The sequence below is a fragment of the Notolabrus celidotus genome, chromosome 7 (genome assembly GCF_009762535.1).
Source record: "Notolabrus celidotus isolate fNotCel1 chromosome 7, fNotCel1.pri, whole genome shotgun sequence".
NCBI classification, from domain to species: domain Eukaryota; kingdom Metazoa; phylum Chordata; class Actinopteri; order Labriformes; family Labridae; genus Notolabrus; species Notolabrus celidotus.
In genome coordinates this window covers 14,650,649-14,722,737 of record NC_048278.1, presented here as the reverse complement: position 1 = coordinate 14,722,737, position 72,089 = coordinate 14,650,649, and the positions used below count along the sequence as shown (strand labels likewise).

The window sequence follows — 72,089 nt, the reverse complement described above, 5'->3', positions numbered from 1 at the left end:
CTCACTCGTTAGCACAGAGCTTTCACCCCTCTTTTCTTCGGTACTTTGGGTCTGCATCTGGAGTTCTTCATCTGTAACTCTGGTTCATAGAGGTATCCTCTTGTGTCCACAGTAAACGGCATGTCATCGTCGCTGTCAGAATCATTAATTTTTGCAGTTTGTGGTTTTGTTCCCAAAAGTGTCTGCTAAAATGCTACGTGCTTGTTGATCCAAACAGCTGATCGGCGTGTATCTGTGCTCATGCAGTGGAAGAACCCCGGTCTGCGAGGTGCGCCCAAAAATAGTGCCAAAACAAAGGGTGTTTCTGACAGCAAACTGAATAGCTCCAAATTTTTCTACTGGTGCATTCATTTGCACCGTGATGAGTTCCTGGACCATATTTTTTCAACTTTGGGTGAAACTACGCGAATAGGCGGCCCCATCAGCAAAGAAAATAGCCTAGCTTGCCTGCCGGTCCTCTGGGAATTTTCTCATTACAAGGGGAAGAGCTCACCGACACGCATTGTGGCTAACAGGAGCAACAGTGTACTGTAACTCATACGACCCCACTTCATAAAACTGAAATATCCCTTTAAGACAGTGGCATAGTAGTTCTCCTGATATAAGCTGCATTAGTCATAAAGTGTGCAAAACTATGCAATGCACATTACACACTTACAGAGATACGCAGCAGAGCTCTCACTCACATGGAAATATCTGTTTATTTGCTGATGAAATGAAATGTAGCTTTATTCAGTCAGAGGGCTGTGGGGACGTGAGTACTTTTCCCCTTGTTCTGTTACATCATGATACTGCCCTACTGATCTCAGTATGCCTCAAACACCTGCTACACCTTAGCCATGTACAAACAAAGAACTCCAGCCTGAGATTGTCACCAAGCTCTCCATCATGTGCTCTCTCTTTGATGCACACTCTTGAATACACCCAAAACACAAATCCCTCTCCAGACACACTCAAGTAAGAACACATACTTCTATAATCCTTATCAAACATTAGTGTGCCACTAACCAACATGGCCACAGAAATTAATAAAGCCGGAACTACTGCATATCCATCCAGTTTAGAATAAAGTCATTTGATCCAACAGCAAAATGAAAGTCTAAAAAATCTAAATAAGATTGGTTGCCTAGGGCTGGGCAATAAATTGATACTTATCGTGATTTAATTTTTCTCAATATAAATATAACAAATGCTTGATACAAATTTTATATATTTAAACCTTTAATTATAACCCCCAACCACTGCAAAGGGTAAAGGTGCTATTGTGTCTTAACCGCTAGTTGCTACCCAACATTAGACAGAAGAAGAAGATTAAGTTGAACAGCCAATTATGTCACAGAGTATGAGGTAGGTGGGCTGAAAGACGCATGGAATAAAATTTAATTTTACAGAAAGACCTGCTTCCTGTTAGCACTGTCAAATAATGAGGAGTACAAGAAACCTATCATAGTACTAAATCCCAGATACAAGCTAACAAAACGACTTGTTTTCTACAACTTTCACTCAGGAGCAAAAATCTGCCTTTAAATTTAAATCGAATAATGATTTTGATATAGAGTGTACGAAACATGTGCGCTGTCTCATTGATGTCAACCATTAGTTTCTGAAGAGGGGTATTGAAGTCAATCAGCTGCAGTCATCAGTGCCATATTGCAAATGCTAAATCAACCTCACTTTCAGTCAACCAAGGAGCAGGCAAAGCAATGGAGCTGAGGGGCCTGAGAGCCTCTAAGCCAACAGTTACATCTCACCCACCTGCAAGGCAACTTGACCAAACACCTAATTATGCAAATATTTAATTTTGCTCTAAAAAATTGCATTTTCCTAACTAGCATTGGACTTCCTCAAGTGAACTCTTGAAGAACAGTAGTTTTTTTTCACTTCAAATGAGAAAATACCCGCCGACAGGTTTAGTTCATCTAACACAGGGCTGTCAAACTCATTTCAGTTCAGGGGCCACATACAGCCCAAGTTGATCTGAAGTGGGCCGGACCTGTAAAATCATAATATAATAACCTATAAGGACAACTCCGAATTTTTCCCTTTGTTTTAGTGCAAAACAAACAAGTACATTCTGTAAATGTTCACATTACATGAACTATCTTTCTACAAAAACAGCTGTTGTATTTTTCGCCATGATGAGTCTCATAGTGGGGCCCGAATATGATATTCTTTGACCCCTGAAACCTGCTGCGAACACACCAAACACACAGGTTACCCATTCACCTGACACACAGAGTGTAATGTTTACAGTAAAGAAAAGATAGACTATATAATGAACAAGGTAAAGTTGACTATTTTGGACCCCCCCAGCTCCAGCATGAACAGTTTGCTTGCTGGACAGTGTTGTATGCAGGGGTCCAAAAAGTCTGAATTTCTGCCGATTATGCAAACTGCAAATATTCTTTTTCCTCACTTTGAAAAAAAAAGTTTCTTAGTGCCGTTCAGGTGTCCTCTGTCAGCTGTTTGATTGTAGGACAAATTTGAAATAGTAGGTACTTTTATTGAAAAATTGCAGTTAATGACTTCTCACTTTGCAAAGTCATCCCTCGGGCCGGATTGGAACCTCTGGCGGGCCGGATTTGGCCCGCGGGCCGTATGTTTGACACCCCTGATCTAACACCTTACTTTGCAGCCATTTTATATTCTATATTCAAGGATGATCAATATTAAGTTTAGATTAAAAATTGTGTTTTAAAGCCAGATCCCATTTTTTCAAAAGCCTTTTTGTATTTTAATTATTTAGCCTCCTTCTCTTGTTTACACTTTTTGATTTTGGTATATTTTGGCAGTATCACAAAATCTGTTTGGACTAAATAAGGAATACTGGCACATAATATGAAGGCAAGTTTTTGAGAGTCACAGATGGTAGCCGACCATGATAAACTGATGTTTGTATAGTCAAATCTGGTTTGTACGCAAATTCTGCTAATCAAATTCTTAATGATTTTTGTGATTCTTGCCAGTCTTTAAATTATCTGCATGAAGTTAATCTCTGACATGAACACTATTAAATTATTTTTGTTGTTTTTGCCTCACCAGTTAAAGTTGTAGTCACCTTATACTACTGTTTCCCGGGTAACCTTTTCATTTTTATGGATTTCCAAAATAACACAATGTGAGGGCAAGTAGAGCTAGGCAATATTGAAAATGATGTTAACACGATACAATTGTTCGTATCAGTCAATACTGATAATTATCAAAATAAATATCAAATCATTATTTCATTAAATTTAAAGGAATATTTTTGCTCCTGAGTGAAAGTTGAAGAAACCAAATGGTATGCTAGGTGGTGTATGGATTTGGTTCTCTGATAAGCTTCTTGTATCCATCATTTTCGACAGTGCTAACAGGAAGCAGGTCCTGTGACATGACTGGCACATTAGCGCCTCCTCCCTTTCAAGTGGTTGGGGTGTGTAATTATATTTTTAGGTATATCAAGTTTTTATCAAACATTTGTTATATTTATATTGAGAAAAAATATATCATGATAATTATCGTAATCCAATTATCACCTAGCCCTAATGGCAGGTTATATAAACTAATTACATCAAAATTAATTTGAGAAGAGAGAGTAATGTTAAGGGCAAGAAGAGAGAAGAAGGTACTCATTTCTATTACTCTGCATTTAAACCTATCTCTGATAAAAACAAAAACAACCCCCGCTACTAAAGGTCTGTCCCTTCTTCAGCATAAGAGGACAATCTATCATGTCCCTTTTTGGTACTATACTCCAAATACATAAATGTCCACTAAGAATCTCCTTAGGTTTAGGTTTTAAGTCCCAAAACAGTATGGCTAGGTGAGCAGTCCTGAAAAAAATAGTTGTTTCAGTTTATGTGGCATGGCTCAATCTTCCAAAGCATGTTTGTTGGAGTGCTTCAGCTGTGGTGCGCTCCACCAGATCCTTGGCTTTTGGCTCTGACAGTTTTGTATAAGTCTGGTTTAATCCATACACGCTGTCAAGTTCAGTTTCAGCCCTGGCTGGCAGCTTCAACAGTGTGTTTAAGTCTAATGGACACACAGTGGCTTGTTCAGTTTGACCTCAGCCTTAAACTCTGATAGCTTGCGTGTGTCTGCGTCTAACCGATTGCTCTGGCGTGTTCTGTTTCAGCTCCAGCATTTGGCTACTTTGTGTTGTCTAATTGAACAGACTCACTAGCCGGGCTGCACTTTGCTGTGGTAGGACAATAATGCTTGTTAGGCCCTCTTTTGGATTGGATTGTGTCTCATTCAGACCTTAAAAGGCAAAGTAGAGGACTAGAGCATTGTGCATGATAATAGGTAGGGCTGGGCGATAATTCAACAATTCTCGTGATATAATTTTCTCAATATAAAATAAACAAATTTTGATAAAAAAATCAATGTATTTAAATATGTAATTACACCCCCAACCACTGGAAAGGGATGGGCCGCTAATGTGACTTAACCACTAGATGCCACCCAACATTAGACATAAGGAGAAGATGGCATTGAAATGCCAATCATGTAGCGGGGTAAAAAGAAGGCGACTTAAAGACGTTATGAAAAAAAAAATCAAATTTTAGCACTGTCAAAAACGATGGATACAAGAAGCTTATCAGAGAGCTAAATCCAGGCCCAAGCTGACAAACCATTTGGTTTCTTCAACTTACACTCAGGAGGAAAAATCTCCTTCAAATTTAAATGAAATAATAGTTTGATATTTATCGTGATAATTATCAATGTTGACTAATATGAACAATTTTATAGTGATAACATCATTTTCAGAATTGCCCAGCTCTACGAATAGGTTGAAATATACTGTATAATTCACTTTTTTGAAATGATCATTATTTTTATGTTAGAAGTCGTTGTTGAGTTTGGTGCTCTGAAGATTGAGGGTTTCTGCATAAATCATTGTAATTATTTCCATACTAACAATCTCTTAGATGCCAGAAACCAATTATATAAAATAATCAGCATGGCCTGTAATTAACTTCGCAATCATTTTTGGCCTTTACATTAACTCTGAAATATAACCTAAAACTAACCCTAATCTTACTTTCAAATTTTCAAATGGAGCATAATCTCTAAATATTTCACAACAACAGAAATATATGTGCCCCCCCCAAACACGCATATACACACAAACACACACAAGTAAACTAGCGGTGTTTGTGCATGCTGACAGCCTGCCTAGCTCTTTCCATCAGCTGGACCCATCACAGCTCATTATCAGCTCCTTTGAACCGTAGGCTCAGAGCATGATTACATTCTCAATTATGCCTGTATGATCTACTTTGACAAAGCAAGTAATGACAAGGGCCCAGGCTGTGTATGCATGTGGAACTGGAAATGTGTTCTTGTGTGCATATGTTGGGGCTGTGTGTCTTTGCTTCATATGAATGTTTTTGTGCGGATCAGTATATCTGTACAGTCATGAAAACAAAGCTGTAGGTGTATTTCTAACACAGGGAAGCTTGAATGCTGTGTGTGTGTGCAGGATCTTGTCAGGGGGTAGAGGTAGGATAAACTGAGAGAGATGTATGTGGCTCTGCATTGCATGAATTTCAAAGGCATCCTTTTATCTTTGGCCTCCTCCATAATCGACGGAATCTGCCTGCAGAGCGACTGTAGAACTTTTTTAATATTTCACCAAACTGTCATCTGCGATGGCCTGAAGAATAAACCCCAGCACTTAAGTTGCTTTGTGCTAATCGGAGGCAGATAACATTGAAAAAGTTTGTGCGTTTGAATGTGAGGTTAGCTGTGCAGACATAAAAGCATTTCTAGCATAGAGTTTGTGTACATGCATGTCCACATAAAAAAAAGCAAAAGGATGAAAAACATAGGCCAAAGTTGATTGACACATAGGAAGATGAAAGCACTACAGTGTGTTGAAAAAAATACAGACAAGCTCATCACTCTGTGTGGCTGAGTATGTGTGTGGATGTTTTTCTACAAAGAAAAACACAGATGAAAGGGGGTACGTTGTTTTAGACTGCACCACTGGTGTGATGGAGGACACCTACAGTAGAATATGAATGTACTAATACTGTGTCAATGGATGAGGACAATACCATGCTGGAGAGACTACTCCCATCAGTGTAGGGACAATTGGAATCAAGCAATACCAGCATAATCCCCCAGAGCATAACTAAACCACTGATGCCTTCAATGTTCAGGTCAAGGATGTAGTGTTTCCTTTGATTTCTTCAATTTGTTTCTGAATGCCTAACAACAGATGAGGAAGTGAAACTAGGGAGGACTTCCATGTTCTCTTTAAAATAGTTACTGCCCCTTAAAAAATAACTTAAAGTCCTTGTTTTCTGTGCTGTCTAACCCTCACTGTTGGTGACCTGTCAGTTAAAAGCAAAACAAAACAAACGTCAATCTTTGTGTAATTAGAGTTGGGGTATCAGCAGGCTTTCTGCCACCCAGTGGTCACTCTTTGCATTACAGTCCAATATAATCCACATGGGATTAGCACTGTGTAATGCTCTCACGATTAAAAGGATTTTCTCTCTGGGGTTTAATGAGAATCTCAGCAGTGTTGTAGTGTTGACTGTCCAGTGGAATCTTTTAGACCTGGTGCTTTTGCATCATGTTTGTCCATCTAGTGTCTCTGTAAAGGCTGATTTATACTTCTGCGTCTCCCCTAAGCAGCAGGGGCTGACGCAGACATGAGCACCACATACTTGTGCGTTGGTGAGTCCGTGTCACGCAGCATTTCTCCGCCAAAACGCTTGAGGGCAGTGTGGTCTCTCTGATAGCCGGCTGCCTGCTTCTGGTCCCGCTACGATCTCTGTTTACTTTTCAGCGATTCAGAGCGTGTTATGTTAATCTACAGCTGATACATGTTGCTGTTTATCATACAGACATGATTACATGAAGAATAGAGAGGAGGAGATGAAATACACGGCCAATGTGCGGCCGATGTCCGGGATCCCGGAAGTGCTGTAAATGCGGGAAAGACAAAGCCGCCGAGCGGACCAATCACAGGGCTTGCGGTCCGCGTCGGCTCTACGGGGAGTTACATTTTGGGGGAGGTGCACGTCAGCTATGTGCGTAGGCCTCGGCGTAGGGTACGCCGTTGATTCAACGCAGAAGTATAAATCAGCCCTTAAGTGTGTATGTGTACCTCTATACCAAGCTAACGTGAAGCCTTTTGTGCTGATTTTTCTGAGACACTGAAATAAGAAGCAAATTAAAATGATATTAAACATAGACTTTAGTTAAGGACAAAGCAGCCCAATTACATAAATCCATATTGTTGCAGTAAGAATTGTATTATTTTTGCAAGCTGGAAATTGTTATTAAAATGGTTTAAAATTGTTAGTGAAAAAAATCATAAAAATAAATTGAGGGTGTTTTATCGTTTTTTTTTTATTTTATCTCGTAATGGGTGCATCTTTCCCTCAAATCTGGCATAATGCACATCAAGTAATGTTAAAAAATCTGTCAAAATGTGCATATGTTCCTTTATTATGTTATAAAGCAATCAATCTTTATTTGTATAGCACCAATCACAACAAATGTCATCTCAGTACGCTGAGATCAAGGCAGGATACGATTCATTCCCTTCTTAATGACAGGACGCAATCTTATCTCATCTTAATCCACAATGAATATTGCACCTTGCATAATTTAGCTAGTTACAGCAGTTAGTAGGAAAAAAACATTTTAACAGACAGAAACCTTGAGCAGAACCAGACTCATGATAGACAGCCATCTACTTCACTCGAGTTGGGGTTGGAAAGAGGGCTAGAGGGGAATAGGAGAGAAAGAGAGAGTGATGATAGTGATGAGATCAAGCGGCAACCTCCAGTCTAAAATATGAGACCAATGCGGAAGTGCTAAAAGCTGCAGTTCATTGAGAATCCGCTTGAGGCTGGCTCCGGAAGTACCGGATGTCACATACAATCGAACGAAAAGACAATCTTTACAGCAGAAATAAACATGTTTACAGCCTGGTACAAAAGATGAGTGTAGTCTGGATAGCTAATTTCTCGATCGGACCACACTGTGAGGGGGGTGAATTTTTTTCGTACACAGCAATTTCAAAGATATTAAGATTACGAGTTTTCCAGTGAAGGGCATAGCTGACTTGATTGACAGGCGGGTACACTGTAGCTGTTGGCTAGGAGGCTCAAACTCTGCCTCTTTACGTCACAATCACTCGACAGCAGCAATATGGCTGCTGCCGCCGATTTGCCTCAAAACAGCTCTTCAGAAACAGAAGGGTGACGTCACAGATACTACGTCCATATTTTATAGAGTCTATGGCTGAGACAGATAGTAGCAGTAGTAGCTGTTTGCTGCTGGAGTCCCAAATGTCCACAGCAGCTGGACGTCTATGGCAGGACACTGTAGAGACTGTAAGTTTGCGTTATTTTAACTCTAATCTTCAGCTAAAAATAGACAAGTGAGTGTCATGTAACACCCATGAAAGGATAGGAGAGTCACATAGACTACCATAGGTAATTTATTTTAGGTGCTATTATGAATTGCCAAGACAAACTAGAGAGGAAAAGTGGAAGAAGAAGAACTGGCAGCTGGTAAGAAGACCAGTATAATTAAAAACATCCAATTGGTTACATTTGGAAGTCCCTGCACTGCATCCCGTAGCGTACTGGCACTGCTATAAGCTCTGCTGCAGATGTTTTTTTTATTGCTGTTATTTTTTATTTTTTTGATGATGATGCTATAATGTCAGATAAATCCTTCTGAAGATGAAAGTGCACAAAACTTTGCAGAGATAGAGCAGGGAGGAATTTTTTTGTTTAAACATGAAACATTTTGCAACCAATTTGTTGAGGCCTAAAGCCGGTGAGACCATCTGAAATAAACAATACTGAAAATATCTGATATTTCTCTTGAGGAATTGTGCATTAAACAGCAGTTATGGTCCTCATTATATGATAGGAGTTTCTCTTAACCGGGATTGCTAGTGCCCCTAGTATCATGCTAGTTGTATACTAGAAATGTGTCTGGAACCTCATTATCAGAGAAAATTTGACCAGATAGCTGGATAAAAACTTCCTAGGACCAACATGGACTGCATTTTCTGTGAGACAGAGTGTGATGACAAGTAACACTATGAATCTGGTCAGATTTATTTCAAATGTATTATTGTAGAGCTGGGCAATATAGAAAAAGATGTTATCACAATAACATTTTTGATATCAGTCGATATCAATAATTATCACGATAAATATCAAATTAGTATTTTATTTAAATTTAAAGGCAGATTTTGGAATTTTGAAGAAACCCAACAGTTTGTTAGTTTGTATCTGGATTTCGGTCTCTGATAAGCTTATTCAATACCTCATTTTTGACGCTGTTTACAGGAAGTAGATAGTTAGTAGATTCTTATTTTTCTCAGATAATTTGCATAATTTGATTTAAATTTACAGCAAATATTTATCAAATTGTGTACTGTGTATCAGATTATAGAGTATTGTTTTCAGTAATGCACTCCCCTGTGAGGTTACTAAGGATTACGGGCGGAGTGATATTGTTTCCCACAGTGCAGTGAATGCATCACGGTTATTCAGAGTTAACACAGTGTCAGACGAACGACTCTGCTTGGAGCTGGTAGGTTTTGAGTTTTCTTCAATATCGTGGTCGCTTGTTTCAGCTGTATTTACATTCTGCTCCAAACGTCTTTAAGCCTGCCTACCACTTACCCTGCGACATTGGCTTTTCAATGCTTCTTCTGTCTAATGTTGGGTGGTGTCGTAATCACAGCTTTAAATATATCACATTTTATCGAACATTTGTTTTATTTATATTGAGAGAAATTCTATCACGATAGTTGTCATTATCAAATTATCGCCCATCTCTATATTACTGTATAACCGGCCTGGAACATGAGCTTATTATTTTGTAACCAGGTATGATTTTGATTTAAATACCCCCACTATCCTCCTTTCACTTGTCCATTCTGCACTCCATGAGTGAGTCCCCTGCCTGCCTTTCCTGTGGCTTTAGATTTTGTGGTACTCAAACTTTCACATTGTTCCGCCCTTGACACTTTCTCTCTCTGCATGTCAGAGCGAGGAGACAGGCCTGAGGACCACAGCTTTGCCCTTTTTCTATGTGAGCAGGCATTTCCAATTGTTTTGAATGCATGGCTTTGTGGTGAACATGGGGAGGGAGGAGGCTTGCATTCTTGCGCGTATGTTTGTATGTGTGCATATGTGTTTGCATGCGTGTGTGTGCCAGACTGGCCCCAGGGTCCAGAGCCATCACACTTTATGAGGTATGGCAAGGTGAGAGCAAAACATCTGCTTTCCCAAAGAACAGCCCTGTTCTGGGACTCATACTGGGCTTGGACAGTGGGCAAACACACACACACACACACACACACACACACACACACACACACACACACACACACACACACACACACACACACACACACAGTTATACTAACATACTGTACATTAAAATTGGAGGAGAAAATCGCATGCTGAACTAACACACTCTGCCAGAACATGAGAAGCACACGCGCTTTGATTTAGATTCTTCAACTAGAGTACAAACATATGAACACAATGCATAAAAAGCAAGCACACACTTTTATATAAACAGAGAATGCAGACTTACTACCACACATACCACTGTCTGAAGACACAAACAAATGCTCTTTCATGTAGAGGCACAGACACCCTCCTCCTTAGACCTTCTTTCCTCTGATCCCCTGTATAGGCTGGCTCTTGTTCTCTCTTATTCAGGCGTTTCCCTCGTGTCAAGGGCATTGGAACAATTCCCTAGTACCTGCCATCGAGCCCCCCCTCCTCATTCCTCCACTCCTCTCTTCTCGGCGCCCCTCCTGTCTTCTCAGAACACCCTGGAGAGGAGAACTGCCATGTAAGGTCTAGTGGAGAGAGGATAGACACAGAGAGCGTTCTGACCGCCTCTGACATCGGAATCACTGAACCTGCCCACATCTATTCTCTCCAACCTTGTCTGTCAGATTGCCTGTCTGTATGTTATGTGTGTGTGTGTGTGTGTGTGTGTGTGTGTGTGTGTGTGTGTGTAGGTGTGTGTGTGTGTGTGTGTGTGTGTGTATGTGTGTGTGGAGCATCTCTACCTTTTTTTGACGCCATTTTTATGCAGGCCGAGTTGGCTGACAAAGTTACTTTACTTTTCTGTCTCAAGGACACTGTGGGGGAAGATATGTGCTTTTCTTTCTGGTTTTGGCCCCTGAGTAAATTTGCTCAAGCAGGTTGAGGGTGTCTGGTTCAAGGCACATCAGAGGTGCTTATAGGCTGAAAGAGCTGCAAGTAACAGAAACCTAGCTTCAAGGAAACCTTTTTTTTCTCAATCTGGTTATCGATTCTGAGATCTGGCTGCCTCTGATCTCAGAGAATAGTGCTTGTTGTCTCTCTTACATGACCTGGAAGAACAAAGTCAAGATGAAAACAAAAAATGCAAGTTAATCACCAAATTTCTGTTCTGCTTGAGTTAAAGCCGTATCACATGGATGTTGTCATTGTTTTGCTTTCCAAAAAGCTTGAACCCTGTTTAATATGCCTCGTCAAGTACCCCTGAAGGGGTTCAGTTAAATTACAGTCATCGGTTGAATACTGCTTGATATTTTCCATCTTAGCTGCTGAGAGTACAATTTCTTTCTGTCTTCCACTTGGCCAGACTCCCCGTCAACATCATTTGTCTGCTCTGCCTGGTCTGTAATTGTGAAACACTTCAAACAGTCTGAAAGGGTATAAACAAATGGAAATAATGTCTTTTTCCCTCAGACTTAAATAAATAAGTAAGAAATGTAATTCCAGTCCTTACATGCAGAATTTCATTCAAGGGAAAATGCAAATGACAACAGGGTTTACATCAAGCCTTAAGTTTTAATCAATGTGAGCCTTTAGGGAATATGAAAGAGTACAAGTATGGCGGGATGGTGTGGCTCTTTTAAAGTAAATCCAAAATAAAGGTACATTTTTATAACAACTTTGGCGTCACACTAAACCACTAGAATTAACCTAAAAATGCAAGACTCACAGATCCAGAGCTTTAAGTCAGTTTATTCAAAAAGAGGATGTTGGTACACAGGTGATCAAGAGTAAAGGCACAGGTATCCGAAACAGCAATCCAAAAAGCTGAGTCCAAACACAGCAAAATAGGTCATATACAAGAAAACTTCTAAAGCCAGAGAATGCTGGACAGCTGACATAAATGACAGACAAACTGGTACAGGAGGGAAATAACACAGGGATTAAATACAATGAAGAAACAGGGATAACAAGACACAGGTGAGACTCAATAGGGCATCAAAAACCCAGGAACACAGGAGACAGAAGGTAGATCAATCAATCAATCAATCAATCAATCAATCAATCAATCAATCAATCAATCAATCTTTGTATAGCGCCAAATCACAACAAACGCTATCTCAAGATGCTTTTACAAACATAACAGGTCTAGACCATACGCTAGAGTTGCCAGTTCTACGGCAAGGAAAAAATAATTTTAACAGGGGAGAAACCTCGAGCAGAACCAGACACATCAAGACAGGATATGATCAAGTCCCCTCTTAATGACAGGACTCCATCTTATCTCATCTTCATCCACCATGAGCATTTCACTTTGCAGTATTTAGCTTGTTACAGCAGTGGTGAAAAACGAGATGATGAGACGGATAGCATTATTAGTAGTAGTAGTAGCTGTTGCCGCTGGAGTCCGGCATGTCTGTAGCAGCTGGAGTCTGGAACGTCCACAGCAGTAGAAAGTCTACAGCAGGGACTCAGAGGAACCTACAAGACAATTGAGATCAGGTTAGTAACTTTAATGGGACACAGAGAGTTAAAGTAAGTGATGGGGGGATGTCAGCTTGCCAGTTCCCTTGGAAGTCTAAGCATATAGCAGCATAACTAAGAGCTGGTCCAAGCCTGAGACAGCTCTAACTATGAGCTTTATCAAAAAGGAGAGTTTAGAGCCTAATCTTAAAAGTAGAGAGGGTGTCTGCCTCCCGAACGCTGACTGGCACATGATTCCAAAGAAGAAGGGCCTAAAGATATCTAAAATGAGAGACAACAAGTTAAATTACATGTTATTATATGTTGAAGTTTTAAACTTGTCTTAGAATTGAAATTTTTGGGAAGCCCCTCCTAGGAATTTTCTCTCAATCAATCAATCAATCAATCAATCAATCAATCAATCAATCAATCAATCAATCAATCAATCAATCAATCAATCAATCAATCTTTATTTGTATAGTACCTTATCACAACAAACGTTATATAAAGATGCTTTTACAAACATAGCAGGTCTAGACCGTACTCTATGATGAATTATTAACAAAGACAGTAATAAAATCAAAACAGGATAAGATTCAGTCCCTTCTTTCTGACTGGACCCAATCTTATCTCATCTTAATCCACCATGAGCATTGCACCTCGCAGTATTTAGCTAGTCACAGCAGTGGTAAAAAACTTCCTTTTAACAGGCAGAAACCTCGAGCAGAACCAGACTCATGTTAGACAGCCATCTGCCTCGACCAACAACAAGCACTTATCTGGTAGTCCCTGTGCAGTTTCTTTTAAACATTTTCTTTCACATGATCTATTAGAACCAGCCAATGAAAACAGAGGGTTGAACATTGTTAAGGTTTATTCTAATAATGCTAACAGGTTTATAGATCAGCAACTGTTCTGTGAAAATCAAGTTATTAACACAAACAATCAGCAAGGAAAAAACTGAAAAATAAATTAATGAATTAACTCTAGTAATGGAAAATTAAGCTTTATAAACTTGACACTTATGTTCAGATAATCATTAGGAGGTCTCTCTGGCTTTAAAGGTCCTTTATCATTGTTAGTAGAATAGTAGTCTAATGACTGTTTCTCTCCCTTTGAAGCAATGTATTCAAGAGGTGAAATTTCACAACCCTGCAAGCAGAGTATGTAGAGATATTTTCTGAACATCTGAATAGCTCAGTATTATGTGAGCAAATTACCATTCCTCTGAAGTGAGTAAAATAAAATAGACTTGTCCCTCAGCTCAAATGTGTGGGCATGGTATGTGGATACACTGTACCGTCTTCAAATGGCTTTAAAGACCTACAGTATGCTCACACAGAGAATGTGTTTAAAAAGGGCTGCAGAGCTGTTTGGTTTCCGCATTCTTTATATCTTGTACCTCTTGAATAAGGTTGGATTGTGAGCAGAGGTAAGTAAAGTTGATGGGTTCAGCAGTTCAGCCAACACACAAAAAAAGAAAATCTATTTACAGACCAACAGTTTCAGCTAAAATTATTCATTATATATTCAGTAATTTGTTGTTTTAAGCAAACAAAGTTAAATAAAAGTAATTGGTTTCAAAACTGTTGGGGAATGAAACAACACAGATAACACATTGGGACACACCTCTCTCTCTCTCTCTCTCTCTCTCTCTCTCTCTCTCTCTCTCTCTCTCTCTCTCTCTCTCTCCTTCTATAATGTTAGAAACCATGAATTTATTGATGTAAAAAATCTTCACAGGATAAACGAAGAAGAATAACTTTATGCTCCAGCCCAGACTACGTTTCCATAATCATAATGCATGGAGTGGCACTCCAATTTGAGTCTGCTTATCTTCTCAACACAACACACATACTTGCATTATAGACACAGATAAACAGAACAGTCATTGTAAATACTAGGGCTTGCATCAATTACATTAGATTCAAACTATTTGGGTGACGATTCAGTTTGATATTGATTAATATGCTTTGAGATGGATTCAATGATTTGCATAGATGACAGAAATACCCAGATTAATATGGTATATTAATATTTGCTAAATTATAATGTGTGCATTGTTTTCATTTCAGAACATTACTTTTGGTGGTGACACTTACGGCCAAATTCTACTGGATCCGTGTCTGGTCTGTCTCTGATCCGTCACGCCACCAGTGTTGATGGTTTCTATTCTAGTAAATGTTTTAACTCCCACTGGATCCGGTCCGTTGAGTTTGGTCTGCGTATCTGATCGGGCTTTGTCAACAGAGCTGTCAATCAGTCATCTTTTAAAAAAAAAATTAATACTGAACTTCTCTAAAAAATTAATGCGAAGACATAAATCAGCATGAAAATAACTAATTATACGGACACCATCTTTGAATAAAAGCTGACATGTATTTAATTTTTTTGGACTGACCCATGATCCATTCAATGAGGTAGGTAGGGTTAATGACCCATACTGCAGCCAGACTGTAGTAGAGTGAGTTCTAAACACTTTGGTTTCATTGTCAGTAAACACTCTCTATTTAAATATAGTCTGTGGTGGTAAAAATTAAAGAAACAATCCATTCACCCAAATTTGCACTTTTTCTGCCATCCTCTGGCTACATACATTAGTATGTCTTGCAATCCACTCTGTAATTAACTGTTCATAACAGGACGTCTGAATCTTTAGGAATGTAATATAACCCAGCTAAGGAATGGAAAAGTGATGATTTTGGCGAGTGATACTCGCTTAAAAAGAGAAACAAAATGCAATGCATAAAGTGTTGCAACACCACACTGGACTGTGGTTAAGCAAGAGAAACATCAGGCTGGAACAAATGCAAAATGAGAAGAAAAAAAAGGGATGTATATTATTTGAATCAATCCTACATCAGCACAAAGTCTTGACGCATACGCTCGTCTTATTTGATGACCAAACCTTGATCTTTAGCTTAATAGTACCTCAGAGTTTAGTGTTGTTTCATGTTGCAATGGGTATCAGAAATCATGAACAGGTAGAACAGGATACATTTGTCTCTTTCCCTCCCTACTGAACTCTGCCAGGGATTCAACAGTGGTTTTACAGTCAGCAAGAACTATGGGCAAATCAATTGAAGTAAGGAAGAGAAAAACAATGGATACAATGGCTTGAATAAATATAGAATGAGCGTCCACCATGACTAAGTCACTGCAGTAAGAGCAGGCAACTTATGAGGAAAATAAAGATTTGCTTGAAAGTGGCTGTTTGTTTCAGAAAATATACTGAGGTGGGGGGTTTAAGTGTCTGTCAATATGCATGAATGATATATTGAGGTTTTGATTCTATGATGCAAACAAAGATTGGGTAGGAGGGGGGTTTGCCAACTTTTTTTTGACACCCTAACATATGCATACATTAAACATACATGGGTGTGTTTTTGTTTTTTTAAGAGTTTTTTTACCTCCACATTTGTGCCACTAAATATAAAGTATCTGCAGAAAGAGCTATCACAATAATCTTTTATCTGAATCCATCTGTGACTGTGGTACAAATTTAGAGAGAATAATCATTGAGGATTGACAGGCGCATAAGGCAGCAAATGTGCTGTGAGCAGGCAGAAGTGAAGGCTCAGGAGGAAGGTGCAGGTGTTGGGGTGACTTCCAGACAGAGAAAGCAAGGGATTTGGGGAGGTTACGAAATAAAGGATAAAGACAAAGAGTTACGGTGAGTGAAAGGATGACATGGGGGGGAGAGGAAGTGAAAAGAACACAGAAGAGGAAGTAAGAGTAACTTAATCCCAGAGCTCTACTTGTAAACAAACCAAATGATAAAGTTTAAAGCCCACCTCTTGGCAGACGTAGATACACACACACACATGCACACACACCACCACACTGCAAACACACATGCGCACATATGGCCTGGCCTGCATGCTCTGCTAGAGCGTGTTAGCTGCCTCACCAGATGCCTGCTGGATAATCTAGGTGCCATAATGTGGTGTTCTGCCAGCCAGCCAGCCAGACTGTGTGTGTGTGTGTGTGTGTGTGTGTGTGTGTGTGTGTGTGTGTGTGTGTGTGTGTGTGTGTGTGTGTGCTTAAACGTGTGCCGTGGATGCCTGCCTGTGTTCCTGTTTGTGTGTTTATGTGTGTGTCAGGTGTCTGTGGGGACAGCTGCTCACTAAATAGTATTATTGTGTCTAATTGGGGATTACCACATCAGTGTGTGGTGATGGTGGGTATTTTGTCTCTGCTGTTGACAGAGCGCACATATGCAGATGTACAGGAGGCAGAGAATAATGGGGATCCAGATGCATTTGCATGGGCATGATTGGCAACAAATCTGGCAACGTGAGTCTTCAAATGATAACTGAAGTAATAGTTTAGTACATCAGCAGTGAAACTATGTTGGATTATTTATCATTTACAGGCATTTAACAAGCAAAACAACCAAACCTTCGCTGATGATAGCTGTTCTAAGTCCAAGGTCTTCAATTTTTTTCCCCTTTTGCTGGTGTGACAGCCCTCCCACTTGCGTAGAGCCTGCCGTCTTGTTTCCTCTTGCTAGCTCTGTGTTTTGTACTTCTGCAGGTTGCTGGTGGGCGGGGTTTCGCCGCACCTGGGAGTACCTGGCCAGTCTCCCAGTTGTATTTAAGCTCTCTGTCTCTGTCTGTCTGTCTGTCTGTCTGTCTGTCTGTCTGTCTGTCTGTCTGTCTGTCTCTCTCTCTCTCTCTCTCTCTCTCTCTCTCTCTCTCTCTCTCTCTCTCTCTCTCTCTCTCTCTCTGCCTCATCATCCTCGCCAGGACACTCCACAAGGCAGCAAGGTTTTGTTTAGTAGGCTTTGGCTCCGTTTGTAGTTTATTTTACACCATGCAACATGCTCTACATATCGTTCAACTCACCCAACAACAGATACACTGGCACACTGATTTACTGATGCACACACCTCATTGTCTTTGTAAACCTTGAGTTTTTAGCACTTTCTTTCGTAAATAAACCTTCCAACGTTGAGTTGACCATGTGTTTCTGTTTTGTTATGACTTGTTAGCCGAATCATGTCATTAGAGATCAGTATAAAACTTGAACCAAACAGATAGCAGGGTTCCCATGCATCCTGGAAAACCTGGAAAACCTGGAAAACAGTTGACCAGTTTTCCAGTACTGGAAAACACCTGAAAAATGGGAGAAAAAGTAAAATGTCCTGGAAAATCACATATAGTCCTGGAAAATTATTCCAACATGGCTGCGTGCGACCTGACCCGATTAACAAAACACATCCCCGTTCATTGAAAGTTGAGTGCTCTCTGTGCTGGAAAAGACAGTGACACTGCTTTTTTCACATCTTTTCTCCTTCACTTCATAATCATGCATTCACAGAAACCGGGGGTATATTGTCTAGTTTTATGGTACATTAACCTTGTAGACTGCTCTTTTGATTCAAAGAGTCTTATTTAAGTTATAGTGTGACCAGCGGAGTCGGGCAGAGAGCTTGGGGGTCTTTGCCTCACAACTTTCTCTGCAGGCTGAGAGCTCAATTACCGTACTCTAGCTCAGTTGTTCTCAAAGTGGGGTCCTGGGACCCCTGGGGGTCCGCAAACCATAGCATGGGGGTCCGTGAAATAATTTGAATAAATTTTGTGCATTTATTCTGTTACAAAACCATGCTCAACCTGATCCTAGGGTTAGGATATGATTAGGGTTAGGATTAGGGTTATGATTAGGATTAGGGTTGTGATTAGGATTAGGGTTAGGGTTGGGATTAGAGTTAGGGTTAGGATTAGGGTTAGGATTAGGGTTAGCGTTACGATTAGGGTTGTGATTAGGGTTAAAGTTAGGGTTAGGGCTAGTGTTAGGATTAGGGTGAGAATTAGGGTTAGGGTTGCGATTAGGGTTAGGATTGGGGTTAGGGTTATGATCAGGGTTAGGATTAGGTTTAGGGTAAGGGTCAGGATTAGGGTTAGGGTTGTAATTAGGGTTAGGATTGGGGTTAGGGTTAGGATTGGGGTTAGGGTTAGGGTTATGATTAGGGTTAGGATTAGGGTTAGGATTAGGATTAGGGTAAGGGTTATGATTAGGGTTAGGATTAGGGTTAGGGTTGGGATTAGGGTTAGGATTAGGGTTAGGGTTGTGATTAGGGTTAGGATTGGGGTTAGGGTTATGATTAGGGTTAGGATTAGGATTAGGGTTAGGGTTGGGATTAGGGTTAGGGTTAGGATTGGGGTTAGGGTTAGGGTAAGGGTTGTGATTAGGGTTAGGGTTGGGGTTGTGATTAGGGTTCTAGTTAGGATTAGGGTTGGGGTTGTGATTAGGGTTAGTGTTAGAATTAGGGTTAGGATTAGGGTTAAGATTAGGGTTAGGGTTGTGATTAGGGTTAGGATTAGGTTTAGGGTAAGGATTAGGATTAGGATTAGGGTTAGGGTTGTGATTAGGGTTAGGGTTAGGGTTATGATTAGGGTTAGGATTAGGTTTAGGGTAAGGATTAGGATTAGGGTTAGGGTTGTGATTAGGGTTAGGGTTAGGATTGGGGTTAGGGTTATGATTAGGGTTCGGGTTTTGATTAGGGTTAGGGTGAGAACCAGAACTAAACTTAAGCAAACAGAACCAGGACCAAACTCAAGCAGACCCAACCAGAACCGAACCAGAACGGAACCAGAACCGTACCAGAACTGAACTAGAACCGAACCAGAATAGAACAGAACCGTACCAGAACCTTATCAGAACCGAATGAGACCCGAATGAGAACCGAACCAGAACCAAACCAAAACCGATCCGAACCAGAATAGAACCGAACCAGAACCGTACCAGCACTGAACCAGAACCGAAACAGAACCAAACCAGAACCGATCCGAACCAGAATAGAACCGAACCAGAACCGAACCAGAACTGAACCAGAACCGAACCAGAACCGATCCGAACCAGAATAGAACCGAACCAGGACCGAACCAGAACCCTACCAGAACTGAACCAGAACCGAACCAGAACCAGAATCGTACCAGAACCAAACCGGAACTGAACTAAAGCAAACAGAACCACAACCAAACCAGAACCGATCCGAACCAGAACCAGAATATAACCGAACCAGAACCGAACTAAAGCAAACAGAACCAGAACAAAACTCAAGCAAACCGAACCAGAACCGAACCAGACCCGAACCAGAACCAAACCAGAACTGTACCGGAACTGAACCAGAACCGAACCGGAACCGAACCGGACCCAAACCGAACCGTACCAGAACCAAACTAGAACCGAACCAGAACCAGAACCAAACCAGAACCGTACCAGAATCAAACCAGAGCCGAACCGAACCAGAACCGAACTCAAACAAACAGAACCAGAACCAAACTTAATCAAACAGAACCACAACCAAACTCAAGCAAACAGAACCAGAACCATGTGGCTGCATGGCCGCCATGCTGACCACAGCACAGCGACACATCTGCACAGAAACTCCACGTTGTAGACATCACTGATCATAATAGACATCGCCATGCAGGAAGACAGTTTACATTTTTTTAAATCTCTGAGAGATCTTCAAATACAGAGTGCGTCTTTACACTGGTGCGATTTTTTCAGAGTTTACGGTGACTCAAATAAAAGATCGTAACATTTGCTTTGTTTTATATCGACCACTTAGCAGGATGAATATCATGATTAAGCAGGTATATTTGAGTTGTTTGAGTTGAGTTGAGAAACATTTGTGACCATTTTTGTCATTCAGTTCTATTTAGGTCATTATTGCACTGATCCTCTGATCATTATTATTATTTAATTATTTCAGTAAGGCAGCTTCCTGATTCCTTTGCTGGTTCTTGATGATTTCATTGATAGCCATAGACCAAATGTCTTTCAATGTAGACTTCCACTGAGAGGAACATATTAGACTATTTAGGAACTAAATTAGGAACTAAATTTAGACTGTCATACCAGCTTGATAATCAATGGAAATGTCCTGGAAATGTCCTGGAAAATGATCTCTGGAAAAGAGTGGGAACCCTGAGATAGAGTTAAAACACAACATAAAATATCAATAATGAAGCAATGAATGGCCATACTACACGTAACAAGCACAGCCTTATCTAAGACTAACTCATCACAATCATTCAGAGGTTCCAGATCTCTACATCAGGAGTTCATATTTTGACCCGAATCCTTTGAACCACCAGGACACAAAGCAAATTATCTCCAGAGTAGAGCTGGGCAATATTGAAAAATATCAGTTGATATCGATAAAACATATATCAAATTGTGTACTGTGTATCAGTTTATTGAGTATTGTTTTGAGAAGTGTGCTCCCATGTAGGTTAATAAGGCTTACGGGCGGAGTTATATTGTTTCCCACAGTGCAGTGAATGCATCATGGTTATTCAGAATCAGAATCAGAAATACTTTATCTATCCCAGGAGGGAAATTCAATTACAGAATGCTCTTATACACAGTATGAAAAAAAGTCAAAATATTAATAGAAAGAAGGGAAAAAAAGTTATAAATACAAATAAAATAGAATAAAATAAAATGATAATAAAGTATATACAGAAGATATATATCAAATTACAATAATCAAAACTGTAGAGTTTGATAGATTTCCACATCAGTTAAATAAGTTCCTCCAATCATGCTACAGTTACATGTTTAATGACACCTTTAATAAATAAATGCTCTCATTAAATCTAGAGAATCAAAAGTGAACCAGATTTAAAACAGTTCATTTATATGACTGCTGAAAGTTCTTGTGAGTTTTCCTTATGAAAAAACATTCTGCCTTTTGTGTTTCCTTTAGGATACTTTAGTGAAGTCACTTGAGTCAGCGTTGATGGAGTCTGAAGAACCAGGGCTGAGGAAAAAGTGAAGTAAAGAAAGAAAAGTCTGGAGGTATATATTAGAATATAGCATACCAGCTCGTCATCTCTGCTTGCAGATAACAGCTTAAAGCTGCATTAGCTACTATCGCAGAGAAATACAGTAGAACTCTGGTTCACATTCTGATACTTTTTGGTCCTTTGGTCATATGTCCATAACAAGAATAAATAGAGTTGGAAGTAAAGCCCCTACAAATGGCAATGAATTCAAACTATACCTTAAAAGGGATTGTGAAATACTTAAAATTATTTTTTAAATGTTAAAGGTACAGTGTTTGGATTTTAAAGGCATTTAGAACAGACTTGAAATAAATGGAATTTAAAATTCACAAGTATGTTTAACTAGAGTAACTTTTTTTATTTTTTACATAAGGAGGGGATCCACTTCCACGCAGCTGCCCTCTTGCACCTCCATGTTTCTACAGTGGCACAGAATGGACAAACTACCATGTGTGTTGTTTTTATTTAACCCAAAAAATGCACTGCTTGTAGGAGTAAGAAGAAGTGAGTGTTTAGGTGCTGTTTCATCTGCCGCCATTTTTTAGCGCTGGGGGCACCTATTTTCCGAGGTCCGTACAGAGGAGAAAAGTTATCACACTTATTTTTTCAAGGTACAATTTCCAAGTTTAGAGCTCCTGCTAATGCTATGACACGATTTCTATCAATAGTTTCACAGTTTCTTGATGCAAGGTAATTCAATGAAAGCAAGTATGAAGCATACAGAGCATTTTAAAACAGACCCAACGGTCACTACTTAAAACAGACTGAAATTAAGGTTGTGGGTGCTCCAAGCACAAAAATCAGCAGCAGTGGACACGGCACCTTATAAAATATATACCTATAAGCACCTTACACCTATAAGCACCTTACCTATAAGCACCTTATCAAGTCTGAAAGACTTGATATGTTTTTAATTTTAAAAACATTACAAATGGGGATCATACCGACCATATATCGCAGGAGCTTCTTTTCCTTGATGGCCACCGTAGCTTAACAGATGGAAGGGGTGAGCAATATCGTTGTAAAATTGTTCACTTTTCTCCACACAGTACCCTAACTTCTTTGTTTTGGCACCATTATGTTGCATTATCGTTCTCTCTCTCCCTCGCTCTTTCTCTGTGATTATAGTCAAAAAAGTTGAGAACATCTTGACATCTTGAGATATTAAAGGATTGTTTCACTGTGAAACTCACCATATGTTACCACAATATTTTATTTTCTTTGATGACAAAAAGACAGAAAAACAAATATAGTTTTCACTGCTTCTCTATCAATATCTCCTTCTGTCTCTGGACATATGCTTCTAGTGTCTCACCATCAGTGAGTGTGCTCTACATTTTCCTTTATTCTTGCAGTACGTTTTTTTTTTTTTCTTCTACTACAGTGTGAAATACATTCCTGAACATACATTGCTGTGCTCAGATGTGCATGTGCACCTGTGAATATACTGGCACATGCAAAAAAAAAAAGAGAATGAGCCTGTACAAATCAGACATGGAAATGCATACAAGCCCCCACAAATACTTTGATCTTCACACCCACCGTCCCCATACGCACCTTACCAACAACCGCTGAGATAAATCGCTTTGGGACCAGCCTCCATGTACCCGAGCAGCCAGTCATACAGTACCTATCCGTCTAAGCCTTGACACACAGAGCTATAAAAATAACACGGCAGCACTTAAAAAGGCACCAGGGGAAAGGAGACAAGGCAGCCAAAAGCACTTCTGTTTATTTCTAATGGGACACCCACATAAGCCGGGAAGGGGGTGTTTGTCACAAATCCACAAGGAGAAAACACTTCAATGGACTACCATGATTGCCCATGGCTGCCAAGAACAACTTAAAAAAATATGTTGCTTTAACTAAATTATCCTCTAAATAAAAACCAAGGCCTGACGAGATTATATATAATCCAAGTAAAGGAATAAAAAGGAGCTGTACAGAAACAGTTTGGAACAACATACGTTTTGGGATATGTAAAAGGAAGTAATTACGCATAAAGGATGATTTTGTTTTCATTCAATTGGTTGGCTATAACCACTGCGTCATAACAAAGAGTTTGCTCATCCCATCTTTTTATTTTGTATTGGCTAAGCAAAGAGAACCTACTGCTTGGAACAACATTATCCTCATCAAAATGTTGTCAAAAACACAAATGATCAAAAATAACACCAATACATTATAAGAATATGGTTTTACCTTTTAATATCACTGTCACAGTTATCACCTGCCACATCTGCTCAGCCTCTCAGCCCACTACATTTCCACTCCCCTTCGTTTACCTGAACCACACTCTCCTCATTAAGCCAACACAAATCACCTGTTTCTCATTACCTGCTGCCAGTATTTAAGTCCCGGTCTCAGCCCACTCAGTGCCAGATTGTTCTCACTGCAAATGCAAGACTCTCCAGCACTTATCCTCGGACTGATCTCCCGGTTTCGACCCTGCCTGTCCCCGACCTTCCTTCCTCGTTTCTGCCCTGGTAACTACCTCAGCCTTCTGTCCCCGACCAAGAGATTTGCCTGCTCCTCGTCTGTTTCCAGCCTGATCCTCCACACAGCGAAACCAGCATCTCAACAGACATTGTGTGACCGGGTTAGTAAAGACCTACAAAGACTTGTTACCTGCTGTTTCCTCCGGGCTCCAGTGTGCTGCTTTTGGGTTCACCCTCACACCCGTAACAGTACAATCTGGCCCGTCATGGACCCAGCGCACACGGGCTCACCGCAGAACCGCTTTGAGAGACTGGAAAGTGTCCTCCAGCAGCACGAGTCCATGATGGCATCCAGCGCCGCCGAGGCTCGTCAGACTGCGGCTAATCAAGAGCAAACGTTAGCCACGCTGGCTGTCCAGGTGCAACAGCTGACACTTGCCCTGACGCAAGCGACGACTCCGGCACCGGCTCTGCCACCACCGGCTCCCGTCATCCCTTCGCCTGGTCCGGTACTCGAGCCTCGGGTTGGCACACCCGAGCGTTACGACGGGGATCCGGAGAACTGCAATCCCTTCCTCACGAACTGCTCCATATTGTTTGCCCTGCAGCCCCACACCTTTTCCACCGAGCAGGCTAAAGTGGCGTTCACTGTGAATCACCTCACGGGGAGAGCGCGTCTGTGGGGCACAGCTGAGTGGGAGAGACAGACACCTGCGTGCAGCTCGTTCCAGTACTTCGCCGCCGAGCTGCGCAAGGTATTTGCAGTAGGAGCACAGGGAGCTGACGCAGCGCGGAGCCTCATGAATCTGCGACAGGGTGAGCAAACTGTGGCAGATTTTTCTATTGATTTTCGTACCACTGCACGTCAGAGTGACTGGAACGCGGCTGCGCTCCGTGATGCTTTTCTGCATGGATTGGCTGACTACATAAAGGACGAGCTCGTTTCATACGAACTTCCGCCTTCTCTGGACGGATTGATTGAACTGGCCATCAGAGTGGATCTCCGCATTCTGGCTCGTAAGAGAGAGAGACGGCAGGGGGCATCTTTGTATCACTCAACTCGGCCCCGTGGATCCGCTGTTGCTGGCGCCAGTTTCCCCGGTTTCCCCAGCCAGCATCGCCCAACAGGTGGGGACCCTGAACCGATGCAGATTGGTTCCACCCGGCTCACTCTGGAGGAAAGAGAGCGACGCCAGAGGGACAACTTATGCCTTTACTGTGGCAAAGGGGGACATTTTGTTTCACGCTGTCCAGTAAAAGCCCGGGCTCACCAGTAGGTGAAGGGTTATTGGTGAGCCACACGTCATCACAAATTCCCTCCCAAAGAAGACCAAGGTTCCAGGCCCAGCTCATCCTGCAGGGGGATTCGCACAGGCTTGCTACTTTTATTGACTCTGGGGCTGACGCCAACATCATGGATGAGCAGCTCGCCCAGCAGCTGGGTATTGGTCTGGTTACTCTCCCCACCCCAATACCAGCACAGGCTCTTGATGGACACCTGCTTGGAACTGTTACTCATCAGACTGACCCAGTCCACATCCTTATGTCTGGTAATCACCATGAGACAATTCAGTTTCATGTCCTGTCTACACCCAAGATTCCTCTTATCTTGGGATACCCCTGGCTTCGTCGACATAACCCCCACATCGACTGGACCACTGGGGTCATTCTGGGCTGGAGCTCAGCCTGCCACCAGGTGTGTTTGAAGCAAGCCACATCTCATCTACGGTCCTCTTCCTGCAACCTGGCTCCTGACGTCACGGGGGTTCCGCCACAGTACCTTGACTACAAAGAGGTGTTCAGCAAGGCCAAGGCCACCTCACTTCCACCGCACCGCCCATATGATTGTGCCATAGACTTGCAGCCCGCTATGTCCCCCCCTAGGGGGCGCCTTTTCTCTCTATCTGCCCAGAGAGAGAAGCCATGGAGACCTATATTAACGACTCATTGGCAGCAGGCATCATCCGCCCCTCGTCATCCCCAGCAGGAGCGGGTTTTTTCTTTGTAGCCAAGAAGGACAAGACATTGAGACCCTGCATTGACTACAGGGGACTTAACGACATTACCGTCAAGAACCGCTACCCGCTACCACTCCTATCTACGGCCTTTGAGTTGCTACAGGGAGCCACAGTCTTCAGTAAGCTTGATCTTCGGAACGCTTACCATCTGGTCAGAATCAGGGAAGGGGACGAGTGGAAGACGGCCTTCAACACTCCCACCGGGCATTACGAGTACCTGGTGATGCCTTTTGGACTGACTAATGCTCCAGCTGTTTTCCAGGCATTGGTTAATGATGTCCTGAGGGACATGCTTAACCGTTTTGTGTTTGTCTACCTGGACGACATCTTGATTTTTTCTGAGACTCTGGTTGAACATGTTCATCACGTGCAGGCTGTATTGCAACGCTTGCTGGAGAACTCATTATTTGTGAAGGCAGAGAAGTGTGTGTTTCACGCTTCTTCAGTTCCATTCTTAGGATACACCATTGCCCGAGGAAGTATCCAGATGGATCCAGCAAAGGTCTCTGCTGTCACATCCTGGCCTATTCCCGATTCCCGCAAGCATCTGCAACGGTTCCTGGGTTTTGCCAACTTTTATCGCCGCTTCATCCGGAACTACAGCTCCATCGCCGCCCCTCTGACAGCCCTTACCTCAGCCAAGCTGCCTTTCTGCTGGAACCCATCTGCTGAGAGGGCGTTCCAGACCCTCAAGTCACGCTTTACGTCAGCACCCATCCTTCAGTTTCCAGACCCTGATCGACAGTTCGTCGTGGAGGTGGACGCGTCCGATGTGGGAGTAGGAGCAGTGCTGTCGCAACGCTCAGCAACGGACGAGAAGCTTCATCCCTGTGCCTTCTTTTCCAGGCGACTCTCTTTAGCGGAGAGAAATTATGACATTGGTAATCGAGAACTGCTGGCGGTTAAGTTGGCCATGGAGGAATGGCGCCACTGGTTGGAGGGAACCAAAACACCATTCTTGGTCTGGACTGATCATAAGAACCTGGAATACATCCGCACAGCTAAAAGACTGAACTCTCGCCAAGCCCGCTGGTCCTTGTTTTTCACCCGCTTTAATTTTACCCTCTCCTATCGCCCTGGGTCCCGTAACGTCAAGCCTGACGCTCTGTCTCGTCAGTTCCAGGAATTGGAGGAGTCTGCTGTGGGTCCTGCTTCAATCCTTCCGAGCCCCTGTGTTGTTGCTACCCTGACATGGGAGATTGAGGAGAGGGTCAGGCGGGCAGGAGAGAATCAGCCAGGTCCCAGTTCCTGTCCCATTGACCTCTTACACGTTCCAGCTGATCTGCGCTCTGACGTGCTCCAGTGGGCCCATTCTTCGAAGCTCACCTGTCACCCTGGGATCCAGAGGACCAAGGATGTGCTCCGACAGCGTTTCTGGTGGTCAACAATGGAAAAAGACACCAAGGACTTTGTTAACGCCTGCCAAGTCTGCAACCGCCACAAAGCTTCTCATCATGCCCCTGCTGGTCACCTTCATCCGCTTCCTATCCCTCACTGCCCATGGTCCCACATCTCTCTGGACTTTGTTACTGGCCTCCCTCTCTCTGGGGGCAACACTGCTATTCTGACTGTTGTCGACAGATTCAGTAAACTAGCACATTTCATAGCTCTGCCAAAGCTTCCCTCTGTTAAAGAGACTGCCAACTTAATGTTGAATCATGTCTTCAGACTGCATGGACTACCGAGTGATGTGGTTTCAGACCGGGGTCCTCAGTTCACCTCCATATTCTGGAGGGAGTTCTGCTCTCTGCTGGGAGCCACTGTTAGTTTGTCTTCTGGATTCCATCCTCAATCTAATGGGCAGACTGAAAGGAAGAACCAGGAGATGGAGACAGCTCTGCGCTGCCTGGTTTCCAAGAACCCTACCTCTTGGTCGCAGCAACTGCTGTGGGTAGAATATGCCCACAACACCCTGACCAGTTCAGCAACTGGACTCTCTCCATTTCAGTGTGCATACGGCTTCCAGCCTCCACTCTTTCCGGCTCAAGAGAAGGAGGCTTCCTGTCCATCGGTGGATGCATACATCCGCCGCTGCCGCAACACATGGTCGAGAGCCAGAGAAAACCTCATCCGCTCGGCAGCCCGTAGCACAGCATCTGCCAACCGACGTCGGTCCCAAGCTCCTGTTTACCAGGTCGACCAGAGGGTGTGGCTTTCGACCCTCGACTTGCCACTCCGAGTGGAATCCAGGAAGCTGGCACCCAAGTTTATTGGCCCATTCCCTATTGAAAGAGTGATCAATCCAGCAGCAGTCAGACTACAACTCCCACGGTCCATGCGCATCCACCCAACCTTTCATGTTTCTAGAATAAAACCTGTACGGGAGAGTCCTCTGTGTTCCGCTGCTGACCCTCCTCCGCCTCCTCGACTGATTGATGGGGGTCTCACTTATTCAGTTCATCGTCTGATCCGCTCTCGCCGCAGGGGAAGGGGACTCCAATATCTTGTTGACTGGGAGGGTTACGGGCCTGAGGAGAGGTCATGGGTTCCCCGACGACACATCCTTGACACTCGCCTCATCCGTGACTTTCACCGCCGCAACCCGGATCAACCATCTGGAACACTTGTTGGACCTAGTGACAGAGTCGACTCCTCTTCCTCCTCTACCGCATCAGGGATTGACTGAGACGAGGCAGTTCCATCCTCCGGGGAGACCTGCTCTGTGTCAGAATCTGAAGAGGAGCCAGGGTCGGACTTCTCAGAGGAGTTTTAGCCCTCCTCCTGGCCCCCTCCTCCCGCCCGTGCTTGTTGGACTTTGGGACGTCGTGAGCCGTCCCTTGAGGGGGGGGTTCTGTCACAGTTATCACCTGCCACATCTGCTCAGCCTCTCAGCCCACTACATTTCCACTCCCCTTCGTTTACCTGAACCACACTCTCCTCATTAAGCCAACACAAATCACCTGTTTCTCATTACCTGCTGCCAGTATTTAAGTCCCGGTCTCAGCCCACTCAGTGCCAGATTGTTCTCACTGCAAATGCAAGACTCTCCAGCACTTATCCTCGGACTGATCTCCCGGTTTCGACCCTGCCTGTCCCCGACCTTCCTTCCTCGTTTCTGCCCTGGTAACTACCTCAGCCTTCTGTCCCCGACCAAGAGATTTGCCTGCTCCTCGTCTGTTTCCAGCCTGATCCTCCACACAGCGAAACCAGCATCTCAACAGACATTGTGTGACCGGGTTAGTAAAGACCTACAAAGACTTGTTACCTGCTGTTTCCTCCGGGCTCCAGTGTGCTGCTTTTGGGTTCACCCTCACACCCGTAACAATCACAAAGGTTCCTGTATTCACTTTCTGTTGGAGGTCACATAATATATAGTGTCTGCATGTGTATCTAGGGCTGGGCGATAATTCAATAATGATAATTACCGTGATATATTTTTTCTCAATATAGATATAAAAAATGTTTGATAAAAATGTGATATATTTAAAGCTGTAACTAAAACCCCAACCACTGGAAAGGGAGGAGGCACTAATGTGCCTTTACCGCTAGTTGCCATCCAACATTAGACAGAAAAAGAAGGAGGGATTGAACAGCCAATCATGTCGCAGTGTAAGCGGTAGGCGGGCTTAAAGACATTTTGAAAAAATCTAATTTTTCACAGAAGACTTGCTTCCTGTCAGCACTGTCAAAAATGACGGACTCAAGAAGCTTATTAGGCAACTAAATCCAGACACAAGCTAACAATGGTTTGTTTCTTCAACTTTCACTAAGGAGCAAAAATCTGCCTTCAAGTATAAATGAAATAATGATTTGTAATGTATTGTGATAATTATCGATATAGACTGATATAAACAATTTTATTGTGATACAATATTTTTCAATATCGCCCAGCTCTATGTGAATCTGTATATCTGTTAACGACATGTGTTTGCGTTTGCACATCTCAGTGGAAGCCAAATGTTGTCAAAAACTCAAACTATCAAAAATAAAACCAATACATTATAAGAATATGGTTTTACCTTTTAAGACCACAAAGGTTTTAGTATGCACTTTCTGTGAGGTTGCATTATATACAGTGACTGCAATATATACCTGTGCATCTGTTTACAACATGTGTTTGCGCTTGCAAAGCTCAGTGGAAGCCAGGCCATATGGAAACACGGTAGAGGCTTTTTGCACCTCTTAGCACCTCCTGCTCTTTTCCACTGCTCACATTTCCATGGGGAGGGAAGGAGAAGGAAAAGGGTGGAGAGGGGCTATAGAGAACAAGGAAAAAACTCTAAATGGCTTTGTGAGGCATGCTGAGTCTAAGGACACTACAAGGACGTGAGTGTACCATAGTGGGGGTCAAGGAATTCCCAAGCACAGAGAAAAATAAACAAGCCTTGATTCAAAGGCTCCTGTGTTTTCTACCTCTAGCCAAATATACTGTATAAATGAATCATACATTCTTATGTTGTGTATATTCCTGAGCGTTCTGAATGCAACTGTTTTCTTCAGTCACACACATTACCTGGTAGGTTGTGTAAAAGCGTTTGTTTCACCCAGTAGATCCAGAATGCTAAACAGCCCTCAACTAGTGTCTGACAACTTTCTAAATGAAGCTCATTATGTCCTCATTGATTTTTCATATTCTTTCTCACCAGTAAATACTCCCAAGGTGCTCCTCTTACACCCTGCCCTCCCGCTCTCTGCTCCACCCTGTCTCACTCTCCACGGTACCTGCGCTATCTATCCGTCTATCCGTCGTTCTGCCTGGTTTTTATCAGCAGCTCCCCGAGAAGCAGCAAACAGCAGAACACTTAAGGGAGCTGAATGGTTTCCAATTAGCAAAACAAATACCTCCGTTCACTCTCACCCTGTCACATAGTGCCTCCGAGAGCCTGTGCGGCCATTACAGACAATTAGAATTTAATAAGCCCAATATGCTCACTGTACTAATGGAGAGGGAGGTAGAGATGCAAGAAGGGAGGGTGAGAGTTGTGCCCTCATCATCCCTCTCTCTCTCCCTTGGTTGATATATATTTCTTATTGCTCTAAATCCTCATAGTTGTCCTGGCAGATTGTTCCTTATTTGAATAGTGTCAGGGCTTTCCAGGGTAATCTCAGTCACTATATAGCCCTTTTACCTTTTTCCCTCTCTCTCAGTGTCTATCGCTCTCTCACCAATATAATTTTCTCACCCTTTTTTCACCTTCCCTTTTCTTCTCTTGGCCTCTCTTCCTACTCACACCTATTCCTCTCTATTCCACCCAACTTACTGCTCCTATTTATTCATTTATCCCTTCCTCTTATTCTCTGCCAGTTCTTTCCTCACCCTTGCTCCATTTTTTTTATCCTCATTTCTCACCTGTCTCTTCTTCCCCCCTCAGTCTGGCTCAGCGGCTCTTGCAGATGTTTTTCTTCGAGTATTTCATCCAATTTTATTTATTTCCCCCGCCCATCTTTGCCCTCATTTTACTCTGACTCCATATTCCATCTAATTCAGTTTCTCATTCTTTGGCCTCTTCTTTCCTCTCTGCCACACTTTCACCCCATTTTCATTCGCTCTTTCATCATCTCTCTATGCTCAGCCTACTATATCTCTCCTCAGTGTCTGTGTCTCCTCTCAGTCTCAGTCTCTCTGTTTCGCCTGTGTTGTAAGGCCCTATGAAATGAGGTGATACAAATGGCATTTTATGGGGCTGTGCGGTACAACCAGGCCGAACACGGCAGGCAATCATATAAGCCATTGTCTGCTGCGCGTGCCACTTTTAATGTGTTCCATTTGATTTAATGCAAGCAATAGGTGAGGCAGAAAGGGAGGTGAGGCCTCAGAGGTGAGGATGAGAGGGAGGGTAGAGGTAAGAATGGAGATAAAGAGGATAAAGAGACAGGATGTAAGGGGGGGAAGGAAGAAGAAGAGACAGGCAGGAGAGAGCGGTATCTAGGTCGTAACTGGAGCCTTCACTTCTGGGTTGAAATAATAAGGGACAGCAGGGCTGATATCTAATTTCAAGGAAGAAATGCCATTTAGTTTGAGAATGAAAATGGAATGCATGCAGGGGAGCAAGCAGAGATAGAAAGAGAGACGAACAGACGGGGAGAGTGAAATATTAAAAAATAAATGCAATATCCAATGCACAAAGTGATTACATTGCCAGAGGGTGGCAGAGGTGTTGGGATTCTGATGGCTTTTTTGTGCTTATAAAGCCATTCATTTAAAAGAACAGGCGTGTTTACATCCAGATGGGGACCTTGCAGGTGTTACCTATATCCCCCATCCACCCCACCACAATCTGGGAGAGAAATGTGACTAGGGTAATTGCATAAATATGTCGTTAGTGTACAAGATTGGATGCATGATTTAAATTTCAGCCACTTTAATTCCGCAAAGTCCATTTCTGTCATCATGTTGAGCAGGGGGGAGGCGGGAGGGAGGGGTTTGAGTGGTGCTGCTGTTAGCAGTAGATTGCAGCACCTTAGCAGTTCAATTACACTCACATAGATGAATAGTCCAAGACTGATGAGTTCATTTGAGCATATTGTGTATGGCTCTCATACAAAAATAAAAATGAGCCCCATCAAACCTCTCTGCTTAATATAGAGTTTTGAACAATGCATTATACCACTTTGCCTGGCCTAAATAAATAGGTTTTATAAAGGCAGAAAAAACAAAAAAACTGTGCACTCCCACATGGTCCATTTTAGTGCAGGGCTTTCTTATCTCCTTGTCTTGCTTTTTATTTATTTATCTTTTAATAGTCTGACAGAGAACATTCACAACATGCAGACCGACTTTCTTGAATAAAATATAAAAACGGGTATAAAAGCAGAGCAATAATGTCTTAATAAAAGCCAAGGGGAGCAGGTAAAGTTATTGGCGATGTGTGTAGGGTGTTGCAAGCATGAGGAGTGAAACACCAGATATGCAGAGCAGTCTGGACCAAGTGCAAAAGTTTGGGGGTCAGTATTTGGGCGTCAGGGGTTGCATCTGGGTCAGAAGATCAAATGTTCTGGAAGGAGAATGAAGCATATTCATCTTTCCTTATATTTATCTGATTGCGTTCTAGATAAATGCCTCAGCCTTCAGTTTCAGCACCAACATAAACAATTTTAACTTATTAATATGAAGCTGTCAGTGAAAGACACTCATGCCATGTTGATGCATACATTAACATTTACATTCCTCCTCGTTTCTGATTTTAAATGCATTCTTGTTAATGCCTCACAACCCTTTTAATTCTAGCCAAGACCAACACCATAAATACTTGAAGAACAAAATAAATTATGTAGAAATTTGCCCTGTAATGCTGCTTATCAGACAGCTGTAGGCTAGTGGTTGATCTGACTTGGCATGTGTGACCACAGAGATGAGTGCTTCTGGCCAACCCTTGTCTCTCAGCCTAACAGCTATATACACCCTGAGAGCGGTCCTGTGATTGTCAATGAGCACTTTAGCTTCCAAGCACCATGAGATAATTAGCTTGCCTCCCCTGCCTGTCGGACTTGGCAAGACCTCCATAGTTCTTTTTTCCCATTTCAATACTTTTTTTTTTTATGTGCAGAGCAAAAAGCCTTTTTGAAGATGTCCTATCTGAATCTAGGATAGTACATGATAGTTTAATTTGAAATAAATATAACTTTCATAATGGTAATTACTTGTAAATGCATGTGTGCTTTGATATGTTGGCTGTCCTATGACCACTTAAGGTCCACATTGGATGATTATGCTTGTCACAATTTGTGTGTAGTGTCAAATCAATGACACAGCGTGTCTTTTTTTTGTAGCAAAGTGGAAAAATTGAGGAGGTCAAGGTGGTGCAGAGATACTTAGCATCTCAGTCTTTCATGCAGAATGCAGGGCTCATGATAAGTTCACATTCTTGCTTTTCTATAGCTGCCTCACTATCATTTGCCAAGAGTCTTAGTTGTTGAAAAAGACCTAAAACAAGTTTCAGGATTGGGCAGATTTTGGCAAACCCTGTTAGCAAAGCTTTACATTTAGTTTATTTGATGGTCTTGTCTTGTAAAGCTCACAAGCATTTTTAACATTAAGGTGCCGTGTCCACTTCGCAGTTTTTTGCACTGGCAGCACCTGTTTTCTATTCAAACTCAATGTGATTCAGCTTTTTCAGCACTCAGCGCCCTCACAGTTGGCAGATTCTTGTTGCGGCTCTCTTAGTTGAAAACAGTTCAACTTTTGGAACACTGCCACACTCATCAATGTCACTTCTCGATCACTGACCAGTCAAAATTAAGAAGGACATCTGAAAACAACTTTGTCAACAACAATGGTAGAGGTCTTTAGGGGGAGAGAGTTATCACAATTGTTTTTTCGAGGTAAAATTTCCGAGGTTAGAGCTGCTATTAATGCTAAGACATGAACCCTTACAGTAATTTTCACATTTTCTTGTTGTTGCAAGTATGAAGCATACAGAGCATTTTAAAACAGACCCAACTGTTGCTACTTAGGGAAGCTGAAGTGCCGCAGGAATACTTTTGTAACTTAGCAACAGTAAACGCTGGTAAGAAGCGCTATAAAATTGAGGTTGTGGGTGCTCCTGGCGCAAAAAATAGCGGCATTGGACACAGAACCTAAATCTCATCTTGCTATCTTTTAACAGCACAATGTGTCATTCATTTATAATATTGATGATGATATTTATTTTAAAAAGACACCTGACAATAGTAACAAGCACCCAAAAATGCAAATGAAGGAATAATTCATCATGCCATTGATGGTCCTGTTTGCTTTTGTAGGTCATAAAGAGGCATCAGTGTTGGTATCAGCCCATTTTAAAACCAATTAAAAACTCATCAGAAGAGTTTTAACCAGGCTTATCTACCATAATAATGGGATATCTATATCCTTAACCAAACCAACTTTTAAGCTTGCTTGACCTATAGGGACTATCAGGTTTTAGATATCTTCCCTTGAGAGTTTTTTCATTTGCCTAATAGTGTTAAAAGAGAACTACTAAATGAACCGAATGGTTAAAAACAACTTTACCTTTCCTTTGATGCATCTTAGAAGAAAGCCTAAGCAATTTGGTGTTGTAGAAAGAGGTTGGCAAAGACTGAAGACATATCAATAGTGAGAACAATTCTACATTCAAAGATCTCTTTAGCTGCTGATGTAAGCTATTTCCCCTTTTCGCTTGCCCCCCATTTAATCACAAGATGCAAATCAAACAGAGAAAGAAAGCACTAATTTAAACCTGCTTGAAGAGTTTGGGTCCCCATGGGGACTTAATAAGGTGTAGTGTCTTGCTGTGATGAGAATGTAAAAGCGGATTAATCCCCTCTTTAAAAGATTGTGACATAAAAACCCAAACTTGGAAGCACATGATTAATAGAGTAGGAAAAAAGAAAGTGCTTTCTATTAGAAATGAAAATCACAGAGCTAGCCAAGTCAACCACGAATACTTTACACACACACATGCACAAACACTCTCTCCGTAGCACTAACCATGCCTGAGGTGCAACCTCACTCAAGGGTTTGTCAACAAGCAGTATGTCTCTGTCATTCTGAGTATAATTTTTGGCTGCCTAACTGGATTGATTCATGGAGAAGGTGTTTTCTAATTATGCCCAAAGCTGTATTTTCTACTGCACTTCTGATTGAATTGAACTTGTTTGGCAGCCCTCAAGTGCTTGTAGGCCTATGTTTGGACAGACAGAAATGGCTTTCATGTCCGCAGTGTTTTCTGAATGAGAAGTGGGATTTTTAAAATCAAGTGCCAGGTAATGTCATCTATCAAGTAATGAATATTGTGTTTGTTAGAATTACACCAGTGCAGCTAAACAAAATTGAAAATTGTGAGAAAGCCATTTTTGTAATATAATTTTAAAAAGGACATTTTCATGTTTTGCTATTTTAATTACTTGGAAAGTGAAATATTCCAAGCCTTTTTATTGTTTTGTGATCATGGCTTATAGCTTATGAAAATGAAAAATCAAGTATCTCAAAGTATTACAATATGTCTTAAGTTAATAAAAAAAAAAAAAAGGAATGGACAGAAATGTCCAACTTCTGAAAAGTATTTTAATTTATACACTCAGTATTTGGTTGGGGCTCCTTTAGCACAGAATTGCTGTATCAATGGGGCATGGCATGGAGGGGATCAGTCTCTCAGTTTGAAGTGTTATTGAAGCCCTGTAGCCTTCAGCTTGTCTGTATTTTTGTGTTGGGTGTTTCTCATCTTCCTCTTAACAAATACCCCATAGACACTTCTGGAAAGTATCTATGGGGTAGATACTTTCTGGTAAAATAAAATGGCATCTCCATACAGCTTGTCAGCAGATAGAGGCATGAAGTATACCAGGTAGACAACTGTGTCCAGTGTTGCCAGATAGAGCTGATAGTTTCCAGCCCAAAGGATGTCCAAAAAGTGCCAGTGCATAAAAAACCCCGCCAAAAATATATATTCAATATTAAGCTCTGTAACGCTATTTTAACTCCCATAAAATACATCATAATGGCGTACTGACATCCAAAGCAAACATAAAATAACTCATATAATGACAAACAGCAGCAAACAGACATCACAGCATACCAATTTCCGGTCCATTACCGTCACCTTCTGGACTTCATGTTGACCTCCACATATTTGTAAGAGTCATCAAATAGCTTTCCCAAAATGTTCTGTGCATCTCTATTCCTTAATTAACAAGCGGCTAGTCTGAAAGAGCTGATCGAAATAACGTTATTGTGTGTGTTTGTTTACAACACAGATGTACGCTGCAGTTGGGTGTACGTTATGATAATAGTAACTAGTATCTCCTCCCACCAGAATGTTATGCTATAGTGACTAGAAGCGACCTTATTTAGTTAGATCATTTTTTACATACTGAAATGTATAATACAATTAGAAACTCGTCCAAATCATGGAAAACCAGCCCAAATTATGTTCACCCGCCCAAGCCCATTTTAATCTTTACAACCCAAAACCGCACAATTGGGAGGAAAACCAATCTGGCAAAACTGACTACAGAACACTACTTTGGACTTGGTAAAAGTAAGTGGACTGAAACCAGCGGATGACATTGCACCCTGAGTCATCACACTTTACATTGAACTTTAAACACCTTGGATTCCTTTCCTTTCTATTCATCTTCCTTGATCGGATCTTAATTTCCACATAAAATGGAACGTTTACTTTTTATATGAAATAGGTCATTGGACTTATGAGCAACAGTCCAGTTTGTATTTTCTCATTGGACAAGGTAGGTAAGACACTCTTGACATTGTTTCATGTTCAGAAGTGGCTTGATATTACAGTTGCGTCCCTTTCCTGAAGAAGTCTGTGTGTGGTTCAGGTCAGATGAGTTTGGCTGGCCAATCAAGCACAGAAATATCATGGTTAGCAAACCATTAGGAAGTAATTTTGGCGCTGTGGGCAGGTGCTGAATCCTGCTAGAAAACATAAATTGGCATCTCTATGAAGCTTGTCAGCAGATAGAAGCATGAACTGCTCCTGGTAGTTGACTGCATCTACTTTGGACTTGGTAAAAGTCAGTGGATTGACACAAGCAGATGACATTGCACCTAAAGTTATTGTGCTTTACATTGAACTTTAAACACCTTGGATTCCTTTCCTTTCTACTCTTCCTCATCTTCCTTGATTGGATCTTGATTTTCACATGAAATGCAACATTTACGTTTTATTTGAAAAGAGCTCATTAGACCTCTTAGCAACAGTCCAGTTTGTATTCTCTCATTGGACAAGGTAGGTAAGACGCTTCTGACATTGTCTCATGTTCGGGAGTGGCTTGATATAACAGTTGCAGTTCCTTTCTTGAAGTCACCTGTGTGTGGTGACACTTGTTGCACCGACACCAGACTCACTCCACTCCTTGTGGAGCTAGCCCAAGGTCTTGAATCAACTATCACTCACAATCCTCTTAAGGCTGAATTCATCCCTGTTGCTTGTGGACCTTTTACTACCACACTTTTACCTTCAAGTCAACTTGCCATTAATAGGTTTCAATACAGCATGGACCACCAGCCTTTTCTGTAATGACCTCCTGTGGCTAACCCGCCTTGTGGAGAGTGTTGGTGATCGTCTTGTGGACAACTGTCAGGTCAGCAGTCTTCCCATGATTGTGGTTGTTCACACTTGACCAATACATACAAGCCATCTACACTGTTTAAATAGTTATTTACTCAACTGTTTATTTCACAACAGCACTTGAATTTGAAACAAAAACTTATCATGAAAAGTTGGATACATTTATTGTGTTGATGTTCCTGCATCTACTTTGGACTTGGTAAAGTACTTTTTAGCATGTCATTTAATCTGTTTGTGACTGATACACATTTCTTTGGCCAATGTACATGACTTTTCTTCTTTTTCCTGTTAATCCACAGCTCTAAGTTTGATGTCAGTTCCTCTTGAAAGTCATGGTCAGGGGCCACAGACATGCCTTGCACTAGAAAGGGCTTTATCTTGACTGTGGTGAGCCTGGAAAGGTGTGTGACTCTTGTCTGGGAGATTAAAGAGACCACCGGCCTCCCTTCCACTGTCTCCACTGGGATGTCAGGGTCACAGCCTGAGAGTGTCCTCTTCAGACTATCTGGCTGTGGTTGGAGGTCCTCTTGATGACAGGATTTGTGTGGTTGATCTGGTGGAGAAGGTGTTCCTCATCTTCAGAGGCCTAACTCATTAGTATCCACATTACAGCAGTTATATGGATAATAAAAAAGAAAGAATATGTACTAGGTAATAAAATGTATTAAAGCTTCAGTAAAAAGTAGAAATTGAACTTCCAAACACTCCTCCCTCTGAAGGATTTACATCAATAAAACACTTAGCAACTGGGTTATTTCACGGGCTATTTACTCTAGCCATATCTTTACAACTCTATAATATCAGTACACCTATTCAAAGCTTCAACTCAGGGCTTCTTGAGTGGTGAGACGCCTTCAAGAATTTTTACCAAGTCCATTTGCCTTTTCAGATGAAGCTTTGAATTATCATGACCAGTGGGGCCCATTGTTTACAGTGTCACTGTGTTATCATTACAGATACTACATCAAATTAGCTTGCGATGCAAATGTAATCTTGGTGTGTAAAAGACACATTTGCAATGTCAAATCACGTATTACTGCTCTGCAGCTGACACTCTCAATCATATTAATTTCATCAGAACACGATTCACTTGAGATCGAAGCCAATCTACCCCAGCTGTAGCTAACTCTATTTCCTGTGTGCAGGGGGGCATGATGACATGTTTGGCAACTTTTCTCCACTTTGAACTCACAGTATTAGTGTGTCTTTTGTTACGCATAAAAAACACACACATCCAAGCTGCATGATTAGTTGGCCCTGCCAGCATGAAAAAAAGTAATAGATGTTCAAAGCAGAGTAATTTGATCATTCAGACGTTAGTCAGCTTCTGATTTTAATGAGCTTCTGGATAGTTTCCTGCATATCTGTTGTCGCTACAGCTAAAATCACTTTCACAGAAATTTCACTGCACCTGTGTATACGTTTCATGACTTCTTGTTGGCTGGGAAAGCTGTCATGTGACTTGTGGTGCATTCACACTTTATTTTTATGCAAACACTTAAGATCAAGTGTAAAATAGCTACATGTGATTTTTTCCATTCAAAACATTGAGAGTATTTCCCTATGCCCCCTTCATTTCCATCCCTGTGCAGCATGCTGATGTTCAACTATTCAATATTGAATTGTGTCATGAGTTTCTCTTGTTTTGTATTTTCTTTGTTGTATTCTGTCTTTGATTTCCGGTTTTATTTTATAAAGTTATCCTTGTGTCTTTGCAGTGTGGTGTTTTAGTGATTCATGTACTGTGTTTTATTTGTTACCTTTTTGTGTTCTTTTGTGTTTAGTATCTTGCCTGTTATTGTTGTTGTCTCTTAGCATATTCTTCCAGTGGGAGTTAAGTATAGTTTTATTTACTGTGTTTCCTCACCTTTTTGATTGTCTACACCTGTGCCTCGTCAGTCTCACCTGTGACTCGATACTCGTTATCCAGTGTGTATATAGTCTCTGGCCCTGTCCCATTTCTCCACAATTAGTTAAGTGCCCTCTGTTACGCACACACTTTTTGCCATGTTAAAGGAACAATTGCGTATAGTGTGTAAGCACGTATTTAGCACCTGATTGTTTTGGCATTATTTGGCTCTCAGTTTGGGCAATTTCTTGAGATGAGCAAACAATGATTTATGGTAAGACTTAGGCCTAGAGAGTGAAATTCTTACTTTGATCCCCGGGATGTTTTGCTAGCAACACATCAACTGTAATATGTGACTGTTATAAATAAATAACCTCCAAATTAGGGATAATAACAACGTCTTTGCAGATACAAGTGGTAAATCGTACGTGGCCACAATCCGATTAAAGGAAATTACAATGAATGAAAGTACTCAGTACACAGGCCTGAAGGTCATTCTTTACTCTCTAGTTAACTGACTGAAACAGTACGTGGTCCCTTTAAACAAAAAATATAATGTTATCAATTGCCGTGCTTACTGCAAACATACAGCTATATGTATTGTTAAAATGTGAATATAATATAAAGTAATCAATTTTGCATCTTTCAAACATCCTTCTTACATTGACATTTCTTCAGTGGGCAATCTTGTGGCTCTTCATAATAACTTTGTGGGAATAAACTTCACTAACAAGATGCATTGTGGGATTTATACTTGGGCTAATAATGCTCAGATGAAATCTTACTGTAAGTACAGATAAAGTGCAAATCAAGCGTGCTGCACTTTGGATTGTTGGAGAAATGGGACACATTGCGATCAAGAGTGCGTAATAGGACAGCCCCTCTGTGTTTCCTCCTTTCTGTGTTAGTTCATTGAGGTGTGTAACTTCAAACCTTACCCGAGTGGTTCTAGTATTCATAGGGCCTGATCTACTAAGATCCCAAATAATGAGCTCTAAATTGCATGTGCAAACTAAAAAATTGCATCTGCCAGTAATTGGCATGTTGCAGTTGATCTAATATGACTGTGTAATTGATAACAGGTGCAAAAGTAGTGCGAACCGTCCAATTTAAATGAGGATTTTTTTGCGATGCCGGCTGTCACCATGGAGAGTTTGGGAGAGCAGAGTGGCCGGAAACGAAAAACAAAGTTTGAAGCCACGGAGTTGGAGGTCTTGATGGAGGAGGCAAATACACACACTAGTGAACTCCAGCAGAGACGTCTCAGCGTTGCCAGAAGAAACGCGATTTGGGAGAATGGAAAAAAAGATATTTCATTATTTGAAAAGTGTTTTTGTAAGTTGTCAATCAAGACCATAAAGATTCTCTTTTTTTTAAAATGGAGAATCTTCATCAGATGTCTGACAATCCCCACCGCACTCCTCAAATCAGCTGCGACCAGAAAACACCTCAGCAGATCCCCAAAGGCATCCAGATTGTTATGATGACATTGATCATGAGTTGCTGCAGCAACAAAGAAATCAGACCGATGGGTTACAGGCCATTGCACAGAGGGTGAGAGCTGTGTCCAGTGTGGCGCGTGCCCTCTGCCGTGACACTCAGACCATCGTTGCACACGCGATGCAGCTGGTCAGTGCTTTGTCTGGGCTAACAATGGCGTCAATGCCCTGGCAACAGTCAGGAACTCACTCAGTGGCAGTGGTCCTACAACTGAGCCGCTGGTGAATGAAGAGGTGAGAGCACAGGAGATGAACGTTCACTACGCACGGGTGGACACTGGGATATGCCGGCAACTGTGATGGTGCGCTGGAATGATCCAGATGCATGAAAATGCAGCGTTGCAAGGAGTTTTTCCATAGGAGATATGGCATGGGTCCTTTTTGTGACTGAATCAGCCCTTAGGTCATCCAGCAGCTCAAAAATGGCATTGCTGGATAGACGATATGTCTCTGCTATTTTTATTTCTGACAGTCCAAATATGTTGACACACGCACGGAACATTCTCTCTCTGTCGTCTGTCATTGCATTTAGGCCTCCTTCTTGCAACAATGACCGCAGCCATTTGTGCGTAACGCTGTGCCCAGTCTGCACCTGCCTTTAAAACATGCTAAATATAGACGCAAAAACACCGAACGCAGGTTTGATAAATCACATTGCGGGTGCTAAATGATAACATTTGCATCTGCTCCTCCCAGTATTTTGTGCGTTCTGATAATCTACATGCATTCTGCATATTCATGACGGTAAACACGCTATTGACTGCACATGCTATTTTGCTTATTTGACAGACCCAATCCTTTATGCACCCGGTACTACATCAGCGTTGGTCGTGCTATCAAGTTTGCATGTTATTTTACACACAAACCTTTAGTAGATTGGGCCCTTAGTGTTCTTTGTGTTTTCCTGTGGATTTTTTTAAAGTACATTTTATTTTTCCTCTTGTTGTTTTTGTTTATTTCTTGACTTAATTAAAACATTTTCTTTAAATCTGCACATGGGTCTTCCTCGTTTCTCCTGTTGTGACAAATAGTTTAACATGGTTACCAGTTTCAAATGTTAGGATGATAATGTGATAATGCTTATTACAGATCAATAACCTACCTGATTGGCATTACATGGAAATTAAAAAAAGTTTACCTCAGCTCTCAATTCAACTTTATTTATGTAGCACCTTTCATAAATACAAACATGCAGCCCAAGTGCTTCACAAAATAACAGAGACAGAAAACAACAGCAAACATAAAATCATAAAATGAATGATTATAACTAAGATACTTAAAAATAAAATAAATACAAGAAAATATATAAAATATAACAAAATAAGTTGAAAGAAAAGTTTAAAGCAATTTAGAGTTAAAAAGATCAGATAAATACAAGAAATAAATAACTAAAAAAGATTTTTTTTTAAAAATGTTAAAGCAATAATCATAATAACAATGCAGTCAAGGGCTCAAAATACATTTTGTTTAAGATCTAACCTACATTAGAAAGACAACCAAATTCATAACATTTCAGCCAAGAGTTGACGAAAATTTTAACCAAATGTCTTTTTTTTTTTTTAGGTTGGGGCAATCTAACAGGATGGATGGTTGACATGTTTGCAACAAAAGCAGCACTGGAGAGAAGAAGTTGGACCAGCTGAGCCTAGTTTCCGAAAGTATAAGGTCGCAGTAAGTACACTGAACGTACAGCTACTTGTCTCATAGCTCTCTCTCTCTCTCTCTCTCTCTCTCTCTCTCTCTCTCTCTCTCTCTCTCTCTCTCTCTCTCTGTCTCTCTCTCTCTCTCTCTCTCTCTCTCTCTCTCTCTGTGTGTGTGTGTGTGGAGTTGAACTTGCCCCCACAGGCCTTCACACATATCTTGCCACAAGACAAGAAAGTCTTCTTAGGTTTTCCACTGTCCCCTTCTGTGGAGGAAAAATACACTATTGGCATCCAGCCCCCTGTGAAAGAAAGATAAAGCGTGACTGCTACATCAGCTCAACCTCTGAGTGTGAAGAGAAGTCTAAAAATTGGAATAGTGTCAATACACATAGCCACTCGTCTTCTAAAGGATTTATAAATTATTTTTAAAAGATCTCACTTCACTTTTTCAAAATAGCAATTCATTTTTGATGCTGATGTTAGAACTTGTTCTTGAAATGGTTAATTCCTATTTTATCAGTATCACTGGATGACCATATCAATGTTCATGTTGCTCCACAAAGCTAAAATGAAACACTTTTCTTCATTCTGATGATTAATTTATGCATCTGTTAAAGCAAAGTTGAAACAATGTGTCAAGTGAATCATCATTCATGTCTCTGATCCACAAGCGTCAAAAAACCCGACATCAAACAGTGATCTCAAATGCATGAATTTGTGCTCTAGTCCCATTCTTCAAAGCAAGACTATCAACATTATTGAACTATTTGTTATGATCACTGTTTACTAAGCCAGCGGAAGATGAAAGTGGCTTATGTTCACATGTGATGGGGAGGAGGAAAAGCTACAGATACTGTGGAGTAGATAAAATAAAGTGGTAAACAAGCTTTTCTTGGAAAGAGCTGAGGGAAGAGACAGACAGGAGAAACAGAAATGCAGAAGTGCACCACCAGCATCCCCGCCCAGTCTTACACTATCCCTGCAATCATTGTCAACATATTAAATTTGGATTAACAACAATAGCTGGATTACAATACTAGCTGCCAAGGAAATGATTTTCACCTCACTAATGAAATTCATGAAACGACGCCTGCCGTGATTCCCACTTCAGCAGGCTTGCTGTCTTTTACACTCACACGAGCAAACGTTTACATATGAACCCAAAGGGGTTGATTAGGAAGTAATAATGAAGGTGCTGCCGTGTCATTCATCACTGAATGAAAGCAGAGATGTGTTGCATTGTTTACCTGCAGTGTCTATGATTAAATATGGAAAGCAGGAGTAGCTTCTAAGGTGTAAATAGATTAAAAATGCAACAATTTGTCATGTTTTGGTTGCGTTATTTGGACTGGCTATACACCTAAGCAGACCACGGGGGAACTATAAATGGATGTAGTTAGTAGGAGTGAAACATTTACTGTTTGACTGCAGCATCAGAGGCAGAAGTGGTAGCTCATGTGTGTTATCATGAAAGTGTGTCAGACGTACGTGCTAAGGAAGTATCAAGAAATCAAATCCTTTCAACACAAGGCGCTAAGGCATAATCCACGGAAAATAACATATATTCATGCCAGTGTCATGAAATTTAATTGAATGGGTCCACAGTGGTGTCTCCCCTTCTCCCTCTCCCTCGCTTGGCTACCTTATACTGTGATGTGCTGAATTATTTCATGAATTGCCGGCTTCTTCGCAGAGCCGAGAATTCACAGTAATGTTGTGAAATGTTACGACACCTCTCTCTGCGCACTTTTCTTCTCTCATCTCACAAGTGCTCTGTAGGCCTGCGCGGTGATTTCATGAGACAGCATGTCGCACATGTGTGGCTGCATGTGTGAACATGCTTATATGCTCATGGAATATGTATGTGGGTTTATTTATTAGATTATATTTGCGTTTTCTCATGCTGGAATTGGGTGTGTATTTATATGTAAATACACATCCGCGTGTGCTGTGAATGACCTCTTATATGTGTACGTGTGTGTTCCAATGCAGCGTGACAGTAATCCCTGTGCATTCAGCAGCCAGCTCCAGTCATGGTCAGTTAAGAAGGACTGTCCCTGATGCCGGTTCCCCAACAGAGGAAACCTAAATCATGTTGACACGCTCCTGGCACACCCTGCACTAGTGCCAAATTGTTCCTGACAGTATCAAATGCATCCCATTGGGTGCTTGACAATAGTCCAGTTCCCCTGACCTCCTCCTCTAGTGGAGAGTCCAGAGCTGAGAGAGATTATATTGGAAAGAAAAATAATTGCTTTTTAAGGTGAGTGCAAAGTGTGATAATGGCCAGATTCTTTTTAGCCAAAAATAGTAGATGCTTAAAAGATATAAGGGCATGAACGGGGTGGGACAGTGTTTATGGAGAAATGGCAAAGGAAAGGCAGGAGTTCAGATCTGAAAGAGGAACACATTCTACCTAACCTTGTACATTAAGAGAAAACTGTTAGTTATTTGTTCCAGTGCACTTAAATGAGTACATCTAAAGGACTCAAAATAAAAGCGTTTCAGTATTTCAACTGAAAGTCGCTCCCAGATGATCTATCAATGCAGTCTGCTGCTGTCTACAAGCCACTCTCTTTTTCAACTGAGGTGTTTCCTGGGATGCTTATGCAATACTGCACAATATTTACTTTGTCAAAAAATCCGTATGATTAAATAAAAATCTGTATTGATTGTAGCACAATTAGCTCAAGGCTTATGGTATTAGAAGTCAATTCTCTGGAAGACGACTGCTAGTTCTGCCATGTGCATTTAAAATGTGATTACTTAAAACCAAAAATGAAGGCAGCAGTGTGTCTGCCAAAAATGTTTCCTGATTGCAAATGAGCAAATTGAGGTGCAGAGGAGCCCCAGTAGAGCTGCAACTCAGTGAAATACAATTATCTTCCAAGTCATCTTAGTGATGAATAAGAAATGAACCAGCAGGTCAGTTCAGTCTGGGTGCACAGTGCTCAGTGGCTCGAATTATCAAAGCAAACTCAAAGATTATTAATTTCAAAAGTGTCAGTTCCTTGTTAGTTCATCTGATTAATGGACATTTCCAGTATGCAAAGCTCTCACGTGTCAATGCGTGTGACCCTCCCCCCCACAAATTGCCTCTTAGGCTGCTGTTGTAAACACAAACCAACGGCTTTTAAGTCAAGTTCCATAATTAAGTGATGGTTAATTACATACCGGTCATGCTAGTGAAGCGAAAAACGCATGTAAGCTGACATATGAGACATGGTTCACCATGAGCCCACAGTCTGAAACAAACCCCTGAACCTCAAATAATATGCATATTATGTGTGGATAAGCAGGTAAATGTCACCATGGCAATCAAAGGTCAGATTTTCTGTTTCAGGACAGATCAACCAAAATATTGTATTCAACTGCTTTAAAGGGTCCCTACAAAATATATACCAGGCTAGATGCATCCCCACTTACACATCTTGTTCTTGTTTGCTATGTTTGATGCTTACTGGCTAGAAAATATTAGTAAACTGCTAAAGGCATGTCAGGGCTGTCATTTAAAAATATTTTAAAGCAGCATTTCTGCATTCTTCTGAGGCTGTTTTCAGACATTTTAAATAAGTGTGTTTATTCAGAAAGGATAAGACAGTTGATAGAGCAGAAAACTGGGAGAGAGGTTGAGGAATAACTTGTGATAAGGGGTTGGAATCAGACATGCTTCCCGCTTCTGAAAACGTTGCACGCAATTTAACCACTGGGCCAAACTGGCACCCCAAAGGTTAACTTTCTTTGTCTGTTGGTTGAAAAATGTATGTGATAAAAACTTTTGGCAAACCAGCCCACATATAACCAATTAGCATTGGATTGGTTGTATTTGTTTAATATAAACCAGCAAGATAATTTTTCATTATTTTAAAGCCCACAAGAAACCCTTCAGAATCAAAGGCTTTTTGAATTAACGTTATTTAAATACCACTAATACGTTATGATCACAAATTAAAACATCCTAAACATCCAGCTTTGATATTAAGTAAGAATTAGAAAAGAGACCATTTGGATTTGGTTCACACTGAATCAACAACCACCAACAACCACCAGGTGGGGTGGAGCCTGACATCGGACATCCAACAGATCGGAGTCTGGTCTGTCTCTGCTCCGCTGCGGTCTGGCTCTGTGCTCTCTGGTCTATCAACACCCATCTGTTGCGTTTACAGAACGTAGCATGGAGCCGGACAGCTGGAGTCATGTGACCAAGGTTTTCCCACGGTAATTACTGCATTAATGAATATCTGACTCCTCTCCTCATCCATGTTGTCTTTATTAGCCTCTGAAAATCTCTGACCTGTTGACTCCAGGCCTGGCTCCGCTCATTATGATGGTTCATTGTCGTAGTTAAGTGAAAAATTTAGAGTATTTTATTCTGAAAGTTAACCGTATGTTTTAATTTTGTTTTGGTGCCTTACTTCCTGTTTCGCTTCATCTGCTCTGTTGAGATTGATGCATTATGCCACAGCATCCTGCAAAAATATAATGTGCCGACGTGCCAGATCAAAGACGGAGCTAAAACGTAAGGGAGCACATCCAGTGGAAGTTAACAAATTGATTAGAATAGGAACCTATCAGATATAGTGCCGTGATCGGACACGGATAGACCAGACACCAATCTGGTGGAATTTGGCCGTGATGGTGGCCAGGGTGTACCTTGCTCCTCCAACCCAAAATCTTATTGGCCACCCAACTGGTCGCCCCCAATCTACCAATAGCTAGAAGAGTAAATGTAGTGAGGATGAGTTTGTTTCTTAACAGTGTTCTGCTTTTTTATGTTCCAGAATTATTTTTCTAAAAAATAGAACTGCCTGAATTGAACCTCCACTTGTTTGCAAGGACCCACAGAAGGGTAAAACACATGCTTACAAAAGCTCACTTTGAACTTAAAAATCTGTGTATGCCTTTTTCAGGCTGATGCATTCAGGGCTGCTTTTTTACCTGAAGCATCAAACTGTCCCTGAAGGCAAATAATGGTTTATTGGTAAAGTAGGCTAGGTGCTAGCCCTCACTGATGTAAGCTCCTATTATAAAAGAATATTGATAACACCAAATGTGACTCTTTGCTGGCTATGCTACCAATGCAACAAGGACTATTTGCCAAGCTTCACTTAACCAGGGACAGAGCGCTGAAGACCAGTTTCCTAATATCCCATAAAATCACTAAAAAACAGAAAGCCCAGTTGCTCATTTTTGTACCTGGGATAATGAAAGACTTGAGTTTATGGAGGAGCTGACAGCAATGCAATCGATAAAAGAGTTTATGACTGGGATTCATTTGTTCAAGGAGGTAAACGCATGCTTTGCTGAACTGGGAATGAAATTAGTAAAAAACTGGCAGATGGTTGTCCAATTCTGACAGGGAAAAATGGACTCTGGGGAATGCACGATAAACTGACTGAAATGAAATCTGTATTTTTGCATCATACTATACATCAGTAGGTGTTGTGTAAAACAGTCTTACAAAAGGATAATTTAATTGTTGTTGTAACTAAAAAATTCAACCTAATCAAGGCAAGAGCACTTAATTACTGTTTGTTGCACTTTTGGAGAAGCGTTAGACTAAAAATATGAACCTAGGCTACCACACAGCTGTTAATGGCTTAGTTGTCTGACTACAAAAAAGTAGCAATAGTATTAATATTGTGCTAGAAATGTTGCAAAAAAAAAAAAACACATTCTCAAAACTTTATTTGATACAATGTTGGTATTTTCACAATAACTGTTCTTATAATACCGCAAACGTTTTGAGTTTTGAGTCAAAACTATAAAATGTGTTGGTTTTAATGAAAAGTCATATTTTATGTTGAGTAGAGTTGAGTTCAGCACTGGGTTACACCAGCTGCGCATAAGTTCAAACGTAGCCTAGTTTGAATGTAATTTCTAATTTAGGATGGAGTTTACACTCTACTAACGTTAATTCTCAGCTGAGATAATTCCAACGTAGGGACAAGTTACATCTTAAATATTACAACTCCCTCCGAGTAGGTGTTAAGTCCTCCGTAAAAGATGGGATCATTTGAAGGATGAGGGGAGACAGAGTTCAACCAGCTGTGATGTGTCGACAACACGCTCTCCGTGTTAGATTAAATGAATAATAAACTTATGATGACTCTGATCTTAAGTGGCACTTTTGTTTCCCATGAGCCGAGATAATTACTGTACATCTGCACAACATTATATAACAGAGTACTGTTATATTAATCTACAGTATGCTTTAGTTGACGATTTCACCACCTGATGTCACTGTTGTTATTTTACAATATAGATTAATTATCAACATAACAACATCCTTTGTCATTAGCTGTTAGCTTGTTTAGAGGCAATGAGGCTAACGGGAATTAGCACTTAAACAAACACCCCATCATGAAAAAAAGCTCTTCACTGATTGGCCAAACTGAATGAAAACGTCATATCTGCAACAATATTTTGATTAGTTTGGATGTTACGGTCTACTAGTTGAGATGAATCTTAAGTCTCTGTGGTGCAACCAAACAATGACACAACTTAAGTTACAAATTTACTAGTTTCTACGTATGGTTTAGGGTGGACTTTACACCCTAACTTAGGACACAGCTTATGCAGAGCTGGTGCCACAGGCCTTTTGTCTGGCCCTCCAAAACGGTCCCTGTCTCTCATGTGGCCCCTTGTAAAATTAATTGCAGACTTTTTTGAAGATGACATTTTGGAGACAAGCAGAATCACAGCATCAATAAGTATCTGTTAAATGGTTACACCTGTCATCCACAAGATATCCTTCAACAAAGTTAAAAATATTTCATCAGACTCTTTGGTCTGAGCAGGATAATGCACCATCTCCCTCTTTTGTGCAGAGTTATGAGTCTTATGAGCACACTTACCCATGTCTGGACTCCAGCAAATAACAGTGGCCCTTACTATGTTGAGGGTGTAATGCAAAGACCTAAAGATCTTTTGACTGTGAAGCTGTTTGAATGAGAAATGTTAAATATGTAATTAAAAGAAAACATTAGCAATTCTTGACCTCGAAAGTATGACAGGGCAAGCAAATGGAGCAAATACTGGTGCTGCATTTGTTTGCTTTCAGATCTTGAATATTAAAGCAAAAAAACATCATTATAAATACAGGCCACGGCTTGGTTTGAGGGCAGATTTTAACCTTTCCAATATGGTGACCAAGCAAACACAGTTGTAATTTACTGCAGGAAATCAAGTGTCATTCTTTTCTTTTTTTTCAGAACAGTTCATTAGAGAAGGTTTGGTCTCAGTTGGTGCTCTGCTAAAGATCCAAAGTAGCAGTTTGATGGTGTTTTGTTATTTAACATGAACACAATCACATCACAGCAAGACATGGCTGCAGGCTTCTAACTGGCTAATCGAGACAAAGTCAAGCAGCCTACTCAGACTACTGGAGAGAAAAATAAGAGCAAGTGTGCACACATAAATGCACACACAAACACTTGTGATTGTACACACACATGTATAAAAACAATACATACATTGCAGCTTTCCCTAATATTTAATCTAATCGGTAAGCTGGACTGTACACAGTGTTGGACTGTCTGAAATCCTTCCACATTGCAATATTTGGGTAAGAATTACTCATGGTCATCTGCATAAATTGATTATGTGCATTATTACTTTAAAAAGCTGACTCTCACTGTTCCTGTTGATCTGTGATGCTGAGAACATTATTAGTGATCAGAGGCAGAGTGGCCTGGCTGAGTTCATGGATCCATAGTCTGTCAGGTAGAGCTAGGCGATATTGAAAAAGATGTGATCTCAATAAAATTTATCATATCAGTAGATATTGATAATTCTCACAATAAATATAAAATCACTATTTCATTTAAATTTGAAGGCAGATTTTTGCTTGAGTGATAGTTGAAGAAACCAAATGGTTTGTTAGCTAGTGTCTGGATTTAGTTATTTTATAAGCTTCTTGTATCTATCATTTTTGACAGTGCTAACAGGAAGTAGATCCTTTTTGTAAAATTAGATTTTTTCCAAACGTCTTTAAGCCTACCTTCCTCTTACCCTGCGACATGATTGGGTGTTTAATGCCGTCTTCTTCTTCTGTCTATTGTTGGGTGGCAACTAGCGGTTTGGCACATTCCCTTTCAGTGGTTGAGGGGTGTAATTACAGGTTTAAATATATCAAATTTTGTATCAAACATTTGTTTTATTTATATTGAGAAAAACTATATCCCAATAATTAGCGTTCTCAAATTATCACCCAGCCCTACTGCCAGGTCAGTACAATTTACTAACCACTATCCCAAGGTATCCCACACAAATTATATCGATATCATGAGTGTCAATAGTTTTACTCTTGTAGTTGTAATGTTTACATTTCAGGTGAATTATCCTGCGTTTTGTTGGGAGGCTAGGGTTGTGCCTGGCAGCCATTTCTCCTCACTCCCCTTGCAGACCCTCAAACAGCAGCACAGCATTCATATAATCTCACCCATGCAAGAACAAGGGCCTGAATAGAGATGGCATTTGGCCTTATAAATTCACTTTTCTTGTGTCTCCACCACCTGAGGGTCACTCCAGACAGGCAACGTGACATCACTGTTGCCTAAATAGCCTGTCTCAGGAAGGAAAGGGCTCCCAGACTGGCATTAGAACTAGACTGGTGTTTTTTTTTGACATTGGTAGCACACAGTTTGTGGTTAGGTTTCAAACCTGTATAATTTTCCTCAATAACAGTCTCATCTTACTGGACCAATAGCTATATGGTGCACTGCACATTCACGAAACAGGGAGGACTCACCAATGTTTTTGACCTTTTTAATTTCTTGTCATCACTCGGAGCTTGTGCCAGAGAAAAACAGCATTGTAGTATGCATTGAAATGTCTTGCTTCTCTCTCTATTTTCAGGATGTCCAGGTCAAGGTCCCCCAGCATCTGTGTTTAATTTCCAGGTCCATGCCCTGCAGTTTATTCTTCCACACTTTAATCTTCACATCTGCCCGCTCAATTTGTCTTCTAAGGTGATATGTGTACAGATGTCTGATAGTTTGGGAATTTTGTAAACATCTATCAATTAGCGCAGCAGGAATTCAGCATTATGTGTATTTCCTTTAGGCAATACTCACTATGTTGCCAGGATGGCCCTCAGGCTGTACATCATCTGGGTCCTGTTATAAATATGATATTTTCTATGAGCACCACATCACTGACTTCTTGTCAATTATGGCCCAAATAAGTATTCCTTCAAGACTGATCTGATACCTCAAGCCTTCTGGAGTCCAGTGACGCAGTATCCTCATCATCTGCAGTAGAAGTGCCTTCTCCCTGCCATATGCAATGGAATTTATATTGACCTGTTGTTGACGAGATGCGCTAAGCCTATGAGTGAGAGTGATGCCACAGACTGCAAGGTAAGCCAAAGTCAAACAGTCCACAGAAGACCATACAAATGGTTGATTGTGTTCCATGTGCAGTATTAAGGTTCCATGTAATGAAGGGTGCATACAGTGCCACAGTCAGTGGCAGTCCCCCCCACCTGGATTATTCCATCAGAGGCCTCCTTTGGTTCAGGTCAAGCCAAAATAAGTACATATATAAAAAAAATTTATTGTTATCATTATTATCAATAAGTCCTTCCTTCCGCTCACTTTAAGCCAAAGTATATAACTTTTTATTTGTGAAATTGACAATACTTTTTGCATGTAGCTGGAATGTGATTGACATGATAAGATGCTTTTGTTACATCCTTGGTGTTAGGCCCTTCAACTCTCCTTCGCTTTCTTCATTTTGAGATCTGTTTTAGCAGAGAAGTCAGTCCTGTAGCATTTGTGCACCTTGAGATACCGCAAAATAGTAATTCTCAACCCACTCTGAGTGAAAACAAGACATTTTGCATTATCTATCTTTAAGGCCCTACAGCAAAAATATTGACACTGTAGAGCGGCTGGTGGGTGTGGCTACAACGCACTTAGCAGACATGCCCCCAATGTCCTAGAGCCGAGATTACTGCTCATTTTTCATTACTTTAAAACCAGGGGTGCATCTCGCTCGGCTGGAAGGGAAGCTTTCAGGAGAGTGTCTGCCCCCTGGTGGCTGGCTGCAGTATAGGTAAAAAAATCCGGCTCCCCCATTTGAATGGGGGAGCAGTCAAACTTTGAAAAATAAATACACGTCGTACGAATGTTTCTCACATCCGTATGCTGTGGTGATATGTAGTTATTATTTCACTGTTTTGTGTGCAAGGCCTTTTTTTCTGAAAAGTTTATTTTTTGTTAGTTATTAGAGTTTAAAAAACGAGGTTTTACTTCCAGGTTTGTTTTGATTCACAGCCGCCGTAGAGGGAAACTTCAAAGGACACACAGCGTATTGTGACGCCACGCTGTAGGGCGGAGCTCGTTACAGTGGCTTCGCAGGCTCTGGCTGCACAATGGCTGCGCCCAGGAGCGGGACTTTTTGGCTTCAGAACCGTACAACGGGAAGAGGCGGAGCAACGCTGTCCATTTTTATTTACAGTCTGTTTAAAACCTAATCTGATATACTTGAGGATTTTGTTAATCACTCAAATTAGGCTGGGTGGTTAATAAGACATTTCTAAGAGACTTAACTTCGGAAGTGCTCATTGTGGATCCCAGCTCTGATGTATTCATTGTTACATTGCTGTAAATGTCTACTATAAGAAGGGTACTGGAGTTGTGTTTTCCTCTGAAAGGGACTGGAAACTGTCAGTCGTGTCTACTGAGCCTAACCCAACAAAAAATGAAAAAAATAAATCCCTTGAGAATGTATGTTGTTCATCGGTATCTTGTATTCCCTTTGGTGATGCGCATGTCTAACAGATAATCAAAGGCATGGACAAGTTTTGAAATGTGTTTATAGAATTTGGGCCTTGTAGCAAAATGCTGTTTTACAGGTGTTTTTGGACTGACACTGAACACTGTTGCCTATAGGTCTTTACTGTATCCATCCCCCTGATGAATGGAATATGGAACACAGTAGCATTTATTCAGAGTACATTTTAACAGAGCTAGTTTTGACTTTAATTTACACCCATCATCCACAACATTATAGCCACCTGCCTAAAACTGTTTCACCCTTTTGACAGGATATGATCCAGTCCCCTCTTACTGACAGGACTCAATCTTAGCTCATCTTATTCCACCATGAGCTTTCTACCTTACAGTATTTAGCTAGTTAAAGTTAAGGAAAAATGTCCTTTTAACAGGCAGAAACCTCGAGCAGAACCAGACTCATGTTAGACAGCCATCTGCTTCAACCGAATAATTATTTGAATAAATATTGTGCCATTGAACTGTTGTCAAGGTTTTACACTATCGTTACTTTTGATATCGTTACATCACTAGGAATAATTTTACTTTGACAAATACCTCATACAACCCCACTCCAGAAAATACAAATTATCCCTTTAAAGATCCACTTTAGGAGCTGTTGCCCCTTCATTTTTATGCCTTTTGTGTTGATTCATGCTTTAAAGTGTAACAAGAAGGTTGGCAGGTACCTGTGCCAGCTTGCTTATTGTCAGGCAGGTTTGTGGCCTCTGGGGAGAACTAAAATTAAAATAAACTGGGAAGACATAATTGATTCCAAAGCATGTTATGAAAAAATGATGCACCAGAAGGATAAAAAGATCCCTGCCAACAACATTAAATCTTTCATTTATTCCAGTCCCCTCTTACTGACAGGACTCACTCTTATCTCATCTTTGTCCACAAGCATTGCACCTTGCAGTATTTCGCTAGTTACAGTGGCAATGACAAACTTCCTTTTAACAGGCAGAAACCTCCAGCAGAACCAAACTCATGTTAGACAGCCATCTGCTTTACTCGAGTTGGGGTTGGAAAGAGGGATAGAGGAAAATACGAGAGAGAGAGCAAAGATAATGATGAGACATATAGTAGTCCTGTAATTGTATCTTCCATGGATTGGACTTCCTTGTCCACATTGCATAGATGCCATATTAGATTAGAATTCAAAGACTAAGTTAACACTGTCTTCTCTCTTCAGGCCGCCTTCTCCCACTGCTCCATGGATCAGTTCTGATACTCACTTCCCCATAATATGCACTGTTCATTGTGAACAGGGGTCAGTGTGGGCACCCTGACAGGTCAACGTGCCATGTAGTTCTCAATAAGAACAGCATTAACCTTTTAACCAATTTAAGTTCTGGTGGCTCCTCTATTAGACTAGACTCTACATACATTGATGGACCACTTTTATAGGTACTGACTATAGAAGAAAAAGCTTTTTACACTTAACCATATTTCCTGCTTCCAATACATCAACTTTGAGGGCAAAAATGCCCCTTGCCACCACATTATAAGTACATAATCAATGATGTTCACTTCACCTATCAGTAGTCATAATGTTATGTCTAATTAGTGTGTATTTTACTCTGCGTATGATGTGATGTAACCTTTAGAGCTGCTGATTTAGTGTAATGTTGAGTTTGACTAATAATGCCCTTCACATTTTGGGTTAAATCATTTAAGTATTACTTACTTTTTAGATACTAGGAGAACCCCAGGCCATACAATACATCAGCCATGAGTTTTGAAACAGGATTAAACCAAATCTAAAAAAAGGGATTTTTCATTCTTTGACTTTGGAGCCTTCACAAGCTTATCCAGCATACAAACAAAGACAGATTCTCTCTTTCTGTCACATAAACGCCACACTAAACTCATGGACCTTTACCTTTCAACACTTTGACTGGACTCTAATCCCCTCAGACAGAAAAGTCAAGCTTAATTCTTCTTCTCTCCAAAAAACTGTCCTTCCTAACCTGGCCCTGAGATGATAATCTAAAGGTTAGCCTTCCCTCCTCTCATCCTTTCCTCCATCATTCTGAGTTTTCCCCCAGTTAGTGCAGTGACAGAAAGAACAGTAGCCAGCCTGAACACTGACTGAGTGCCTATCACGACTCGCCACATCAGCCGTTGGCCTTGCAGAAACAAGGGTTCTTGCCAGAGAAATGAAGTATGGATTTCTAATTTAGGGGGATGGTTGGAGATGTGGGTCAAAGTTGCATTTATTTCAAGGCGCCTCAGCCCCATCAGGCCTTCGATCACCCTTTGGTTGAGAAATATATATTGGGCTGAGATTATAATGGATGAAGGGGCCATTGACGGTCGGAGTAGATGAGAGGTTTGCATTATGTATTAGCTTTATCTCATGAATGAGTAGCTGTGAGGATAATCACTATCTGATGATCATCATTATTATTTTTTTTTTTCCAATGTGCCCTCTCGTAATGGTTGTTACATAAACTGAACATTCTCCATCTTTTGTGCGGCAGACAATAAGGAGGAGAGAGACAGTGAAAGGAAGGTGGATTGAGGCCAATATGAGAGTCAGCTGGCGGGTGGCAGACATAAAAAACAATGAATTCTTTATAAAATCAAATTTACACTGTCACCACTTTTGTATAGAGAGAGTGTAAACTTCTCTGTGATTAAATTAGCATATTCCATTGTTCATGGTTGATAGATAGTTTTATTTAGGAAACTGATAAGTTATACCGAAATTCATGCATGGGTATAAAAACAATTTAAGTCACATAAGGAAGTCAATTGATTGTTTTAAGTTTCATAAAAACACAACTGGAGAATTTACAAAGGGTTGAAAATTGTTAATAGGTAAAAGTGTTCAAAATAGAGTCCTATAAAAGAGGGAAAAACCTTAAAAATGAATTAAAAATTCTGAAATTGTGGAAACATCTACCTGCCAAAGTTGTTTATCTGTGATTTACTTGTTGAGCCTCTTAGAGATAATACTTGTGTTTGATTAGTCATGCCTGCCATGACTGGAAGTAGGAGCTCCCGACCACAATGGCAGTTTTCAGAACCGCTTACTATTCTAGCAGTATGTGCTGATTTGGCCAAAATTCAGATTCAGACAACTTTATTGATCCAAAGAAGGGCAATTCATTTATATCTTACCATACAACTACCATACAACATTTAACATCTACAACACATCCATCATATACTCATGCTACAAGCCAGTCAAGCACCGGGTCTGTACATGGGACTAGAGGGTCTGTGGAGGACAGCAATAAGTTAATGTAATAAATAAATAACAGTAAAATACAACAAAGATTAAAAGACAATATAATCTCTTGACATACCAATGTGATTTAAAATGACTAAACAGACTGCTGTCTGAGTTTAAAAGCCTGATAGCAGACAGGATAAAATACTTTGAATACCGATTAGTTCTCCTCAAGGGTGCATAAAAACGGTGTGCTGAAGGCATCAGTACAAACTCGGTAGAAAGGACGTAATGGCTGGCCGATAATGTTTTCTGCAGTATGCAGTATATGGAGAAGAGAAAAATCTGCAGTATGCCAAAACTACCTGGATGTCGTACTGATTCGACATTCGGGAACATTTCTCAGTATGCAGCAGACTGTTTCCCACAATGCCCAGCAATAATGTTCCACTTTTCCTTTTTTCTTCTTTTTTTGAAGGGGGTCACATAGTTTTTAGGTGTTGTAAAAATTATTAAATTCCTTTATAAACCATGTTTTAACTTTTGAAATCATAATTGGATGCTAAAGAAGCAGTTTTACAATCAACTTGATCTTTGTTTACTTCCGCTTCCCAAAACTGGAAATCCAGCAACACCTAACCCAGCATACTGCAAAACAAATAATAATAATAAATAATTTGAAAAAAAAATTTAATTCCCGATGAAGCTGCCAGAAAGGAAGCATCTCATCCAAGCTTTATCACTCATATTCCCTTTTCAGAGCACACCATTTGCACATTGTAGCAGCATTTGCAGACAACTGTGTTGACTGTCAGCCATTTTCTCACCATGGTGGGACGCAGGCAGACATGTGTGATCTGCCTGAGAGGTGTTCTCACACCTGCCTGGTTCAGGGGCGGAGGTCAACCACAGAGACCTCCTTTTTTCTGATACTAAATTTAACTCAGTGACATGTGTGAAAGATTCCATCACCCTCTTACTTATGGCAGAGTAGAGAGTGTGAATGCTCAAAAATGGTGAAGGACAATGCTTAAGGTGATTTTAGGAGGCTGCTTTGCATTGCGTTGCAGAGGAAAAAACAACACTTAAACTCATGTTAAAAAGTAATTTATCAGGTGTCATTGGAGTCCAGCCCTGTTACATAAGGCTAGTTCTGCTCTTGTAAAACCAGTGTCAGGTCAGACCAATTGTTTACGAAGTGAAAGGGGTGCTGGGTAGAATATATTAGAACTGTAACAACGGAGATACTGAAAGAGAAAAAAATATATATTAAAAACATGCAGTGTATGGACTGTTGTTGAATTTATGCATCTGGATAAGAGAAATGCCACCACAGATCATCACTTCTTCCTAATCATGGCATGCTACTGAGAGAAAACTCCTTTATATTTAAGCTGAAAAGGCATACATCAAAAATGGCTTCTTACAATGCTTACACGTTGAAACATTACACCAAGGTTAGGCACTAAGGCCCTCTCTCTCTCTCTCTCTCTCTCTCTCTCTCTCTCTCTCTCTCTCTCTCTCTCTCTCTCTCTCTCTCTCTCTCTCTCTCGCTTACACACACACACACACACACACACACACACACACACACACACACACACACACAAACTAACACACAGAGAGAGAAGCACTCAGACAGACACCTCCAAACCCACAAAGGGAGACATTATCTTGAGGCGATGGATCATCTAAATGGCATTTTGTCTACATTATAAGAATGTGGAAGATGTTTTTCTGCATGACTGAGGCTCTTATCAAGTGGGACTGTCTGTACCACCAACTCAATATATTTCATCTTCATAGATGAAGGTGGGATTGGTGAATATCTCTGTTTGTATTCAAGCTGAGGGGGGTATACAGTATGTGCACCTATTTTGGCTTTAAACTTTGTACAGAATGGACAGTTTTGACACAAGCAATGATACTGAACCACAGGGAAGTATTAATAATTGAAATGAGCAAGTTATAGTACAATCCACAACAAAATCATCGTCTCATATTGACATTTGGACGACTATCATATAATCCTCTCATTTAATCCACACGTTTTAAACCTTAGGTCTCACAAAAAATAATGATAATGTTAAATATTAACATTTTCTGAACCTGAATTGATACAATACAATTAGGATTGTTTTACCAAGATGTATGACACTATTGTGTTGTTTCTTATAACAAAAACAGGATCCTCTTCCCAGTTATAGCAGATGTGGTAACATTTCATGATATGGAAGGCAAATAATTAAAAGTTCCCAAACAATATGTGTGAAATATATGTTGAACAAATTGGTGATTCATGAATCTTAAGAAGTAATTCTTATATTATTCTAAATGCTGGGCTAAAGAGTCATATATGGTTAATTAAAACATTACTCTAGTTGTTAAAATGTTTTACATTAAATATTCCCATTGGTCACATTACAATAAGATTAGACATAACAATATGCAGATTGCTCTACAAGAAATACTTGATGGTTTTTGCCTTAGGCATAAAAACATACATAGAAAGATATTAGCATTGATAGTTTACAAGTCATCTAAAGCTTATATCCAATTGAAAATAGTGTAAAGACAACAAATACAAGCTAGAACTGAAACATTTTATTGTTGTATGAAAAAAAAAAAGCTAATTTCAAATTTGATGCCAGCAACACATTTTAAAACAGTTGGGGCATCGACATGTTTATCATTGTGATGCAATACCTCTTCTTTAAGAAACACTCTTTGACCAGTTTCTAGATTTTTAAAAATTAAACATGGTCCCATTCTCAAAATGTAGGGGTCTCCTTTGTCATTTTTTTTGTGTCATGATGCACCAAACGCTATCAATAGTTGATACACTTTTGGATTGAGAGCCGGCTATTTAGCACATGGACTCTTCTACTACACAGCCATACTGTTGTATAGCAAGATATAGTTTGGCATCTTCTAAATGTATTATACAAGGTCTTCCCTGAAAAAGGCATTGTCTAGATAGCAACATATGTTGCTTCAAAACCTGTATATATCCTTCAGCATCTATGGTGCCTTCCCAGATGTGTAAACTAGCCGTTCCATTGGCATTTATGCATCCCCATACCACCATGTATGCTGTGTTTTTGTAAATGTGTGCTGATAACAAGCTGGGTGGTCCCTCCCCTCTTCGGAGCCGAGGATTCAGTGTCAAGAGATGGATCCAGTTCGATCCCATCTCCAGCAGTCACATGCCAATGTGTTCTTGAGCAAGACACTGAAACCCAAATTGCTTCTGCAGTTATTCAGCGGTGTGTGAATAGTATATATAGCAAATACTGATGGTCCATTACTTTTGCAGCTTCTAACATCAGTGAGTGAATGTGGTGTGAATGGGTGAATGTGACGAGTGTAAAAGTGCTTTGAGTGGTCAGAAAGACAAGAAAAACGCAATATAATTACAATTCCATTTACCATTTGCCGTGATTTCCAAAAAGAACTTGAGTCTTAGATTTTTCATTCCACTGTAAAGTTTCCGCTTTACCTCAGCCCTTCTTAAATGGGATAGGCCCAGAGAAGTTTGATTCTCGTTAAAACATTTTCAGTTTCAGAAACATTACTCACCAGAAACTCTAAAAGGACAATAAGTCAATTGTGACAAATACAGCTGGGTATTTTACCAGCCTTAATTTTAAAACAAGAAATCATTTTCATTTGTTTGTTAATATAATGCTATTGTTTCTTACGTAAACACTTACATTTACCATTATTGTGAATTATTATGTCTTTTAAATTTCAAAAGTTTCAAGAAGTCCAAGTCGTTGGAGTACTAATGGTTGGGTTTATGTTGTATTCAAATATGTTTGTTCCTTATCCCCCCACTCTTAAACTCTTGAATTAAAGAAATAATGTACACGTTCTACCTAAGTCGCAACCTCCGGTCTAAAAATTTGAGTCTAATGCGGAAGTGCTAAAAACTGCAATTTATCGAGGATCCACTTGAGGCTGGCTCCGGAGGTACCGGAAGTCACGTACACATGGCCATCTTTACAGCAGAAATAAACATGTTTACAGCCTGGTACAAAAGACGAGTGTAGTCTGGATAGCTCATTTCTTGATTGGCACACACTGTATTTTTTCATAACGCGGCAATTTCAAAGATATTAAGATTACAAATTTTCCATTATGAGAGGCACAGCTGACTTGACTGACAGGCAGGTACACTGTAGCTGTTGGCTAGGAGGCTCAAAGCCCGCCTCTTTACCTCACACTAGCTCGATGGCAGTTATGTTGAGTTCAGCATTTCCAATATGACTCCCACCGATGATGAAAACAGGCCTTCTGAAACAGATGGGTGATGTCACAGATACTACGTCCATAATTTATACAGTCTATGGTTTTACCATTACCATTTTGCACGCACAGGCACGCACATGAAATATGCAGCAAGCATGAATTTAGCTAATATATAGCATTTGGTATTTATTAAAAATCTTCTTGCATCTAGAACTAAAAGAGTCCATTGGACTATGGGCACAGACACCATCCAGAACCTTATTGGAGGTCAGTTACCTTTTAGATTTCACTTTGAATATGCAATGACTCCCCGCCTCTCCACAGCATCTTTATTTCAGCAAAAGCTTTGAAAAGCCTCCTTCCCCAGATTAAAATAGTGATAGTAATTATTATTAGCTGTGTAGACTTACTGCATAAAAGGGCCATGTCTACATTACCAAATCAATATAACAGAGCACTGAACCTAAAAAGGCTTTCTTATTGCAGTTTGAATTCGTGAATAAGAATGACTCATACATGCAAAATGGAGTGTTTAGAGATCTATCTGTGATGACAGTCGTCTTCTTTACAAAAGGAAATTCTGAAAACCAAAAGCAAATGATAGGGTGCTCTAGAGGATGATTTATCCACATGCTGTTTGTGCAGGGGCGGAGCTGTCACTGTTGAGATGCAGGATAACAATCAGCTTGTTAACAAAAAAAAAAGACTGGTTTCAGAGAAGTAGTTCTCCTGTGTCGAGCACAAGAAAGTGAGCAATAGATGAACACCTGTGGCTGTTTAGGTTTCGCAGAGGCGGTTACAGCTATGACATGAAGTGTAAACTCAGAGAAGCGAGGAGAGGTTGGCAGAAGGTGAGAAGATAAAAATATGTCATATGTCAAACTAAAAGACTGAAGTAAAAACAATATTCTCCAACTGAAAATAGTAAACTGGAACCTTAGAATAGTCTCATATTTGGACCAAAGTAATATCTATCTATCTGTCTATCTGGCCATCCTCTGTCTGTCCGTCTATATAAACGTATTGTTTCTTTGGATAAGCAAAATTTTTAATTGTAGTCAACAGAGGACCTATTTGCCTAATTCAGTGTACAGCAGTTCTGCATTAACTAGCATTTGACCAAGCAGGAATTGAAGCCAATGCAGAAGTCTTAAAAACCTCAGTTTCTCAAGTGTCTGCTTGAGGCTGGCTCCGGAAGTACCGGAAACTACATACACACCGGTTCAAAAAAGCTGACCTTTACTGCAGTTATAAAAATGTTTACAGCCTGCTACAAAAAAAGAGTGTAGTCTGAACAGCTCATTTCTTGATTGGCACACACTGTAGGGGGGGTGGGGGGGTTATAACTCAGCATTTTTGAAGATATTAAACTTACGAGTTTTGCCTACATGAAGACATGACTACTTGATTGACAGGCGAGCACCCTGTAGCTGTTAACAAAAAGGCTAAAGGCCCGCCTCTTTACCTCACACTAGCTCGGACAAGGTCTGGTTAAGTTTTGCATTTCCAATATGGCACAGCACTTCAGGAACAGATGCATGACGTCACAGATAACACGTCAATTATTTTTACCGGGTTTATTGTTATGGTCCTGATTTGTTGTGTGATTTGCCCTAACCCTCTCTCTCTCTGCCTGCAGGTTGCATGGGTAGGGGCGGGGCCGGTCTCCTCAGCAGTAAGGCTCATCAGGCACACCTGTCCCTGATCTGCTCATCAGCACTGGCTTCTTAAGCCACCACCAAACACTCCTCCAGTGCCAGATTATTCCTCTAGCCGCATGCTCCATGTCCTGTTGTAGCCTTGCTCCTGAGGAGATTCAAGCCACGCTTTTCTGTGAACTTATCTCGAGTTGTTTTCAGAGGATTGATTCCTAGTTTTTGTTTGTGAGTTTTTGATAGAACCTTTTTCCCCTTTTGGGTGATTTTGTGTTTCTCCTAGTTTTGTACTTTTTCTCAGTTGTTTTTACCCGCAAGGCACTTTTTGTTGAACCTTGGTTTTTTGCTAAATAAATACTTTTTCCCTGTACTCTGCATTTGGGTCCTAGTCCTTTGCTCAAGCCGTAACATTTATGGTTTCAACGCACAATTGAATTTTAGCAAGTGTTAATCTAATATAGAAATTACTCCAGCTGTCCAGCAGTCCTGCTCCTTGCTGCTTTCTGAAAAGACAACCGTTGGGTGTTGACGGACGACAGAGCACAGAGCCGGACTGCAAAAAATTGGAGACGGACAGGACATGGATCTGCGGAAGTCCCGTGTTAGAATAGTTCCGTTTCAATGCAGAAAATGTACAATAAACACACTTAAATTGAGCTTTTGTTCTACTTAAGAACAAGTAAAGTTTACCAAGTACATAACTAGATGTTCCAGTTTAAAACTCTTTAATCTGTTGGCTTTTTCCTGTACTTTACTATACTAACAGTTAGTTGACTCTTATGCTATTTTGTCTCAAGGATATCTGCTTGTTTAACCATTGTAGGAATTCATACAACTGTACATACATTGTACACTTCATATATTGTTAACATCTGAAAACAATTAGCTGATCAGCTCTTATCCCTGTGCCCATATTTCTCATTTCTAGTCCTTGCACATATTTTTATCCATATTTTCTTTTTTCTCTTTCCTTTTCTTTGATTGTATGCCTGAGGAATGTGTATTTTCGAAAATGGATGTCAGCAAGAGGGACGTCTGGATTTAATAGAGATTCATTATTTTGATTGATGCTGCAAGAATCTGCCACTCCGTGCAGACATCAGAGGACTCAGCTACATGCTTTATGGTTTATAAAAACCTCAAAGGAAACCTACAGTCCCATTGTAGAACTCCCTGGTGCTTTCTCTTGTCTTTCAACGTGATCTTGACAAATGGACCAGAATAGGACTTTTTATTCCTGCAAATAAAGTTAGTGGGAATGCTTTCTGGGAATCTTTCTCCCTTTTATTGGCTGTGATGTACTCCAGGGCATGACTGATTTGGTCAATATCACAACAGGGGTGTTTTTGGTCTTTAATCATCAGTTTGGAGTGCATGAGTTAAGTATCAGACCTAAGGTAAGTGTTATAGAGTAAATTGGAATGATTTGTGTTGGGTAAAAAAAGTATATGGCCAAATGAAATAATTAAATGGTTATTGAAACAGATGCAAGGTTGCAAGATGAAAATATACATATATATGGAGTTAAGATTTCATTTGTCAGCTTTGTTTTTCAAACATGCAGCAGTTTACTTTTATAAATCTGAACCATGTTGCCTATGGTGGTGCTTTATATGCAAGGAGTTTAATAACAACATACATATTTGCTTTGGGAAGGCTCTCCGAGCAATACTGTTCTATTCCAAAAACAATTTAGAATTAATGAAATGGCTTACTGTGGGTTCCATGCATATAATTCAGGGGGCAGAATAACTGAGTGAGTAGTTCTTCACATGGGGACCATAATAGTGTAACCCTTAGGGCTGACAGTGACTCATAACACTTCCTGAATTACATACCATCGGCAGGATATTCCGGACACCTGGAAAAGGAAAGAGCTCGGAAAGAGCACCCCACAGAAAATAATTTCTCATTTGCTATCACTTTTTTTCTCCTGCTGTTCAATTTGCTAGTACAGATTCAAGGACTGAGTGCGTATGGGCTGGTTAGAAGCTTCGGTGATAATTCTCCCTTCAGATGAAAATGTTATTATTTTCTCTTCTAAGGGGGAAATGGCCTTATCCATTCAAACACCCAAGACACTTTTTATGAGACAAATAAAATTGTAGAATATTTGGAAAGTGTTAAATTAAATGAAAATTAGGACATTTCATTGGTAAATCCCAACTGTTCTGCTTTCTCCTGAAAAATCTGCACTACTCAATAGTTTTATTGACAAAAAAATTCAAGTTAAAAGATATTATCATTCAACTGCACAGTTTTACAGAGCTTTTAAGTAGTTGGCACATTTTCAGTGCTTTGTTTGGTCTTAAAGTTGACAGCTTTAAAGGCCTGAATAGATACACACTGTCTGGCAGCACTGTTCCTCCACACAAACATGCATCCCCACAGTGTACTCTGCATGAAACATGAATACAGCAGTATGGTGAACTATTAAACACAAAAAACAAACAAACCAACCACACAAAAAAGACTTAACTATTGTAGAGATACTGCTGGGGGCTAAGTGATGTCCTCTACACAAGGTATACAGTTACGACTGCCTTCTCCGTCTGAATATACCAGCAACACTAAACTCTGATAAATGATTCATGAAATTTGTATTATTTCCATGAGCTATCTGGCTTGGTTATAGAAGCTGGTGCCTTTGTTGTACTGAAACAGTGGGCTCACAAATGGTCACCGAGTGCATACTGTAATTGCGCTCCTATGAAAACTGCATATGGTGCAGCCAGGGTCTGGAGTTAATGAGGATTCTGCCTTTGGTTTGAAACCACTGTTGGTCAACAACAAGACTAAAACGTGGTGAATGTTCTTGTAGTTTATTTATTTTACAGCTGAAACATTCTATCTGTAGTCATATCGTGTATACTTATGTAATTACAATCAGAAATAAATCAATAAATTGATTCTAAATTCCACAAACACATTTTGCATCTTTAAGTAGACATCTAGTCAGTGACAGTGACACGATAAAAACCAATATTCTGTTCACAGTTGTTAAATGGCAAAATGCATGCTAATGGTGACAAGCTAGATACTGGAAATATTTCCAGCTTCATTGGATCAACACTGGGAGCCCTGTCAGGGATTGTTCTCTCTGCAGCAGTGACAACAAAACCATCAGAGTATTGATGACAAATGGAAAGGAATGTAATTGATGATAAGCTAAAAAGTTAAGATGTTGACAAATGTTTAATTTATGTTATTATTAAATGTATTGTTTACATACACATACATTATTCTCAATCAATGAGATGAGATGCATTGCGATGGATTAAGCTGATTAGCTATTTCAATCTGCACAACCTCCAGCCGTGAGCATTGAGGCCAATTCAGAAGTCTTAGAAACTGCAGTTTTTCGAGTCTTGCATAAGGCTGGCTCCGGAAGTACTGGAAACCACATACACCCTGATTTAAAAAAGCTGATCTTTACAGCAGAAATAAACATGTTTACAGCCTGGTACAAAAAATTAGTGTTGTCTGGATTGCTAATTTCTTGATCAGCGTCACACTGTACAGGGGTTGATTTCTTTCATAATGCAGCAATTCTGAAAATATTAAGATTACAAGTTTTCCTTTATTAGAGGCGAAGTTGACTTGATTGACAAGCGGGAAGCTGTTGGCTAGGAGTTCCAAAGCCCCCCATTTTAGCTCACACAAGCTCGATAGCAGTTAGGTTTGGATCAGCATTTCCAGTATGGCTCCCGCCAATGATTGGCTTCAAAACAGCGCTTCAAAACAAATGGGTGCCGTCCCGGATACTACGTCCATTATTTATACAGTCTATGGTTGGTAGATATAATCATTAAATCGTTAGCATCATTTGCATTAACACTACATAACCATTATTAATTAACAGTCAATAAAAAAGTTTATACGAAGTCAATTACTAGTTAATTATCTTTGCTTGATAGTAATTTAACTGTAAACAAACTATTAAAAGATAATAATGTTTGCTCATCTTAGTGATACTTTTTTTTAAGTAACTGCTGTGGATTTTCAAAATATAACTACTAATAAATAGGAATTAAAATTAAAAATTAATAGGAATTTAATGATAAAAGTGTCCAACAAATAATATTAAAAAGAAAATGAAACTGTTAAAAAATTAACTTGTGTAAAAAAGTTATTTTGATTAGATGTTTTATTTATTTATTTTTAATATTTGGGGCATTTTTGCCTTTATTTGATAGGAAAGCAAGGGAAGACATGCATCAAATGGTAGTGGTCGGGAGCTGAACCTGCAACCACTGCATTCATTTTGAATATCCACAGCGGAGGTCTGTGTTGTTGAATATTATGCAGTGCATCTTGGGTATCTTACAGAAGTAAATGATCCAGTGTTCTGGCTAAGCGGGTGCTGTGTTCGCTCGGACATGAAATGAGTAATAAATTAAATCAATGTTTCATATTAAGTCTAAAATCTATGAACATTTACCATTTATATTGTATATTGAATAAAATCCATGTAGAAACCGTAGTTGTACTGCTTTAGAAAGAATTGATGATTTAAAATGTGGGAACTTGAATAGTTTTGGCTAACCGCTAAAGGCTCTGAGGAGTATACACAACCAGTTTATTAATAATGGTAATTATAAAACGTTACTTTAAGGTTACAGTATTGTGATTTATGATTAGCATGCCAAAGTTCGTATTAAGCAGGAAGCACAACAGTGTGTAGGTAAAATCAGACAGAACTTGGCGGGGTGGTTGTCACTGTCACCTTTCTTGCATCCTGGCTTTAACCTGGCCAATTTGGCTCATTCCCACGTCCAAATTATATGTATTCGGTTAAATATAGGTGTGAATTTGAGTTTGAATGGTTGTCCACCTCTGTAGGTCAGCCCTGTGATTGGCTGGGAACCTGTCCAAACTGTACACTGCATTTTGCCCTATGACAGCCAAGGCTAGATCCAGCCCCAGTGAAACCGTCAAGGATGAGCAGTTTGTACTCTGAAGAAAAACAGATGGATGATGGATCATTGTTTGAAGTACTTTTTTAGAGGACTGCAATTAGCTATTTTTTGTAGTTGGATTGAGAAAGGGTTACTAAGTCACAAAGTATCTTAGTTTAAGGTTTCACAAAACTATACTAACAGTTGCACACACTTGTAAAAACATTTCTTTTCTTTTTTTAAAGCAAACTGCACATTGTGTGATATTTTGGCAGGAAACAACGTGATTCCCATCCCTTGAAGCAAAGCTGTAGGTGACTGTCTTCTGCTAAATCATATGACTGACTACCCTCACATGGCCTAAAACACAACACACGCATATATGTGCGCACATTCCCACACACACCTCCAATGTCACAAGTGCAGAGCAGGGCGCCCAAGGCACTAAAAGGGGGAGCTCTGGGCCCTCTATGAGTAACAGAGCACAACGGACAGAGAGGGATAGAGGGAGGAGAGGCAAGAGAGAGAGAGAAGAGAGCAAGAGAGGGGGAGGCAGAAAGAGAGGGGAGGAGGGGCAGCGCTCTGAGCCACAGTGCAGTCACAAGCAACGAGTGATGAGAGAGGACAAGGTCACAGATCATAGACAAGGGAGATATGGGCAGTCATGTATGGCAACATACCTCTTCGCTACGACTCCACCAGTACAGAAAAAAGAACGCGTAACGTGAACCCTGTAACACATCTCAGAGCACATGTTCACAGCCCTGCATTTATGAAAAGATTCAGCTTGTACCCAAAAGACACAAAACAACCCACACGAAATTAAGTAGTTTGATTTATTCATCTATTTATGCTCAGGGCACAAAAACCTTTGTTGATATAACATGCTAATTTCTGCATGTAAATGTTCAGATATTCAGGCTTTTGTTAGCTTTCTGCCCCATATGCTGTGCTCTTTTTATTTGGAACAGAGGAACAATTGCCCAAAGAGTTCTGATTTCAGATCTGTATGCCTTAACCACTGGTGCCCCTGACAGTCAATAGTAATACACATGAGCTGACCTGAGTACAGGGCCTTGAGGCAGTTTGTTAAGCTGGCTCCCTGGTGAGTGCTTTGCAGACGGGTGTTGCCCAGAGTTGAAGTCTATTAGTTCGAGTTTATTTACAGCCAAATGCCCAGAGACCTGCCTCTGTAATGTTGTTTGGGGGAAAATAAGAGCTGAAATTGAATGAAAAGCATCACACCACATGCATAATTCATAGATATCATTATCAAGCGCATGCAGACGCACAGATCAGCGCACACATAAAAAGCACAGAGAACACATACTCGCGAATACAAAGAGGCGTAAACGTACGCACGTAGGTCATTATGTGTTCTTATTATAAGGCCTTTTCGGTCATTTATCCTGGTGCTGAACTCGGGGAAATTTTCCCTGCATGGGTCCTACTTAGGCATAATAACAGAACGGCAACATCACAGTTAGAGTTGAGGACAACTCAGACCAGAGGAAAAGAGGAACAATAAAAACACATACTGTAGTTTGTGTATCCGAACTAGCCCCAGCGGTGCACATTTTTCAGCTTGTACCCTACCCTTGGATCCTATTGCGTTTATACAGTGTCTGACAATGTGTTTGATGTGTTTGAGTGTGTGTATGTACAAAAGAAAAGGAGCAATTGAGATACAGAGAATTATGGAGAGGAGTAATGAGAAAGGCAAGATGAAGGCAGGAAATTAGAAAGTGTGACAGATGCAGTGAGAGGCTTGAAAGAAAAAATAAAAGGAGCAAAGAGGTGAAATTAGTGTATTTTCTCTCCATATTTTGCAGCGTTGGAACTCATCTCCCTCTCCTGGGCCCTTTTGACCTTAGACTCTCTTTGATGTACTTCTGCAGACCTTAGTTAAGAAGCCCACAACGCCCCTACACGCACACACACACACACACACACACACACACACACACACACACACACACACACACACACACACACACACACACACACAAACACATAACATCACACATGCAGTTTGAGAACAAATTTAGTTAAGTACTTCGATGTATGCATGCACACATTTGCACACACGTAACACACATAGTTTTGGACCGCCATTAGGGGTGCTCACTGAAGCAGTACCCTGGTGAAGAGAGAATTGAGCAGGATTCTCCAGTGAATAGTCAGAGATTCTGGTTTCATTCAGCAGACAAATGAAGCGTGAGCAGTCTGAAGGGCGCACACCCACACTTAAACACACTTACTTCCTACGCTGAGCATATAGACACATACACAGCTTGCACACACTCCTTGCAAAGCAGGATGTTTACACACATACACACACCGAGGCTAGTGCTCAGTGCACTGTGACACCCAGAAAAAGGATGGAGCTTCAGAGCATTTCTTAATTATTGTGAGGCAGCCAGCTGTGTTAGCCAGGGCAAGAGAGGAAGGAAGACAAGGCAGGAGCATGGGCCTGACATGATCTAACATGTGAAAACACACACACACACACACACACACACACACACACACACTAAAACACACGCACACACGCAGAACCTGAGCACATCTTGAAGACGAACAGTAGTTGTTAAGTCTCTCAAACTCCACCAGAAAGCATTCACTGATTGATTGGGAATATACTTCACACACACTTCGGGCTGGTAAAATAACAGCTAAGGGAGTGAGAGCGGAAAGAGAAAACTCCAGAAAGGAGGAGGTATTAAAAAGAGATGAGAGATGAAAGTGAATGGAGACGGCTCTCTAATGCTTTTCCTCCTTCCCTCCTGAGATCTGTGAGCAACTGTGTGTGTGTGTACTTCTGTGAGTGCGCAAAGAGTATAGAAAGCTCTGTGAAAGATGAAGAGCATTGTTTGAGACGTGCTCTTGTTATGTTGTGCGCCGTATTCGTAGACTTCTCACACTCGCTGAAACTCCCACTGCTCTTTCAACCTAATTGAAGCCTGCTCGCTGAGACGCTGTGACGTGTGATGTGATCAAAGGTTAGTACACAGAGGAGGAATGATGTATAATTTTCAAATCGATTCAATATTGTGTTATTTCTCATCTTTACAATTTCATCAGCGTCAAAGAAAGTATGAAACTCGTGTATGAAGTTATGCTGAGGCTGCAGGCAATAAATAAAAGATTTAATGTTGTTGGCAGGGATCTTTTTATACTTCTGATGCGTCATTTTTTCATAACATACTTTGGAATCAATTATATCCTTCAAGTTTATTTTCATTTTAGTTCTCCCCAGAGGCCACGAGCCTGCCTGACAATAAGCAAGATGGCACAGGTACCTGCCAACCTTCTTGTTAAAGCAGTTTAAAGCATGAATCAACACAAAAGGCACAAAAATGACGGGGTAATGGCTCCTTTGGTGGATCTTTAAAGGGGTAGTCCGTGTTTTCTGAAGTGGGGTTGTATGAGGTATTTGTCAAAGTAAAAGTATTAGTAGGGATGTAACAATATCAACATGTCACAATACTGTAAAAACTTGACGACAAGTCCATACATGGCACAATATTTATTTGAATATTTGGTCGAGGCAGATGGCTGTCTAAAAGGAGTCTGGTTCTGCTCGAGGTTTCTGCCTGTTAAAAGGATGTTTTTTCATTGCCGCTGTAACTAGCTAAATACTGCGAGGTGCAATGCTCATGGTGGATTAAGATGAGATAAGAAGGAGTCCTGTCAGAAAGAGGGGACTAGATCTTATCCTGTCTTGCTGTTGGGTCTTTGTTCATAGTTTAACATCGAGTATGGAAAAAATAAGAAAAAATGCTGCATGGGTCAGAGGAGTGATCACACACATACAGTATATAAAAATAGGTTTGATATTAAGCTGGTTCCAAAAAAAGTGCCACAGGCAAGACATGTCTCTCTTATTCTCATCTATCCCTCTTTCCAACCCCAACTCGGTCGAAGCAGATGAAATGAGTCTGGTTCTGCTCAAGGTTTCTGCCTCTTAAAAGGAAGTTTTTCCTTGCCGCTGTAACTAGCTAAATCCTGTAAGGTGTAATGCTCATGGTGATAGTCCTGTCAGTATGAAGGACTGGATCGTATCCTGTCTTGATGTTGGGTCTTTGTTAATAATTTAACATAGAGTTAGGTCTAGACCTGCTATGTTTGTAAAGGCATCTTGAGATAAGGTTTGTTGTGATTATTCAATTATTCAGAGAAAAATATGCGCTATTCTTCAAGAGTTGTGCAAATATAAGTTGGCTTTCTCACAGCAGTGAGATCACCTCGAGAAGAGTGCCTTTGTTGGAGTTTCTTAAAGTTAGCTTAATTACGTGGCAGAGCTGACCCTAACTGCAGTAGTTAATACCTCCTAGGAAACACATACATATCCAACTATCCCTTTAAT

The 72,089-nt window shown here is 40.6% G+C and overlaps 1 long non-coding RNA gene across 1 annotated transcript; it reads left to right on the top strand.

Moving 5' to 3' along the window:
* The first annotated feature begins 39,953 nt into the window (after positions 1 to 39,953).
* On the top strand, positions 39,954 to 53,281 carry LOC117816470. The gene is made up of 5 exons (XR_004631963.1): positions 39,954 to 40,089; positions 42,878 to 42,985; positions 51,817 to 51,929; positions 52,146 to 52,319; positions 53,238 to 53,281. It is a non-coding gene; the product is annotated as an uncharacterized LOC117816470 (long non-coding RNA).
* Positions 53,282 to 72,089: the final 18,808 nt, after the last annotated feature.